The sequence below is a fragment of the Anopheles bellator genome, chromosome 1, assembly GCF_943735745.2.
Source record: "Anopheles bellator chromosome 1, idAnoBellAS_SP24_06.2, whole genome shotgun sequence".
NCBI classification, from domain to species: domain Eukaryota; kingdom Metazoa; phylum Arthropoda; class Insecta; order Diptera; family Culicidae; genus Anopheles; species Anopheles bellator.
The window spans coordinates 33,663,813-33,724,760 of NC_071285.1; the positions used below are offsets into that span (position 1 = coordinate 33,663,813).

At 47.7% G+C, this 60,948-nt stretch overlaps 8 protein-coding genes across 14 annotated transcripts; 6 read left to right on the plus strand and 2 right to left on the minus strand.

Annotated features, from left to right (window-relative positions):
- Window positions 1-16,277: 16,277 nt before the first annotated feature.
- On the plus strand, window positions 16,278-36,822 carry LOC131205286 (tyrosine 3-monooxygenase). Of its 7 annotated transcripts, none has more exons than XM_058197319.1 (9): window positions 16,278-16,599; window positions 29,480-29,591; window positions 29,837-29,887; window positions 30,333-30,404; window positions 30,500-30,565; window positions 31,001-31,487; window positions 31,559-31,891; window positions 33,390-33,516; window positions 34,177-36,822. In XM_058197319.1, exons 1-9 carry the CDS (start codon window positions 16,531-16,533, stop codon window positions 34,576-34,578), a joined length of 1,719 nt encoding a protein of 572 aa, XP_058053302.1. In that variant the 5' UTR covers window positions 16,278-16,530; the 3' UTR covers window positions 34,579-36,822. The 7 variants fall into 7 exon arrangements, with proteins under 7 accessions (XP_058053302.1, XP_058053303.1, XP_058053304.1 ...); XM_058197320.1 differs by lacking the exon at window positions 16,278-16,599 and adding an exon at window positions 26,240-26,531; XM_058197321.1 differs by lacking the exon at window positions 16,278-16,599 and adding an exon at window positions 26,240-26,531 and having other exon boundaries at window positions 30,336-30,404.
- Window positions 36,823-38,445: 1,623 nt separating this feature from the next.
- On the plus strand, window positions 38,446-39,668 carry LOC131216604 (uncharacterized). Its single transcript, XM_058211137.1, has 2 exons — window positions 38,446-38,779; window positions 38,846-39,668. The coding sequence occupies exon 2, from the start codon at window positions 39,109-39,111 to the stop codon at window positions 39,592-39,594; it is 486 nt and encodes a 161-aa protein (XP_058067120.1). The 5' UTR covers window positions 38,446-38,779; window positions 38,846-39,108; the 3' UTR covers window positions 39,595-39,668.
- Window positions 39,669-40,250: 582 nt separating this feature from the next.
- On the plus strand, window positions 40,251-40,964 carry LOC131216115 (DNA polymerase epsilon subunit 3). Its single transcript, XM_058210526.1, has 2 exons — window positions 40,251-40,613; window positions 40,691-40,964. The coding sequence occupies exons 1-2, from the start codon at window positions 40,343-40,345 to the stop codon at window positions 40,837-40,839; spliced, it is 420 nt and encodes a 139-aa protein (XP_058066509.1). The 5' UTR covers window positions 40,251-40,342; the 3' UTR covers window positions 40,840-40,964.
- Window positions 40,936-41,977, minus strand: LOC131216113 (RNA exonuclease 4-like). The gene is made up of 4 exons (XM_058210525.1): window positions 41,881-41,977; window positions 41,744-41,806; window positions 41,307-41,679; window positions 40,936-41,244 (listed from the first exon to the last, which is right to left on the minus strand). The coding sequence occupies exons 1-4, from the start codon at window positions 41,900-41,902 to the stop codon at window positions 41,031-41,033; spliced, it is 672 nt and encodes a 223-aa protein (XP_058066508.1). The 5' UTR covers window positions 41,903-41,977; the 3' UTR covers window positions 40,936-41,030.
- Window positions 41,978-42,408: 431 nt separating this feature from the next.
- On the plus strand, window positions 42,409-43,217 carry LOC131208196 (WASH complex subunit 3). Its single transcript, XM_058200851.1, has 2 exons — window positions 42,409-42,682; window positions 42,753-43,217. The coding sequence occupies exons 1-2, from the start codon at window positions 42,653-42,655 to the stop codon at window positions 43,170-43,172; spliced, it is 450 nt and encodes a 149-aa protein (XP_058056834.1). The 5' UTR covers window positions 42,409-42,652; the 3' UTR covers window positions 43,173-43,217.
- Window positions 43,143-45,751, minus strand: LOC131215458 (anaphase-promoting complex subunit 2). The gene is made up of 3 exons (XM_058209848.1): window positions 45,713-45,751; window positions 43,719-45,621; window positions 43,143-43,648 (listed from the first exon to the last, which is right to left on the minus strand). Exons 1-3 carry the CDS (start codon window positions 45,749-45,751, stop codon window positions 43,200-43,202), a joined length of 2,391 nt encoding a protein of 796 aa, XP_058065831.1. The 3' UTR covers window positions 43,143-43,199.
- Window positions 45,752-46,308: 557 nt separating this feature from the next.
- LOC131214899 (uncharacterized) lies at window positions 46,309-49,754 on the plus strand. The gene is made up of 4 exons (XM_058209238.1): window positions 46,309-46,420; window positions 46,497-47,743; window positions 48,431-48,609; window positions 48,689-49,754. The coding sequence occupies exons 1-4, from the start codon at window positions 46,416-46,418 to the stop codon at window positions 49,349-49,351; spliced, it is 2,094 nt and encodes a 697-aa protein (XP_058065221.1). The 5' UTR covers window positions 46,309-46,415; the 3' UTR covers window positions 49,352-49,754.
- Window positions 49,755-55,138: 5,384 nt separating this feature from the next.
- Window positions 55,139-56,437, plus strand: LOC131215459 (tubulin beta chain-like). The gene has a single exon (XM_058209849.1). It carries the CDS (start codon window positions 55,139-55,141, stop codon window positions 56,435-56,437), a length of 1,299 nt encoding a protein of 432 aa, XP_058065832.1.
- Window positions 56,438-60,948: the final 4,511 nt, after the last annotated feature.

Here is a 60,948-nt window from a genome sequence, read left to right on the forward strand (position 1 = left end):
AAAATCGAAGAGCATCGGACAAACCCCAAAAAACAGATTTTCCCCGAACGGAACCCAAAAGCGTGGCCTCCAGAAAAATCCACCACAAAGCCAAATCCATCTCGAAAAACCGCTCAACCGGTGGCGGAGTACCAGCGGTCCGCAAACGGCACAGACAGGTGGCCGATGGAAAAGGTATGGATGAAAAATGGGTTTTTCCTCTAAAAAATCGTTTCATTTTCGGGCTCCCCCCCTCGTCTCGGGTTGTCCCGCTAACCGCCGCCCAGGCACCACCAGGTTGTGTGGCACGCAGACGGAAAAACAATTAAGTTTGTCGGTTTATCCTCCGGGGCGAACGCAAAAACTTCCCCATTAACCGCAGAGCCCCGGAAAACTCGGTCGTCGCCCGGCTCCCGAAACGGCACTTTGTCAAACAAAGTCCAAGAAACGCTGAGTAATTATTTACACTTCGCGAAAAACTTCCCGCCCGACCCGCGGGGTAAGTGATCGGTTACCGGGACGAAAATCACGCCCGACTTTGATTTCGGGGCCGCTCGTTAGCGTCGGGGCACGGTTTTCCCAACGGCTGGCTGCAGGGAAAAAATTGATAAAAACATTTGCACTTCCATCGAATCGATTCAATTACTCACCGCCCGCTGCACGGTCGCGGTGCGTGACACGGTCCGTGTCAACAGCGAAAGTCTTCACGAGCGCCACGCACGTCACTCTCGGGCTCGGGCCACGGAGTGACTTCTGCTGTGGTTGTTGGCGCTGAAAATAAAATGAATTAAACCTTCGACGGCGATGCTGTGGAGCCCTAGCGCCACCAGCATCGATCGGGCCAATGAGGGTGTTCCACGTTGAGGCCAAAGCACCTTCGTCATCGTCGCCGGAAGATACCAAAGATAATCAAACTGCGTAAAGTCGGAGTCGCAAGGAGGCGGAAGCTGACGTTGCGGTTGCGGACGGACGCCCAGCCCTCGATGAAAGTGAAACAAAGCGACACAAAAACTTAAGCGATTGTTGAACCCGGGCAAACAGCGATTCACGATTTCCCTATCGCCAACACCCCGGGGCCAAGGCCCCCACAAGTGTTTGCTGTTTCCCGTTTTCCCGGCTTCAACGTGGTGGCTCCCTCGCTGGCTTACTACCGGATTACCACCGCCAAGGTTGCCAGCCGATGGCGATGACATTGCCGGCTGACTTGCTACATGTACGCGCCCACTGGTGTGACTTTCCATCCTTAATGCGCAACGCTTGAATCGGTAAAAGCGAATCCATCACCAGACCGAGACCGTGGCTGGGCACATTTGGAGACGTCCTTTTTTATATACTGCACGCGATACTCTATCCGCTGTTTGGTTCTGTCAGCTTGCAGCTCAAAACATCGTCGATAATCTGGAACCACACGACCCGACATCAACAGCGGCACGAGACTCCACCAGTCTGGAGACCAGTTGCTGCTGGGCACACATAATTAACGGTGCAGCTGTAACAATATTCTGCCCGGATGGCCCCGAGTTGTGTCGGATCCTGGAGTATGGTTTTCTCACCTCAAGCCGTGCGTGGTTGTGAACGACGCCGCGAACATGCGTGGGAAAACGAAAATAAAATCCCAACTCGGCGGCGGCGTCGAAGCGGACACGGAAAAACGCCGCCAACGGTTCGCGGAAAATGCAATGCAAACGGGTGGCCCTTACCATCACCACCCAAACGGTGTTTACGGACTGATTACCGAACTGGTCGTGGAGCGTTTTTTTCACCAACATTTCACATTCACGGCCACGATAAGGAGAATCCCCGCAACGTCCATGTAAATATGTTTTTGAGCCCTTCCAGCCACTTCACTGCCTCCACGTGTTGAGTGCCTCGAGTTAATTTCAATCACGCTTTGATACCCCGACTTGTACTCGATCCTCGGGAACGGACTGCGACGTACGCGTCAACAGTACCGGGAATTCGGGTAGGAACTCACACACTCCCTTTTTTTCGATTCGATTCGATTTCGTCACCTGCAAAGAACCGCCCGGAGCTTAATAATAATATCGGCAGAAGTGTGCGTGGTGGCCGCATCTGGCCAATGCGGACGAAATAATAACGAATTACCATCACGGCACGAAACAGCGCTGGAAGAAAAATATCCACAATTTGTACGTTGGCCACACTACCACCGACAGAAAGAAAGAAAATCTTCCGGTGGGTTTTGATCAAGGCCTTTATTTGTTTAATTATTACGAAAACGATCTCAACGGGCCCCTGTTGCCTGATTGACAACTTACCGGACTAACTTAGCATTAATCTCAACGGGTAAATCGGAAACACAAGCGGGTGTGTCAATTGTTCGTCAAATCGATAAGAGTGAGTACGGAATAATTATTCCATTTGCTTGATTTGTCTTAAAAAAGTATCTTTGTCAGTTTTTCTGCTTCTTGTTGTTCAATAAAATAATGACGACCGTGGGGCCAAAAACCCCACCCGTAGAATCACAGCGTTACAGTAAGCAACAAAGGTTAACATTGTCTCAGTTTGCAACTAAGTAAGCAAGCATCAAAGTAATGTTGCAAACGATCAAAGCAACCTAGTCACAAACCGTACAACGAATTGACACGTTCCAACGCCCGAAATTATGGAAGCTATTCCAGGATCAGAAAATTCCCAGTTATTTGTCCATCTCGCCCACAGCTACGGTGCCCTGCTTATTTCGCTTATCGAACGTGTGGGGCATGAGTGTCCGCTGCTGCAGGAGTCCTTCCGCCGTGCGCTGATGCCACTTCAACGAGCGTTAGGAAGCTATCTTGGTCAACCACCATTCGAAGACTATACGAACAGCCTGAGCCAGAGCTTTAACATTCGCGACGCACCGCATTCTTACCGTACCCTTCCATCGATACCCGTAAGTACCCCAGCGCCCAAGTTTAGAAACGATCTCTCAACTGGTTCGTTTATTTGCAGCACCATCGGGAGTTTCATCCGAACATTTCCGGCCATCCGATCGTCAACAGAGAAAGGGAAGAAGATACTGTGCACGTGCCTTCAATGTCACCGATCATTATGGAACCGATCGGATTTACTTCAACTCCTTTCCGGGCGCCCGTGACACGGTCTCGGCCCGAGCGGTTCGCGCTCATCATTCAGTGGCTGACCGCAATACTTACCACCGAGCACAGTGCCCTCGAAATCATCAACCAGTTTTCCGATGATCCTATTTTCCGTGAACGATTACTTGCCGAATTGAATGAGCTTAGAACGCTCGTTGAAGACAACACGGCAACAGAAGGAAGGCTGGAGAACTGAGAAGTAGGTGCAAACCGTCGCGGTTATCCTTGCTAAATTCCTGCTATGTATGTTTGAGCTACAGCGGAAAGCCTTCGGCCTATAACGTCTGTGTGACTGTGTCTGGTCCCTGAGGTCTTCATTACAGAGTCCTGGATGACCCGCTCAAGTGCGATATTGAAAAGGCAACTGACCTGTGGTACTCGCTACCGCTTTATAACATTATCTTGGGTTTCGTTCGCACTTCGTTTTCCTAGCAGTCTTTCAACTCACCAGAATGGTTTATTTTTCTTGTGAACTTTTTTCTTTGTTCATCATCTCTACGCGCAACATCGTCGAACCAGCGAGATTTGGTCGTTAAGCGACGCGCACCCAATACTTTCTGGCCTTCGTTTGTATTAAATGGTTTTGAGCAATCCATCCTTCGCCGGTAGTTATTTCTCCGTTTAATGGTTCCAGCGATTCCCTAATAGGTTACTTTGTATAGCTCTTGATTCCGTTCTTGTTTCAGGGAGTCCGCATTGAAACGAGTCTGTATGTTTTTCCCGTTGCCCGTTGTACTTGTGGGAGTTATTCCACATCGAATCACTGCGGTTGGCCGTCTGTAGGTTCCGGACACCATACTCTATAAGTTTGCGTGCAATACTTCCTAGACAACGTCTATCTTGTGTATATACGAATCTACGAGGTCAATTTGTAATATGGCAAAGGATTCACCGAGTTGTCTTAAGGCCATAGTCGTCACATCCGTGATCCTTGTCCGCGTTGCAGATCATTGATCGTTCATTTCTGGCTTCATTCCTTGTCATGCTAGAGGATCATCGTGACGGAGACATTTAAGGTCCCTGTACGCCTTAGGGCTCGGGGGGCACGTTGCCGAGGATCCTGAACTTCTCTACTTAGCCATAATAACCATCTGGCCAGGGCTTGGACACCCCAGAAGCAGTAAGTAAAGTAAAGTAAAGGAGTAAACTAACCTTGCCTTACTGATAATATTAAACATACAGACCGAAGAAAACCCAGCCTCACGGGCAGTTTCCGAAGGTTGTAGAACATTCTGAAAGAACCGGCAAAACTCTCTACCAATGAAAAGCGGAAACAAGCTAGTCCGTTATCTCGCAACACTTAATTAGTGTAGTTCGTCTCCGCGTTCGGTCCCTGGCGAAACAACGTAATCCGCTCCCTGTCACCCCGACAGGCACACCATCTACCGCAATCCCAAACAGCTATAAAAAAAACCTGGCGTAGTCAATAACTATGAATCAAATACGCGTTATGATTCATGAACACGTAACTAGTAATGGCACATGATCAAAAGCTTCCCAAGGGTTATACTCAAGCCAGGTTATTCGGAAAATATGTCATTGCCGGAGAGCTTATTACATCTTTCGATAAGCGTGTGTTCATTACCCAGTAATATATAGATATGCCCATATTTTAACATATTATTCAATTGACGAATCTAGTTTCGCTGTTTTGTGATTTTTCTAATTTGTGTTTATCTTGTGATTTTAAAGCTCCCATTTTAGTCACGTTATACCTTAATTATTCTTTAATGTTTTTGAAACGAAAAAAAAATTTCTATATTTTTTCTAAACTTTTGTTCACAGTGTACCACGAAGTTTCCCGGTTTAATTTACAGTGTACGATCATGTTTCCTCGCTACATTTTGGTTTTGAACCACTGCAGCACGCCTAACTGTGGCGCCATCTAGTGGCGAATGCTTTGGCCGTACGAAATATTTCGTACATTGCAACGGCTTTTTGAAATCTTTTCTTTTTTTCTGAAACTATTTTAATGCCGTTTTAAAAGGTTTAACTTAAAAAGACAATTGATTAGTCTGTTTCTGCTTATCACGCAACAATGAGAAATGAAAGGGAAAAAAAATTGAAATCATGAGAGGATGTTTTCTCGTCCGTAATCGAAGGCCGGCTCAATCGGAAACCTTTGCCGTTTTAGGAATAATGATGGTTTATTTTAATCAATAAACATAGTGTGAACCGTCTGCAGAAACTCACTATAAATATCAGTTAGTACTTTCTTGACACACTTCATGAGCTTCAATCATTCATCAGATTCACTCACTGGGTTTCAGTGCTAGCGTGTGTTCCGATTCCCGAAACCGTTTCACAGTTATACAAACTAGCATGGGTATGGTTTCCTCGATTCATGCATCGTTGGAACCAAATGCCAGCAAACTCCGATACTTAGGAGTGCAAGGTAAAATTTTGGGAATTTTCCATCGCCAGGCCATTGTGTCTTCGATGCTCTTGAGCTCGGACATGAAGCTAAGCAGATTCAAGCGTGGTGCAAAAACCGGTCTCGGTACGTAACCGTAACGTTTCAATTGGATTTGCGAGTTTAGGGTAATGCAGAATTTGGCCCCCGGGCGCTGGCATTATGCAGAGCAACATTACACATACGGTCATCGCCGGACGACACCCACTACGGCGCCGCAACAAATGAGATGAACAGTAGACAGGCTATTTATTTCAGTAATGTTGTGTGGCTATAATGATTACGTTTATGACCGGTTTTCCAAAACGGTCACTGCAGATCTTGGTGTCGCTAGACTTCTACAACAATTATTATAAGTGAAATAAATGTAGTGTTCAAAAATCTAATCGCACGGCAAGTTTCCTAAGCTCGCTCGGCACGAGAACAGTATCTGGTTGATCTTCTAATTTTCTGGGTAAACAGGCCAACCTTGCCCGGTGCAAATGGGATGTTATTGCGCTTACAAAAACAAATAATCGATCAACGACAGTACGTAGTCAGGACTTTGCAAGCCGTTAACGGCAACCGCACGTCAAATGAAGCCAAATGACATCGGCTTCAAGCTCTAGCCGGTGGTAACGATTAAATCCGTGCCACGGTGGCTTTGGTCGCCGCAACTTGACCGCAATTGATATGCAGTTATCCGATAATCACTAGTTATTACAAATTCAATTCCTTCCCGCCACCGCCGATCCTCGGCACTCTCGATTTCCTTAGACGCCTTGGCCGGTACCTGACGTAGTTTTCCTCACAGAAGCCCTCGGACGCCGCGGAGGGCAAGTGGCAGAGGAATGTACAGTCTCAATGATCGGTTAACTGCCTACCTGGCAAGAAAATCTCGAGAACATCCCGCTCTCCGGTCAAGAACGCTTGACACACCAAATTGGTCTCTCTTGGGGAAACCGTCGTTTTGGGCTGTCACTTCCTGGTGAATCAACCTGGCCATAAACTGCTTTCTCCGACGTTCCTTGAGAGTCAATCCGGAACGGAACTGTTTGTGCACAGCCCCGTTAATAGAACTTTGTGGGCTGCCGTTTGCTTCCTACTGGCCGTTAAGGTCCTGCTAATGTCGACTCACGATCGGCCCGCTCCGACCAAGAACAGGTCTGAGTTACTCATCAGAGCTACTCGGAGGTCTTTTTACGCGCACTTTTACAGGTGCGTAATTTATTTCACGCTGTCCTCCTCTACTACTCCACTTCGAGCGCCCGGTCTGGTCAGTGGGTAATTGAGAGCGCAAAAAATGGAGACAAAAAGTAAAACGATCAGCATGTAAAGGCTTATGCGCACCATTCGAAGGAACGGCCTAGCTTAGTCAAGGGCCGGAGCAACGGGACGGTAACTGGTGCAGCGCGTACAGTCCGCATCCGGGTTCGGGAGTTCCTGTTTACGAGTTCACAACCAGACCGGCCAGAGTGACGTCAGGCACGGTGGTCAACCTCGTCAGGAGGCGTGCTCAGGATGTGGTGTTCCACATACGAAACCCACCTGGCAACGTAGGAGAGGTTCGTAGGTCATTGGAACAGATAAAAGCGTTCTGCAGTTCATGTCCGTGGCGAAGGTTGTTTTTTCTCCTATCTCTATTTCCTTCACGCCCGATTTAGAATGGTGGTGGGCTGCGCTTAGAGTCACTGGTCACTGGAACCGTGTAACAAGGTTGGATCGGTTGCTCCCAACAAGTGGCACAGAATGGAAACAAGCGGTCCATTTGAAGGTGTTACACTTCAGGGACACCGACGCCAAAAGGATGTTCGCCGTTTGTAAAATTAATTATTAGAAAATTGGGCTCAAACGATCGCGTTCTTGCGTCTAGCCAATAGGTCCCAAGAATCTGCTACACGTGCGCCTATCTTAGCAAGGTTCGCTAGCCGGCACTCGGAAAGGTAGCTCTCGGATCGGGCAGCTCGGAAAGGGTAGCAATAAAATCAACATTTGAGCAAAAACCGGTAAAACAAAATGGCTGCCCGGTGTCCGGAGTCGAGACACGGGGCGAAGTGGATCGATTCACGAATGCGGCAGTGCAATTTTCAATAATTAATAATGTCGATAGCATCGATAAGTGCATCGAGTTATGGAATGCAGTTAGGACCGGGGCCGACCGAGGCTCGATTATCATGCGATCGATCGCGGCACGGCCAGCGCAAGCAGCTGGTGCGATGGCGTTAACTTCTCTCATTTGGAGCACTTAGAACTCCGTCGGTCGGACTCATAATTCACTCAACTTTGTGTTCCGAGCCCTCCAACCAACTGGCGGGAGGGCTCGAGAAAAGGTCTGCTGTAGGATCGTGAGATCGTGCCGTGTGATGAGCATTTGTGACTTATGTAACGGACAGTACCGACACACGCGGAACCTGGTTCCGGGAGGGTTCGGTTGGCGGAACGACACCGTAATCGTCACTGGTTCCGTTCTTCTCTAACGTCCAGCAACCCTGGAGGGCATGGGACGAACCGCAAACGGATAAGGATCTAATTAAGTCAATCACGGAGCCACGGGGTGTCAGGAAATGGACGTGCTTGATCATGGGCAGCAGGTCTCCCGGGGGGTACACCTGGCCGCTGATGGTCATCTTTGGCCTGTGTAGGTAGAAACGGTGGGGCAACGAGCCGCCGGACCAGACCAGAGGTGTTCGTTGGTTGGTGGGCGCGACGAAAAATAAATCGATTAACACTTGAACTGGCGGCCTTACTAAACGGTCATTAGTGTCGACCTATAAATTTCAATTTATGAACCGGACCAGCGAGTGACTAGGACAAGTGTGGCGCGGCACACTGGTCGATCGGTTACTGGCGTCAACTGTCAGCTACAGAATTGCCGCTTGTTCAAACAATCCATTTCTCAGCGCAACGCAGCAAACCGGAGAAACTAGGCCGTGTACGGTCTTCTTCTGATCTACGACTGATGTGTTTAATGGAACTTTTGGCCAAAAAAGTTACCATATTTCGCTTTCAATCGTTTCCGTTCGGAGCATCGGCAAACGTAATCCGATCCGATGCGAACTCTTTGAAACCCCCTGGCACCTGGTCATTGCATAATAGTTTTCGGTGCAAATACTTGTCGACACTGTTCTTGGCCTTGCTCCAAGCCCCGCTTGGCTGCCAGATCGGAAATGGCTGTCAGCTCTCCAAGGAAATGCATGCAATTGACACATTGCCGAGAAATGATTTCTATTCACCTGACAGCAGTCAAGGATCCGCTTAACGAGGATGGTGTGTCGTATGCGTCGCCCGGGGCCATTGGAAGTGGAAATGCACTCGACTAATCTCCGTACGTCGTAATGTTGCCCTGTGGCCAGCGAACTGTAACGCGGTGGAAAGGTATAACCACCGGCACCGGGGACGATCTTGAGCCTGAACTTGGAGCAACGACTCGTTCACCGGCCTCCGGTGTCATTATGAGACTTATGCTTTGCGGCCACACGCCACAGAAATGTGTTCCTCCGGGCAGGGTCGTTGCTGGAGCTAGGGCTATAGAGTCTCGATGGGTGGCCGATGGATGAGAGTGGGTGGCGTGAGCGACCTTCAATGGAACCCGGCAACTTGTTTCACGAATCGCCACACCGTGCAGAAGCCGGAGAGTGTGCGTTCATGACGTTTGATCTACCAACAAATGCGCTTGCTCAAATCTCCGACTTGGCCACATTCGCCACAATCTTTTCAGCTCCACGGGCGAGGAGGGTTGGCGCCAATTCGTGCTCAGTTCATTGCCATGAGGCGAATCACCTCCGTGAGAACACACAAAAATTGTGAATGAAGTTCGACTTCAATAATGCAGATGACGTACGGTTTTCTTAGTTGGCACCGATCGCTGCGCCTACTTCGTTCCAGCGGTGACAGGCAAATGTGCAAGAAATCCAATCAACCTCGCCGAAAAGTCGGATCAGTCTGTCCACCTTCGGTGGTGTCAGGTGAAACTGCACGACGCGAAGAACGCAAACGCAACTTGCGGCTGGGCATTGGGTCTCGATGTTCTTCGTCTTCTTAGCTGTCTTGGGTTACTTGCCGATGGGGACCTCCAAATGGTTTCCCCGTGCGGCTCTTGCCACGATCCCATCCAATTGTATCACGTTTTGCATCAAAGGTTGGACCGCCGTTTCGGAAACGGTTTCCGATCGGTCCGTGTGTTCGAATTAGAAATCTATCCCGCATCTGTTGCGGACGATTCCACTTTCCGCAACTGGAGCTTCCTGCTTGCCAGCGAACGCGACTCACACAACCCGCACGGTTGATAAGCCCCATGGATAAGAAAAGTTGCAGCCTTAGGCCTTGTACCGGCGGCACCTCGAGACACTAACCTCGGCTGCGGCCAGCTCGGCTCGCAGTTTCGTGCAAAACGGATCCTTGAACGTCTCGGCCGACAGCCGGCAAAAAAGAGCAGACAGATAAGTGAAACAAAACGTTTACTGTTCCGAGCTCTTTCCGTGCGTTACATGGGTCAGGTTGGAAGGTTTTCCGGTTTTCCCGTGCCGCGTCGAGCACAGAACGCTCGGCCACGACTGCTGTTCTTAGCCCCGCTGCCCCCAGGTGCTCTCTGGCAGCCTCTGCGAAACAAGCGTAAATCGTGGCTGCAGATCACTTCCCTGATGCTGAGAGTGTGTGGCTTTGTCCGAGCATCATGCTCGGAGAAGGAAACATAACAATGAACCACAGTAACCGTACGCCACCGGACACAATGGCACGTAGACAAAGTGATCGCAGAACAAAATGGAGGAGAAAAAAGCGTATTCAGGTTTCGATTGGCGGCACGCGAGGTGTTCACCGTGCTTCCGTTCACCGGAAGAGTGCAACCCTTCACCACACGCCAAGTACGGTTTGCGCAGGTGCAATAATTCTACTTGACGTCGATCGACGATCGACTCCGATCGCCGAACGCGTAACGGATGCTTAGAACCGTCGGATAAAAATGATTCTTTTCGGAGGTCCCTGGTGGTCTCCTTGTCGTAAAATCCTTGACAAGATCCGACCACTGGGATGTCGGCTAGAATGTTGGCCCTTCCTGTGAGAATAGGGAAGGATTAGAATCGCGCTAATCAGCCGACAAGAGGGACCTCCTTCATCGAGCATCGATGAGAACTGACAGACAGAGCAGCAGATAAAATTCTAAGCTGCTTGGCGCGTCGTGCCATAAATCCATTCACTCGACCGTATCCGCCGACCGAAGTAGAGGCTTTTGATAAATTAATTATTTATCGAAGGCTTTTACCGAGTGCTCACCGGAGCGAGGCAGCTCATCAAACCCATGGTTACATAATTCGGAACGTGCACGGGCGCGCGAAGCACAAACGAACCGGCGGACCAAGTTTATTACTAGAGCGAGCCTCCGAAGCCGAAATGCGACCCCTTCGAATTTGAGTCGCAGCTCTTGCTATATGACAGGTGCCGGAAGTACAATAAGGAGTAGCGACTGACAATCGTGTCACAGCAATCCATCACATGCTGGCCGATCAAATCTGGGCGTAGATTCGACCGGAGACACCGAGAAGCGCTCAGCAAACCCCCGGCAGTCAGCTGGAACAATTATCGAATGGGGCCCGAGATGATCGCCGATAGGGCCGCGACTAGAAGACCTCCACCGCGGTGGTCGCGTTCTCGATAGTGTAATTATCTGCCAAGCTCCGAGAGCCGAGAGCTGGCGGGCTTGATTGCTTGTTAATCGTTCACACGTTGTGCGGCGAACATTGCTTGCCCAGCAACGTAAGAGGTTTACGTAATCTTGAATCACTCCCAAAGCCAGTGAAAGCCGCAGGGTTCGCTTCCACGTCCGACACGGGACCCGGTGGCCAGAGACTTCCGCTGGCAAGAATGTATATCGCGCCAATGTTGCTTGCCATCTTTTGGTAGACGACAGTCACTGTCGAAGCCAACCGGTAGTGGAGTCCCGTACGCATTAATCATTTCCAGGATTTCGCCAAGAGTCGCCTTTGAGTAGCGTAGGCGAGCCACGTGCCCGCCTGTTGACCGGTCACGTAGGCCACTGGCGATCCCTTCACTCCACTGCTGCTGCAGGGAGAGATCAAAATAACCAAAAGTGACTCAACCAAAACCAAGCACCAGTAATGTAAAGTGGCGGATTTAATGGGCTCGAAGAAGGTGAGAACGACCACCGACAGTCGGAAGTGTTTGGTGCAGTACCGCGCCGATCGGATCTGGCGGCCGATTGATGTACGGCTGACTGCGCATGCTGTCCGGCATTGGTGCTTGTGACCGGCAGTTCTTGTCGGTGGCCACTTGTATCGCTCGGTTGATTTGCGCTACCGATTCGAATCGTAGCTGGCTGGCGTAGACTCGGCTGGGATGTCGGTGTTTCGGTGGACTTCCTCGTTGCTCACGTATGTGGGCAGGAAATTAGGACTGCCAGAGAGCGTCCACCACACTTCCTCCCTCCTAGCCGCAATCGGTCACGTTTATTTGCTTCGTTTGTTTCGATGGTACTAATTTTAGAACATCGCAATCGATCGCTGTCCAGCCCCGTTTCGGTACGATTCGCTACGTTATGCTGTCGAAAGGAAGCAGAACGATCGTGCGCAATGCGCGGAGGGCATTATTTAGCCGTCAGGTCGACCAGCTCCTGAGACGGGCCACTAGGAGATTGTCCTTTGTACAGGATTTGGACCCACCAGGAGCGATGACGCAAATGAAAGATCTTGTTCAGCGAAGGTTACAGCGTTGCCAAGAGCCAACGAAAACATGATGGCAGATCTACTGCCAGCCGGTACCGCCGATAATCGACGTAGCTTTCTGTCGGTGGCAACGACCCTTTGTTGTCGTTGAAAAACTATCAGTTCATTAAATTACATGATTATGATAAATTCTTTTGCTTTTCGAATAACACCCCCATTTCTGACACAGGAGCTGCCGGTATCTCGCTTAAACACGGAACAAGCATTAGTTTCGCACGACGACGTTAAGACTATTTGCGTACCAAGCTTCTTTTTGCGGCCGAACCCCAATCAAACCTAAAGGTGTGCGGAGATTAACGTTGGAACTTAAAACTCTGTCGGGATACTCGTGCCTTAAGGAACGACTATGTCAAAGATATACTTCGAGAAGCTTCTAAACGGTGGGATGAAAACAAGCGACAATCCAGCCGGGCGACAACACAACCCTTGGCCAAACTTGTTCGATGGTTTAGTTTGTTTCGTCGCTCCACACGCCTGGTGCCCCGAAGCGGCAACCTTCGCACGCGCTATTCCAAAAGCCATAGAAACAAGCGAGGTCCAACTCGGTTCCAGTTGTCATAGGCCAAGAATGACGCCGCGACGGTGGCAAAGGAAAAAGTTATCCTCCAACACAAAACCACTTGTCCCTCCCGAATATCTCCTGCACGTGGATCGTTTTTTCTGTCTTTGAGGCCGGTTTTTGCGTGCTTTTTTCATATTTACTGTCACGCAATCACGTCCAACCGAACTACAATAAAATGGCATGATCCTGAAGGTTGTCTCGGAGCAACAATTTTGATACAATCAGCGAGAAGATTTAAAATTTTTAGGACCCACAAAAAAAACCGGAACCAGCATCATGTGCGGGTAGCGTTGCTGGCACGATGGATCGGTTGATTGATTGTCGATCGTGTAAAGTTCACTTTGGAAGATTAGGATTATTTCAACAACCGGAATGCGGGTTTGAATGCGGGACCCCTTGTGGTGCCGAACCTTCGCGTTGTAGGATTTTAAAACGTAGATTTGCGGAATAACATAGAATATATTGAGCTGATCATGGATAAACGACAATTGTGTTACATCCTTACAGCGCGATTTATGGTTCGCTCGATTACTTCCGTTATTTGGTCGAGATTTTCATCTTTACAAGCTGATGGTTTTACTTCCCAGTTTGTTACAGGTCCTTCAGATCACCGCGAATTGAAGTGGAAGCGGAACCAATTTCAATTCATATTAGCTGCTAACGTATGAAGACATTAGAGAAATCGGTGTTAAACGCTCCAAATGTGGGTGCTGTGCGACGATGGTGTGTCGCAAAATTAACTACCAAAATATCGTCACGGTTCATTTCAGTTGTCGGTTCACGCAGTCGTTGAAAGTTTATGTTCTCTGTGGGTTCATTGAAGTTCATATTTGGAAGGCCCCAAACGGAGAGGACACGGAAGTCACAGTTTGAACGGTAAGGCCCCGTTGCAAAGTCAACAAAATTCAAGTGACCTCGTCCGAACACCACCTTTCGGCCTGAACTTTGTCGATTTCAAAGACATGCACGAAGTATCATCGTGCTGTACTGTTTTAGTTGATTTGCTGGTAAAGTGTTTTAAAAATTGGGCTCATTCTCCTTAAAAATGTAATTGACAAAATAACTCACTGACTGACTTACCTTACAAGCTGTTGTCCGGAAAGTTGACTGATTTTGGCACAGTCATTAGGGTTACTTGCGCTCGCCGTATCGGATGTCGCTGTCCTAACGACCTTCTTGACTCCGAGTTCAACCAGCTGATCCGAGCAGGCTATGTGATTAAGGATTTGTAAAACGTTTGCCAAAGTCAGACATGTCCGGGAATCCGCATTTGTTCCGCACTTACTTAGTCCGGTTGGAACCTCGTTCCGGTAACCGATGTCTCTTATAACCGAAGCCTACACGTGCCACCGTCTGCTCAGCAGAATTTCGTACACCGCACCTAATCAATTAAGGCATATCGCAAAACCCATTGCCTTTGGACGCATCGTCACAGCGCTTGCGACAAACCCTTGCCCACTAAATCCAGGCCTAGGGCAACCGTGCTCGTGTTGATGCGAACATAAATCAATTTAAGATTATATCTTACCCAAAAACCGGATCTTGCTCTTCTGGTTAAATCCTGTTTAATGATCGAGCTTACGGCTGGCGTTCGAGTACGAAGCAAGCCATGATTTGCATATCGTTCTGTTTTTGCTTATTGCTTTTCGAGGATTCTTGTCTTCTGACCATTTTCGGGATTACCGTGATTAGGTTGTATTTTTTAAGTTTCAAATTTGACCACAACTGCGAATCATTAATCTAATATAATCATTGGAACGAATTTGCAGCCGATTGAATGAAGCTCAAAGCATTTCGTGCTTAAGTTCCTTGACTAACTCATTTGGCACGATCGTATGTGAGAACAAACCGAGTTATTTCATTATGCCATGGATCACGGATGATCGATTCGATGCAATATTATATCGACGTTCGAGTGTTCGTTCCATCGAACTTGCAAAATAAAGAATAACGAAGGGCAAGAAACACACGATTATCCAAGATTAGATGCTACCTAATTTGATGATATATTCTTCATTAAGCCCTACGCATATCGCTATATTTTCCATTGTTCTATATGCTCCGCTTCATGTTCATGATATGTTCCACTTCACAACCAACCAATTGAAATAAAAGATTATTTTATCATCATCATGTACAATGTGACCCTTGGGTAAAATATGGTACTGTGCGTTGGCATCATCCACCATGAAATTAATATACAGTTCAAAATTTACGACCGGTCAAGGAAGCGCAATTACTAAATCCATTTGGGGTACCTCGAACAAAAAACCCTAACAGTATGATCCTGGTACGTTGATTTAATCACCCATATTCCTCTCACTCTCACTCTCTTTCCTTCTCTGTATCTATTTCTTTCTCGGTTACGTAGATGTGACCTGTGGTCTTTTGGGGAACCTACCGAAAAATTATTCACGTTATCGATCCCGCGATACTTAATGCTCAATAATCTGAAGCTAATGTCGTCGCAGAATCTCTATGTTGCTATCAAATTATTATAATCAGCACCCGAAGTAGATAGCTAAATTGACGATAAAACTGTTGACGTAAGTGTTAACGCGAAATACTAGTTTTACTAGTTTAACCATTTTGTGCTTGAATTTTGTACTTTTTGGTGTGAAAACCAACTTAATTGGCTTAATTCTAATTGCCAAATTTCAGATCTGGTAATGCGAAGAACGTCTACAATTGATCACATTGCAGCACTGTTTCTTGTGCACAATGCTAAAATTGTTAATACACCATTTATGAGTAGTCTTCAATAAGAAAGGTACAATTACGGCAATACAGTAATACTAAGCCATCATCATCGGTGCTTGGTGCTCTTTGGATGGCAATTCTATCGTTCGAAAGGGCAAAAGCCTGGAACCTTTGCGGTTTTGGTTTAAACCAACCAATAATCTGCAAGTAAAATCGTAAGCCAAATGTGAAATTGTGTAAAAAAAACAACAACACCGAGGGAGACAGCAAGGCTAGCTGATAGGAATACATATTAATACCGTTGTGTTAGTGTTATCCATCATCGACTGATAGCTTCTCACGAAGCGACAAACGATAAAACTCTGCATTCCGTTATATCGATCAGACTTCGATATTACTCTTAAAAAGCTAGGATTTGATTGCTTTTTTGGAAGGAAGGATGGATTTACGATTGCGATTGATCGAATTACTCAAATACGAAATTAATTCGCCATGGAATGATTCTAAATATTATCAATTTTCTGCTATTGACTCACACCGATTTTTTCTTTACTTCATTGGAAGGTCAGATAATCGAGTTAGGCATTCGATTACATCCGAAAGTAGATTCAACACCAGTGTGCATATGCGACAACACGAGGCTGTAAATCTCGCCTGATACTGATCTAGTTCTGGTTTCGCCCAATCTAGATCCCAACACATTTCCGGTACTGAGCGAATGCTTTCTGCAGAGGCAGCAGGTCAAAAAGTGATCGCATTTGCCGGTGTCATCCTCATTCGTTCTGCTATCGCCTGTGATAACACATCGTTTCGGTTCCGTTGATCGGATCGTCCAACCAGCGAGCCTGTGTGTGTGCGTGTGTGTCCCCATTCGTATAGTGAAAGTGTGCAAAACGAGCAATCGCCAGAGTAAAAATATTTCAAAGCCCCCAGCTAATTGCTAGCGTTAATTTTGCACACATTCTGCTGACGCATACATTCTCGAATCGAATCGAGAAGCGTTTTTAAATCACACTTTACTCCATTCAGTCGTGAGCAACTATTCGTAAAAAAACCATCACCATGCACACCTCGCCGTCCAAGGTTATGCCGTTCCAAGTGATCCAAATCTTTTTGGAGGAATGCGACGAGGTAAGTGACGAAGAAATCCGGCGCAATTTGCATCCCACTAAATGATGTTTAAAATAAGACACTTTTGCCAACACCAACCATAATGCGGAGGCATTTGATTTCGTTCCTAAAATGTGCACAAAACTGATTTATGACAGTGTCAAGTAGTAAATGTAGGTGAAAAACGCATCACCGCGGTACGCCGTTCGGTAGCGGCAATATATTTGCTCGTGGCACGTATCTTAATAAAGCGGCTTCGGCACTAGGTCCCTGCCTAACACAACGTAACGAAATGCATCGAGGCGTACGGACGTTTTCTCGACACGCTCGCACACTCCGAAACCCTGACCGTGGCGAATGGAAAAGATTCAAATCGCTTCGAAGCTCAGAAGCGGCCACGGTGACCATACGGTTCCGTGCCGCTCATTTTCCTCGGTCAAAGCCACCGTGTGGGCCACGCAAACCGCCGTGTGGTGGCCGCAACCGATTGTCGCGCCCTTCGGCAAGATCTTGATCTCGCCACTTCAATGGCGCGGGCTCAAAAGCGTTTATCATCTCACCGCAAGGCGGACGAAGCCGACACTCAGGGCTCAGCAGTGTAGAGCCGAAATCAGCGGCATTTGAAGAAGTGCACGCCATTATCTAGTTGCAAAACTTTACGTGCAAACGTTTCCACGCTTTTCTCTGGACGATTAGAAAATTCGCCAACGTTAGAAGAAAAAAATGGCGTGCAAAATGGAGAAGTTTCCATTACGTTTTCACGGTGGGCAGCCATCGCTGAAGTGGTTCGGACAAATTCAATCGCTCATCGAGTAACACTTTAATATTCGCTTAATTGGACTAGGATGTTTTACATACTGCCGACTTTGCCATTGGCAAATCCATTGCAACGCACCACTTTCCAGCAGCAATTTTCAGCACTCAGTTATTGGACGGAATAGCCCATTTAGACGGTGCTGTTAGTGCGTCTGCAGTCGTCGTCCCGGAAGCTGCACGTTTCCGGAAGGTGAACAGTGGCCCAGGCCGACCCAGCAGCCACTGGAAAACGTCACCAACAGATCGACGGCCAACAATGGCTGTAACCGACTCGGCTACGCGCCGCCATCATCGCCGTCTATCGCCGGACCGGAGTTTGCGGACCCCCCGCCCGTGGTTTGCCGAAAAGGATGAAAATCCATGAGGTGCTCGATGGGGGAGCTCTTGACCGATATCAGCACGTTCCGGCACGGATGGGACAATAATTTGACGCAACGTCGGACGGATCGCCGGCCCCATCTTATGAGACGCACTCGAGGTGTCCTCTCAATCCTTCGCAAAACGCCCCGGGTTCGAAACTTTCGACAAATTATCGGCGATCGATGGAACACGTCAATGAGATGCACGGAGCCTGCAGCGCATGCGGTCGTGTGTGTCAGGGAGTACTTTATGGTTATTTTCGGCCATTGGGCGATCCAAAACCGTTTGTCTGTCCCTCGTAACGACGCTACCGATCCGTTCAGCAACCAACGTACTTCACTCTTTTGATTCACTCTCTGTGTCCCGATGTTGCCTCGTCTTGTGTTTGTCATCTTAATTATCTCGCGTGTGACTTACGTAACTGGACTTCCCATTCGGAAGAGCATGTTTTCTCCTTCAGCACTGTCACCGGTAGGGGTCCTCTACTGGGAAGTTATGCTGTGCTAAACGGTAGCTAAACTTCATTTGCGCCACAGAATGTCTGGCAAGACATTGCGCTGCGCTGCGCTTTTACCAATGTTACCTGCTGCTAGTTGCTTGTACCGCGGCCCTAATTACAATAAGTTTATTACATTACAATTACAACGCGCGAGTTTCACTACCGAGCAACAAAGAGCGGCACATAGGCATCCAGGAAGTGTACTGACAAATGTCGGTCTGTCGATGTCGACGAGGAGTCGGAGTCGGAGGCCGGAGGACAAGTAATCTTGGCATATATTTTTCACAGAACTTGGCGCGAACTTCGAAGTGGGGCGCAATGTGCATGCCGCACATTGCCAGTCATTAAGGTTAAGTTCAATGATGAACTACGGATGACTCCGGTCGGTACCAGTTGTTGATTTAGACGTACCGGATGTGCCGGTTTGGGGAGGAATGATCCTTTGTTGCGATTATTATTTTGTACTCTGCGTGTCTGCCCGCCATTCGCGGTGCAACCTTGCCTGAACCCCGCAGAACGTTGAGTTTAATTCTAGCATTTTGTTTGCCGCCGCGCTACGTACGTAAAACGTGTTTTACGATGCTGATTACCGTCGCGCTGTACATTGGTTGTTACTTTACTCGTGCGAGCAAAAACAAGCGTCTTCTTTTGGAGTCGCACGATTTTAGTAAAAGATTCAACACAACTTGACGCTGGAAGGCAGACGATGCTTTGATCAACTTTTTGCCGCCGTTAAACGGAGTGCGGCTGATATGCAAGTGATCGATGCCAGTGCGCTGGGCACATTGAACCATTAACAAGCTGCACCACCGGCAATTAGGCACTCAGGATATCATTACACCTCGTAGCGACCGTGCATTACATAAAAGGGGGCCCCACCGAACACTGCACTATCAAATGATCTTATTTACACCTCGACGCGATCGAGGAACTTAACAGCACCTCGACCACACAATACCGGAGTAGATGCCGCAATTGGCTTCATTGTTTCAATTTTTTTGCCTTTTGCCAGTGCGTGTGTATGGGTGTACACAGTCTCTGCGCGGTAATAAGTACCGCCGTCGGTACGAAATCATTTCAATTTCGGATCCGATGACGTTCCGACTTCGGTTCGTAAGGATCTATTTCAGCGCGTCGGAGGAGGGAAGGCGCCGGAGCAATCCGGTCCAATTTGCGCGCGCTTTTGTCCGTTGCCTTTATTCGTCCCTTCTCTCTTCTTCGAACGCTTCTCGTACCCGCTTTCGGTTTCGTTTTCATGTTTATTACGGCGCGACCTTCAGCCGGATCACGGCGCGTGCTGGTGGTGAGTGAGTTTTTTCGGCCGTTGCCAGATCCATGCGCCGCTTCCTTACTAACCAAACGTTTCACCAGCGACCCGCGCACAGGTGCCTTGGATTTCCTTCGGTTTTAGTCCCAGTCACAGCGGCGTTTGCCAATGCGAACTAAAGCTCTTCACCATCGAGATCAGAGCAGGGAACAGTGGACTGGCAAGAACAGGGCATCAGACGGTGTCCAGAGCATCGGAAATCCGTTCTGTCTCTCCGTCGCTAGTATCCTCTGACGATCGGCGAAGCAATGCGGATCTAAAATGGAACTGCGCAGCCACCCTGCTTCAATGTACTGGTCCAACTTCGGAGGGCCAAGTGCACACGCGAGCGAAGTTCAATGTCAGTGCCGGACAGTGTCAGTCCATCACAGGTTGTGGCTCAGCCTCAGCCGTCGACGCGAATGGGCGAATGGGAAGTGTCTGCCTGATCCGATCGAGTGATCTCTAGTCACGTTTGCACGATCCGGCGCTGCGCCAGGCTTCGCCACCCTTCGCCACCCTTCGCCCACTCTGGCAGTGGCCTTACCACTGACCGTCAGCCGGCCCGTCAACAAACGCTGTCACTCGGGCGGCCGCGGGTTAACGTACCGGCACCAAACCGACCGCTGGAAACGAAACAAACATACGATAAAAAACATAAGAAAAATCCGTTGCCAAACACTGTGCGAAACTGTTTGGGAACAAGTTTTTGGGCCAATCCCCTCGTTTTGGACTGGATGCAGCAGTCTCGCTCTGGACCTTGGTCTGACGGGAAAGGGTTTTATCCACTCGCGCCAAACGACGGCACCATTATGGCATTCGAGGCCTCCCGGCTTCCGACGATCGCTGTTTTGCCCGAGTATTGCTATCGACGTGACAACGAATTACCGGGAATAAATGATCGCGGCATGGTTCTGGTGGCATCCCGTCTTAAGATTCCGCACCGTGCCCCGTCAGCGCCCGGTAGTCTAGTAGCTTCGGTTCATTCAGAAGGGAAAGGATATCCGGAATGAGATCCGGTTGACAATCCTTGGACACCGGTTCGGCCTTGAAAGCGAGAAGTTCTAGCTGCAACCACGAGGGCCGCCATTTATCTCTGGCCGTTCGCTCGGGAGGATGAACGAACGGACTGGTTCCGCACGACCAGCATCCTTCGGTCAGGAATGAACGGTCCCAGAAAGTGTCCACAGCCTCTTAGTGCGTTGTAGATAATCGCATCCCTGTCCCGTAGAGGTTTGGAAGGTGCATCCCTCCAAAAAACCCGGAACCTTGGAGGTTTGCGGCACGTTTGCGATCTAACCTTCGCAAATGAAACGTTCCAAAACGCGTTCCTACCGCGCCCCGGACGGTCTCGGATTGCGTTGACCTCCATTATGGGCCGGCGCGGCACGCACGATTAGCATGTTGCGAAACAGGCTCCAACCTCCAACGCTCCACTTGCTTCTTTCTTTCGATCGCACCTCATAAAAGTATAATTCTTGTTTCGCACTTTTGCGTACCATTAGCCGCCATTAGCATATTACTCCATCAGACAGCTTCCCTGCGCTCCGATTTTTCAGACACCTGTTGCCAAGAACGATTTGTGGCGTTTGTATCGCTACTCCCTCGAGAGTATCCACCCACAGCGTCGGAATTGGAACGTAGGAATTTCCGCGATCGCACTTGATCGGCCGGAACGCAGCTACGGTGGGTAATTGAAATCGAAATACCAACCACGTTGAGACGGTGAATCGATTTTGACATTCAGTCAAGCCTAGTAGCACTTATAGATCACGGAACGTCGCTCAGAATCGCCTTTACAGGATCATTTCCCACCCTAGCGCCTGGAAGCTTCCGACATCGGGCATCGTACAGTTGGGGTCGGACCAAGCATAACGTATAATAGATGCAACCGGGCAACGAGCCCGACAGATCGATGACGTCCTGGGAATATCGGTCGCAAACCGGTTCAGATTGCCACCCTGCTTGTCTTTCCAAACCCTTCACGGTCGGAGCGGAGTGTTCCGAATTCGGGGCAAATGCAGGGGCGGGTTCACTTGGACAGCCATCCCGGTAACCTGTTTAGCTGGGAGTTAGTGGTCATCTCCGACTAACCTAGGATTCACTAGGTGACTAACGCGGAAGACCTACCACCGCTACTTTCCATTTTTCTTCTACGGGGAAGACATGCCGGGTTGGGTTGCCTATCGGAAAAGGAATGGGAAAAATCCCCGAACTTGATGCCCGCTCCGGTTGTTGATCGCGCGGACCCCTGGACAGGCGGTTGATAGACGCGTACCGGGCGAGAGTCTCATGTGTCGCGAAGCGTTTGGAATTTCCCAGAACCGGTTCTTCACCCGGCCCGGGTGTCGCTCGATACGCTTATAGCGCAAGAATATCGGCCGCGCATCGGTCCGTGGTTCAAAAAGGGAAGATCACCGGCGGCGCCGGCGAGCGGCGGGGAGTGGTCCGAGTCGTGGAATCTCCGAAGACCAACCGACGGAGCGGTGCAATGTTTTGCAACTGTGCCGGGCCAATATAGTCACGCAGGGGATTCCTTCGCGTCAGCGTGCTTGCACCATTCACGCCGCGGTAGTTGTTGGTCATTGCTCTGCGGCGGTCTCCGATGCTCGGCGGTGTGTCAACACCGTGTCATTAGTTCTCTGGCCAACTGCCGCCACCGCCGCCACCGCCTGCCTGCTTGTTTATGTTCTACCGACGGCGTGCGAGTCTTCCGTTCAGTGAGCGAGTTCCAACGGAAAAATCGGTGTGCGATCAGTGGCGAAAGGCCGCGTCTGGCATTCGTCCAAAATCTCCCAAGAAGCGAAGGAAAAGAGCCCAAGGTCAGGCCGGTTATATGACGCTTTAATTGTGTGAGCGAACCCCGGCCTGAAGCCTTTGGCGTTAGCCGCGCCCGGTTGGGTCGGCATGCTTCCTGAACGCAGGATGATGCAAACTTTCGCTCCATGGCGTCAGGTTCGACCACTCGAACTGACATTTTTCCTTCAGCGGGCCGCGTGTCGCGCGTATACCGACATTCTTTGCCCCGCGTTAAACACTTATCCTGCAGCGCTGTTTGCGAGCCCGCGAGCGCCACTTACCAGGAGTCAAGCGCCTCCCGTGCCATGCCCGAAAGCGACATGATCATTATCACGCCTCGGGGGCTATCCTTTTTCTTCTTCCAACCGGGTTAAGATGCCCTCGTGTCGGGACGGTGCGCAAACGCACTCTTAAATCAATTAACTCCTGGCCGCGCCTCTTGACACATTAGCGTCGGCAAACCGCACAACATAACGGTGACTGGCTGTCCGGACCTGTCCGAGCAGTGACGATCGGCCACAGCTTCCTTCAGCGAACGGATCCCGCCGCCCTGCCTCGATCACGCTCGAGGAGCAGCCACAGGACTTTCGCTGGCACTAGGAGCCGGCAGCGGGTGTGTTGGCAACCGTTTTCGCTGCTCATGCGCTCGCCGTATTTCCACGCACGCAGTAATTATGCAGAAATCATATTCGGGTGGCTTCGAGAGCACCCGACCCGAGGTTAAGAGCCCCGGCGTCTCACCGATGGCCGGTGTCGGATTTACACAACTCTCCGCGCACTCCTCGCCGGCCTCGGGCTAGAAAAGTCGAAATTTGTGAGGCCCCACGCACTGCCGACCTGGTCGAAGAAAGGCATTACATGAACAACCGAACGGGTAGAAGAGAGCATAATTAAGCTCGTTGCATGTTCCGCGACATCGTGTCGACGCCGAGAGGGGCGGTGGTGTAATTGCGCGAGGAGCGCGAGCAATATGGAAGTCGACCGTGGGAGGATTTGGAGTGGAGAGAACCACAACAAACAAACAATCGGGCCGCAGGAGGAAAAGGGTAGTTAGAAGTGCGGGCTGCGTACGTGACTCTCGGTCGGCGAAGGTCACTACTAAGCGCGCGCGGCGACGGCAGCTTTCGGGAAGACCTGGGAAGAGCGGAAGCCGAGTGCGCTCGTAACACTTTTATGAATGAACCCCGATGGGATCGTGGGGCTGCGCGCCAGGAGCACAGCAGGAGTGAGTGAGGCCTACGGCCGCCGTTTTCTGAATGGAATGTTCCAGCAGGTGGCGCACATTTTCTCAGCCTGGGCTGATGGTGATAGTCATCGACAAATTTGCCAACGTACCGACCGGTGCCCACCGTTCACCTTCATTCAGCAACTTCATTCCTCATGCACCTCATTGTCTCGGTCCCGATGATTGAGGATCGCACCCTATTGCGTTGCACTTTCCAGTTGTTATTGTTTCCCCGTGTTCTCCCGACTCGCTCCGATCGATAATTGCCAACATTTATCATGCAATCTTTAAACTTCCCCACCCTGGCCGACTCCTGACCGATTCCGGCCCCCCCCAGCCGGTCGGCCGCTTTATAGATGGGCAATAGAAACAAATAAAATCACACGGAAAAGCACCATCTCGGCGCGCTCTCTGGCGCTCACTTCCGCGGAGTCCGAAGCGTCCGCTCACGTACGTGAATCATCAGCCGCTGAAGAGGGAGTGTGACGTAGCTAAACCCTCCCCCACCTCGTGTTGGGATATTCCCGGTACACTTTGGAAGGACTTCCCCGGTCGGAAGACCACGTGGGATTTCGGCGAACCGTGCGAACCTCTCCCCCCCGGGGTTGGGCAAACAAATTACGGTTACGTAAATAGCGTAACTGTCGCCAAAAAGGTACGACGGCGACGGTAGCGCTTAACGACTTCTTGCTGCCAAATCGGCTCAACGGTTCCTGTACCCGTGCGAGGCTTGATGAATGAAAGCCGGCGAAGCCCACCGGCACAACCGTCTGAATTCGTAGACGGGTTAATGTTCCGACCAGACTATCCCATCACAAATCACGTGATCACATTAAAATGCGGTAATTGGAACACACTGGTAGGTCGCCTCGGTGACGGTTTCTATCACAAGGGCTTGATTTTCAACACTCGACACTTTTCCGACGTTTTACGTCCAACGCAAGAATTCGTCCGCCGTTAGACATAGGCGATCGCGAGCATGATCGATCACGCATCCAACAGTTTGGAAAAGGTGTAGATTACGACAAGTAGGCAGGGCCTACTCCAACCGTAAAAACACACCGTTACAGAAAGCCACAGAGATTAGCATTGACACTGGCACAGGGCCAGACCGCCACGGTGGTTGTAGCCGGATAAGAAAGAAGGAGAAGAAGCAGTGATAGTTCACATAACGGTTGAAATCTAACGAAGAATAGATAAATGGGTCTGAATAGCTTCCCGAACACGCTGCTTCGCCTCGTCAACGGTGTTAATTGTTCGCCCTACTCCATGATTAATGCAAATGGTCAGCCAAACATTCACTATTTCCGCGAACGCCCCCCTAAATATGCGCCGCTTCCGCCATCGTCGTCCGGAGCCCAAAGAACGAAACGCGTCCTGCCCAGCTGAGTAGTTGGGAGCCGTTCGTTCCGGCCGTTAGATCTTAGTAAGCCTTTCAAGCAATTACCAAAACACGCTCCTGTCGCTGTCACACCTTCGCCTGGCCATAACCTGTTCCCCGGTGCTTACCTGGCCCGCCAAAACCGGGCCGGAACTATTTTTGAACTTTTGGGGACTCCGCGAGGTTCGGCAAATCCGGAGACCTGTTGCGCGCCGGCTTGCAACTTCCAGCGCTTTGTTGCGTGCCCCTCCACTCGGCAGCTTTCGGCTGATGATGGAGCCCGCGCACTATGGAGTATTTGTATTGGGCAGGCGGACATATTTTTTTTTGGAAAGACTCTACGGACATTTTTCGAAGTTTTCGTTTGCTTTGCATGCGTTTTGATTTGAATTCTACATTTGATGTGTCGTGTGTACCTATCGTATTATTATAATTGATCCTCGTATTAGGTGATGATGATTTATCGTTGATCGAAATCGTTATTTGAAATCACACAAAATTTTGCTACATCCTGATACTGATTTTTTAAATATAAAAAGTGCTTTCTACCGGCAAATAATGAAGTCATTTACCATAAATACATGACACGGCACTATGGGGAATTTTTTATGTACGATGATATCAAAGAGTAATTTTGTCACTCTTTCGACACTGACAGACGAGTGCTCGGAATCGACGCATCATGGAAGGTTAGACATCGTCGGATCGCCCGCAGCTCGAAAATATACTCAAGAAAAATATACTCAAAATCCCCACTGTCTTACTTCGGTTTATGACCACCTTTTCCCCATAGTGCCACGGTTGTTCGTGTCGTTCGTTGTCGTGTCGCGTGTCAGGTGGGGAGTGAGTTGCAGTACGAGCTTTATGTTGCGTCTCGCATGTTCCGTTTCACTCTTCCCAGCGGAGCGACGGAGACAGCGATGCTGAGTTTTGCCGTGCGACCTGGAGAGCTTTGCTGCAGGTGTCACGTGTCGCTCGGCGATGTTGCGCCGCGTGCGTTCGGGTGCAGGTATTTAAACTGATAGCGAGCCGAAGGTGGTACGCATTCACAGTTTGGTTTGCTTGCTTTTGTGCAAAGTGCCGACGTTTCGGAGACAGCGCAGAACTAGAAGAAGGTCCTTCGAGACGCCCCGTTTCGCCGTAGTAACTCAATTGCGTTCGCCTTCGGTTTTACTTTTTGTTCGCGGTACAACGAACAGTGCGGTTACAGTTTTCCCCCCTGGCACACAGTGTGTTCCCAGCACCACGACAAACACCAACGCGGTAACAGTCACAACGTCGAACCGTGTGGTCCTGAGCTGAGGAAAAGTCGGGAAAAAATCAACCCAACCCAGAGGCGTCCAGAGTTAGTTAGACGACGATCCGCAGTCCCGAAACGCGTTTGGAAGGCAGTTTTCAGCCGGAGTCTCTAGAATCGCGTGCTAAGTCCTTCGGCCATAAAGGCATCGAACGAGGTTGCACTTTGCCACAACTCCAACGTCCCCTTCGAACGTGAATCATGATGGCCGTCGCCGCTGCTCAGAAGAACCGCGAAATGTTCGCGATCAAGAAATCTTACAGCATCGAGGTAAGCAAACAAGCTCTGTGGTGGTTTTCTTTTAGCAGTCCACACCAAACATCCTGCCCATGAACGATGATGCGTGCGAGTGAACAAAGTGAGACCGACAACCATTAGCAGTGTTCTACTCCTAACGCCAGCCCCTACAATGTAGCGTTCTAATCGAGCCTCTATCGGGCAGTTCGATCGCTAGAACGGTGCTGGTGCTGGAGGTTATGTGAGCAATAATTTACCTAATGGTTTTGCACAGTAACAGGCCGGATCGAGACGATCGGTGTTGAATGGAAACGGAACTCGGTGCTCGGTGAAGTGTGCTCGGTGCCAGTACTTGACTCTAGAACTAGTGGATGTGGAAGGTGCCTGACAGAAGGGGCAGAATCGGGCCCTAATAGGTCTTCCAGACACATTGTGTTTCGCTCGATCACTCTGTCGCTGGACGGAAAATTTGAACCTCCTCTGTGAACCTTACGAGCAAGCTTAGCGATGGAGCAGCTATTGCCGCAAATAAAACGATGTCCCGAAAGGACCGAAAACAAAGGCTCGTGGACGCTTGTGCAACTAGCTTTTCTGGTACCAGTGCTTGTTCTGGGAGCCTTTTAGAAGTTACCATTTTATTGTCCTTATTTTGGACTGAGCTTTCCTTTCTAGCTCGCATCGCCAAGGCTTCGGGTCGGGTCCTGCCAGAAACGAGACCACAAAAAAGGGACGACAGAGTCCGTTCCATGCAAATGATCTACTTGCTGTGCGCCACGCCACGGAAGTAGTGACCGTGAAACGGCGTGCAAATCGCATGAAACTCGATCACACACATCAACGCACGCACCCATACACGAGCGAACGGAGCTACAAACGTAGCGTAGTTCCTTTCACGGCCCACAGGTGCCACTTGATTCGGCGCGGTTTCTAGTTCGGTTTCGCGCGCGGCAGCAAGAGGAAACGATCGCCACCCTCTTGGCCGGCACTCCTCTCTTGCCCCCGCCGACCGGGCTGCCGAATTGATTCGTCATCGATCGAAGCACTGTAATGGAACCGTGGAACCTAATTATGGCCAATTTCCTTCTCGCGGCCACCTCGCGCGAGCCTGAGGTTAAGGTTGCTGCTGGTTGCAGAGAGTGCGGAAGGAAATCGGCAACGCCACCGCTTGGCGGGCGGGGGCACGGGCGAATGCATCTGCCGAAGGACGACGCCTTTTGCCATTCGCTGGCTCACGGGGAAGGTCCTAGAAGCGGCGACGCTCACCGTGCGCGCCAAGTTCAACGGTCCTGTGTGCAACCAGCCCCAAGATCGCTAATCGATCGCGAGATCCGCGAGAACCGGACACCTTGGCTGCTTTGTTTTGCCACTCTTGGCTTCTGTTGGATCGCACCATTATCCGGGCCGCACACCGTTATGTCAACGCAAAGCCCCACCCCGTCACGGCAATCTGGTTTCCGTGCGGGTCTCTCCCGCTGAACAGGGCAGGAACTGAGCTCCAGGGTTCCCGGGATCCCCGAGCCGGTCTTGAGAGGGGGCCACTCCTTAGAACGTTCACCTAGGGGCGCGCAAGTGATTGCGGAAGTGATTGGTCGCGGCGGTAGGCAAAGTCGGCCGCACGTCAAACGCGCCCGGGGAGTCCGGCGTGCCTTTCACCGGCCACAAGCCGAAAATATGGCAAAACCGGCCGGCCGTAATGGCTGCAGCCGTAGCTGTTGCCGTGCGCCACCAGAGCCGTTCCGTTCTCAAGGTCGATGTCCGGTGCTAGGCACGGCGGTCCTTAGCGTGCCCGGAGCGAATGGAGTGGCTCGCGCCAGCAAAATAAGATCATGTTCAGCGCCGTCGGCGGAGTGGGCCCCCCCCAGCCTCTAGCATAATAATCTACTTATTGACATTGAATTTGGCAGAACGTGAGCAAACGAGAGCAGGCGACACTAACAGTGTCATTAAACCGGTCCTCATTACCGCGAAGCGGTTGAGGAGAGGCTCACCTTCCGCGCGCTCGCAGATCCTGGCGCAGATCGTGGCCTGTGGAAGTGTTTTTTGAGGGCAATGCATCTTTGCATTCGGCCGGTGTGCCGCCGGTGGGTTTCCCCCCGGTTTCCACGCACGCATGCACGCACACGCAACCTGACCGCCCCAATGTCAATGGCGCGAAGTGACGCGAAGGTCCGCCTGTCACTCCGACGTCCGCGACGTGTGTGTTTGTGAGCGACGGATGGTGGGGTTATTGCTTCGGAAGGGCGGCTTCACTCGGGAAAGGGCCCAGAACCCCAACAAACCCCAGCGACCGCGCTCCACGCCGGATGTCCGAGTGGCACACGGAAACGAGTCGAAAGGAACCGCGCTGGTCACTGTCGAGCGACGGAGAGGCCACTCAAGAAGCTACTCGAGCGGTGCGCCTTCGCCTACCAACGCTGCAGGTGGGGCCACGAGGCGAGGCGAGGCGAGGTGTTTGGCTAATCAGGTCAATCCGTTCGTTCGTTGCGCTCCGGTAGATCGCGATCATGTCAAGGTTGCAACCGCAGCGCACGGTGCCGCAGCGAGAGGACACTCTCGGGGGGTGGTGGTGGGGATTGGTGGGAGGTGGCAGGTGGCATGTGTTCCGGTAACGGTCCGCGCCGCCACACACACGCGGCGTACCCCTGGCCCAGTAGCGCCGGCGCATCAAAACCGTGCTGAACCGGTAGGGGCCATTGCGTCATCGCGTTGCATCAGCGTGCAGTGCGCCGATCATGAGGCACCTGACCGGCGGCCAGTGACGGTCGTTAGGCTCGTAAAGCATAAAGCCTCCTCCAGCAAGCAACGGCATCAAGCAACGAGCTCCCCGTCTTCGGTGGCTGTGACCATTTTTAGCAGCGGCCGCGCCGGGCTGCGAAACTCCACCTTTTGGGTCGATGATGATGATGCTGATGCTGACGATGATGATGTATTCTTTGGTGGCCCGTACTAACGCACGCTCTTGTCACGCCATTCCTTTCCAGAACGGATACCCGTCCCGGCGCCGCTCCCTGGTGGACGATGCTCGCTTCGAAACGATCGTGGTCAAGCAAACCAAACAAACTGTCCTGGACGAGGCCCGCGCTAAGGCCAACGGTAAGGCTGTCCCCCCCTGGCTTCCGGGCTTCCGGCATTAGCGCTCACTCACGGCACCGGCGCCGCGTTGAGTGTGCTTTGTCTGGGTCGCGATTCCTGGTATTGACTGATTATGTTTAATTATTCTTTTACCTCTCCGTGCCCGATGATGGCCTTTCCAATTGTGTGTGTGTTGCCGTTGCTTGATGTTGCATGATTCGGTGTTGCCCGCTTCCGTGTGCCACACAACGTTCCGTTCCGTGCAGACTCCACTCTGGAGTGTTCCGTGCTACAGGCTCAAGAACAGCATCAACAAGGTAAGCCGACGCGAGCGGGGCAAGATGGCTGCGGGACTGCGGGGACTACGGGGACTGCCGGTGTACGGGCTTAGAATCGGCGAGTCCTTCTTGACTCGATCGTCGATATCGAAATTGAGGATAACCTGAGCGGACCGCCGAAGGTCGTTAGTGTCCATTCACTTTTGTATGGTTTAAAATTCCGTTTTTCGTTTTTTTTTGTTGTTGCACGCAAGTGCTCCGTTCTGGTTCACAAGTTGTGGATCCATTTGCTTCGATTACGCCCCTTTGGTTTATTTGGTTTCTTGTTCGTACATCGGTTACCCGTTCATTTCCCGGCCATTTTTTTTTGTTCATTCTTTTACACACTTTTCTTATTTTCATTTCAACCCCTTTTTCTTTTACCTTTTTGCTTCGGTTATTGAAATTGTTACTTAAAATGGCCACCCTTTGTTGAACGGCTCAGAAGACAAACATCCGCAGGAGATTCAACAGACAGTCGAGGATCAAGACGCCGAGGAGATTCGGCTGGTTGCAGGTGAGTGTGTTTGGCTTTTGCTCAGCATGGCGGGGCCGTTGCTTATTTGGTTGCCTTTTTGATTTTCGGTTCGTGTTCGTGTCAATGTACTGCAGTTGAAACGCTTCCCACCAAGCCGGAGGAACACGTCCGTGGTGCCGACGACGAGGAGAAAGAACAAGGTACGTCCAGCGCTCACCGGTCCATTTGAGTGAGCTTTTCCGGGCCACATAACTCATACTTTCTGACAATGGCAGCGCTCGCAAGTGAAATAGAGCGTTAAGCGGCGCGAATGTCGTCACCGCGCCTTTCAGGGAAGAAAATGGCTCTCCATTAACGGCCACTTTCGCCACGAATGGCGACGGATTTCTCTGGCGCTTAGTTTTCACTTGCCCCTTTTGCTCCGGCATCGTAGGACGAACCAGTTCCCATAATGCATCCTTCCGTTAATCCTGCTCAAAACTGGCCAATAAATTACTGTAGAACGAATCCGTGGGGCGTGGGCTAAAAAGGATTTACTTGTTACACCCTCCACACGCTCGCTTGTTGACCGACGGCGAAACATTATTAATCGGATTGTGCACCGTTACGTCCCGCTCTCGTTCACTCCCCCGCAGACGCAGGGCTGACCGAAGAGGAGGTCGTGCTGCAGAACGCCGCCTCGGAGTCGCCCGAAGCCGAGAAGGAGGTGGTCCGTGCCGCCGTGGTCGTGCGCCTCCGCGACGGCATGGGCTCCCTGGGACGCATCCTCAAGGCGGTGGAAGCGTACCACGGCACGGTGGTCCACCTGGAGTCGCGCCAGTCGCGCAGCGATGGCGTCCAGTTTGACGTGCTGATCAAGATCGATATGGCCCGCGCCAATCTGCTGCAGCTGATCCGTTCGCTGCGCCAGACGCAGTCCTTCGGCAGCGTTAGCTTGCTGTCGGAGAACAACGTCAACGTGAAGGCCCCATGGTTCCCGAAGCACGCCTCCGAGCTGGACAACTGCAACCATCTGATGACCAAGTACGAGCCGGACCTGGACATGAACCATCCCGGCTTCGCCGACCAGGTGTACCGCGCCCGGCGCAAGGAGATTGCCGAGATCGCTTTCGCGTACCGATAGTGAGTAGCACACAGGATGGAGCGCTCCCCTCGGGACCGGCAAGATGCTAACGGGTCTTTCTCCCACACAGTGGTGACCCGATCCCGCACATCGATTACACGGAGACGGAGAACCAGACGTGGGCCGCCGTTTTCAACCGCGTCAAGGAGCTGATGGTGAAGCACGCCTGCTCCGAGTACATCGCCGTCTTCCAGAAGCTCGAGGACGAGAAGATCTTCGTCAAGGAGCGCCTGCCGCAGCTGCAGGAAATGAGCGATTTCCTGCGCCGGAACACCGGATTCACGCTCCGGCCGGCCGCCGGTCTGCTAACGGCTCGCGATTTTCTCGCCTCACTGGCGTTCCGCATCTTCCAGAGCACGCAGTACGTGCGTCACATCAACTCGCCCTACCACACGCCGGAACCGTAAGTTTCACGCTATCGTACGAGTCGCATTTTCTGTCGGAAGACGGACGAGAGTTTTACGTTCAAATCCGCAAGCATTCACTCAGCAAGCGGGTCATTATGGATCGCGACCCACCAGCTCCTTTTCGGGCGCATTGAGCTGGCTTTGCCATTGATGCAGGACGCTTAGTGCGAGGACGATTCCGGGCGAACGCCATGGCGCCCAGAACAATTTACGTCTCCATTGTGTTTGTGGTTTTGTTGGCACCACGTGAAGTGTGTAGAAAAATGAGGGCTTTATGGATTGCTCCACTGTCGGGGGACCATTGAGTGCTTTCTAAATCCTTCTCCAACGGCCCACGATTAACGGCCGTGGTGTGGGATTGACGCATTGGAAGCACTACACAACACTTAACGGTCCTGTTTCGCAGCTCATTTCGCATGACTTCTAAAAGTAATCAGCGAAACGTAAAAGAACGGGTGTTGTTCGCTGCCGTAGAACTAGCATTTTAAATAGCACAATAGCAATTCCAGTTCGGTTTCAATCGGTTTGGTTGTAGTTATTCTCCAACCAGAACCGTCACCAGGCTTAGCACTATACGAGGGCGCTTTTTCATCGTCCTGGCCATATTGAGCCCACTCGTTTATCGCCCTTTGACCCCACAATCAAAACGTAGCGCCACAAAGTGGCAGAAAGCACAAGGTGTCATAATAGAGTAAAATGGTTTTAACGGCAATTCCACCCAAAGCGCTTTCCGCGCCACTTTGTGCCCTTCACTCCTTGGCCCGTGGCGGGCTGGCATTGTTGTCAGGATCCCGTCCCGTCCACGGCAGACTTCCGTTTTTTTTGCTCCTTGGAGTCATTTCCTTCGGCAGAAGCAAAACCATTTGCCACGCGCGCACTCAGCATCGAGCGCGTTTGATGTTCTTGGGGCAATTTAGTTTCAGGCCTCAGGCCTCACTTTGCTCCCAGGTTTCCGTAACATTTTCCGAATTAGCCTTTTTGCGAGCCAAGTCGAGACGAGAGAGAAGAGCGAAACGTTTAGGTCCCAAGCGCCCGGACAGGATGGTGCTACACTTTCCCGAAGGAAACTCAATTAAAAGCATCACAACCGTGAATTATTCCCCCCGCAGGGGGCCAACAGGGGCTATGGCAACTGAGCCCTATTAGTGCTTCGTCTATCTAAATTATTGACTTCCACTTGGTCAAAGTATCGGAGATGACACTGATGATGATGATGGCGACGGGAACGACTCTCATGAACGTTGCGAAGCACATATTTAAAATGCTGCAACACGTTTCGCAGTAGGTTTTTGCATCCGTTGTCTTGGCGACCGGTCAAATCTTATGGTTTTCAAAGGATAAAATGTGCCTCCCGGGGGAAACACATCGAGGCAAAATTATATTATGTTTCCGCGTAGTAGCCGAACCTTTTTCCATTTTTACCGAATTGCATCGCTTTCGTTATCATTGTCCAATCCTGACATCGACTATTGCTTTCTCTCTTTCGCCCTCTAGTGATTGCATCCACGAGCTGCTCGGTCACATGCCGCTCCTGGCGGATCCCAGCTTCGCACAGTTCTCGCAGGAAATCGGATTAGCATCGCTCGGTGCCTCGGACGAGGAAATTGAAAAGCTCTCGACGGTAAGTGAAGCGTCAACGCGAAGGGAAAAGACTCGAACAAAGCGGATTTGCGCAGCACGCAAAACCTTCGACCTTCGAGCCTGTTCGAGCAGTTTCGAGCAATTCGGCGTCTCGATCGGGTGCCGACCAATGGCTTCAGCTTTTGAACCGCTTGATTGGTCCCAATCAAGCACCCAGCGTGTGTGATCATTCACTTCTGATGGCTATCTCGATGGTGCGCATTTTCACGCGCCTTGCTCTACGCCCGCCCAATGTGAACCTAGCGTTCCACGCTAACCGGAACTGGGGCACGTTTTCTTGTGCGCGTGTGTCTGTTGCTGTGTGTGGCTCTTTTGTGGGTCACCACCGCCACGAGGGGTTCTAATGAAGCGAAACTTGAACGAGCTGAATGTGTAGCTTTGAAAACACGACATAAAAAATTGTACTATACGTTTTGAGGTTATGCTCGTAGCCAACTCGATTGGTTGGTGTCCATTTTCGTAGAGTGATTTACATCTGTTGCGCTTGTGCTCGGACCACGCTGTTTGCTTGGGTCGGAGCACACACTTTGTGGTTAGGTTGTTGTTAGCTTGTTGCGATTAATTAAGTCGGCTTCAGTGAGACGAGCAAATACTCACAACGATTCTTCGTTACGTTTCTTCTTCAACTACAAATTCATAGGTCTACTGGTTCACGGTGGAGTTTGGCTTGTGCAAGGAAAAGAACGAAGTAAAGGCTTACGGTGCTGGTCTGCTCTCCGCTTACGGTGAGCTTTTGCACGCCATCAGCGACAAGCCCGAGCACCGCCCGTTCGACCCAGCCTCAACTGCCGTCCAGCCATACCAGGACCAGGAGTACCAGCCGATCTACTATGTCGCCGAGAGTTTCGAGGACGCGAAGGAGAAGTTCCGCCGCTGGGTGTCGACGATGTCGCGACCGTTCGAGGTGCGCTTCAACCCGCACACCGAGCGCGTAGAGGTGCTGGACTCTGTGGACAAGCTGGAAACGCTTGTCTCGCAGCTGAACACGGAGATGCTGCATCTGACGAATGCTATCGCCAAGCTGCGACAGCCCTTCTGCTAAGCCCTCCGTTTCGCGCTCGCGCTTCCCGTCTGCTCCGGCCTCTACCTTATCGGGAGCGGCGGCCAAAGCAGCGACAACAACAGAAGCCCACCGTTTGTGGGCTTCTGCAAAATGTGATCCGATGCGTGTGAGAGAGGGAGTGGGAGAAAAAAGATGGCGAACATAGGAGAGGAGGAAGAGAGCGAGAAAGAGAGAGAGAGAGAGAGAAAGGCAAGACACTACAGCAACGCCAAGAAAGGAAATATGTCCAAATCAAAGACAATAAGCTGCGTAGGCCATAGAGCACGAGGTCCGGTAGTCCCTGGCGGACAGAACATCCGGTCGCCAACGGACCCCACAAGCGGAACTCTACGCACTACTCGATGTATACTACCGCCACTACTTTGAACAGTATTCGCCAGCACAGTATGATCTAGGGAGGGATCCAAACCACCACGCGAAAGGACCTACTCCTTCCGATGTACCGCAAACACACTCTCTCTCTGCCAACGAGTATCGGGTGTGGGGATCCCGGTGTCCCCACGTCCGCGTCGGCCCCATCCGCGATTGTGACCCACGCCGCGACCGATCCCTTCCGGAGGGACGGTACGCCTGCATTGTCCGGAAGTGCAGACTGATCGTCTCGTCGGCGGTGTCTGTCACGTCGCGGGACCCGACGAATCAAAGCATCACAGCTGTACAGCTTCGAAGTCTCGAAGCTCGGAAGCCCTCGCGAAACGAAGGAAGGAGTCAACGGCCCACCAGCGACAATGAAGCGGACCGGGGGCATAGATCCCTGGGTTCGCGATGGGAAGGCTAGAAATGACGAACGGACACCTATTTTGCCAGTGTGCATCGCGGAAGCGATCCGACATCGAGGTGATCGATCCCTCAGGAAAACCTTCTTGCGAAAGGAGCTCGGCTCGAAGCTCCTCCAAGCTTCGTCGACCTAGTAGTACTCAGAGGTGGAAACAAGCGCAGTCCCGTCGCCACGCATCAGTTCCCGCTCTGGAGCGTCCAGAAGATGACGATCTTGGGTGACCGATCCTTTCAGCGATCATCGAGACGAGTACGATGGACGCCACAGGAGCGACATGCGCTGCGTATGTCGGCGTCCGGGAGTGCGTCTGTTCCTGCTTTCGAATCTCCACCGGGCGACACCTATTGGGGTGAACATCCTGCCAAGCAATCCGTTCTTCCTTTCCACCTTTCCCTGTCCACCCATCCCTTCCTCGAGCTTCCGTCCTCCTCAAACTGCCATCCGATGAGGAGCGATTCCCTTTCTCACCGCGAAACCGCATCCGCCCGCCCCCTCCAAAACCAAGAACCCTCCCACGGCCTCTTCCGCATCCCTACCTCTTTCCTACTAGTGTCACCCTTGTGTACGTCCTGTCATCGTAGCGTATGAGAGAGTATTGTTTTTTGGAGAATAACATATTTTTTATTTAAAGTATGCTAAGTATTATATACTATTTAAAGTTAGTGTTTAAAGTTAAATTATTCACTTGACTTAAAAGCAGATACTTTGTTTTTCGTTAAAACAAGAAAAAATGGCAACAACGCTTCAGGGCGGGAAGCAGGAGCCCGTGTGCTGGAAGTGATCGGCTGATCGCAAAGGCGCCTTGGAATGACTCGAGGAACTGGGTCCGATGCGGCCCAAGACGCCGACCTTAGAACGGCATCTGCAATCTTATTACAGATTGCACTAGACATCGCGGTTTGCACCATTCGGTTTCGTCGTAGAGGGAGTGACTGCTCGATACGATCTAACCTGCCGTTTGGTGAGAGCATCCCGATGCCACTTGGGCTGGGTCCTGAGTAACTGCTGAAAGTGGTGGTCCCCGCGTTGGCCTGAGACATTCCGCCGCCCTTCGATTACCCGGGGACAAACCTTTCTTTGCCCTCCGCTTCCCGTCCTTCTCGACAAACGTTCTCTGCGAGACGAATCCTTTATATCAAAAGCACAAAACCCAGCAAAAAAATTGAAACACACTGCAACGAAAATTCATCCTCGACTGTCTGTAATCTCATGTGTTTGTTTTTCTAGTTGTGTATTTTATTATTGTGTATAAAGCAAGAAACAAAAGTGGAAAACAAAGACACAAGCCCTATTTATATTCATAGGAAAACATTCTTAGCACGCGCACCTATCAGAAAGTGAGAAAATATATTTAGAAAACTGGTAAAAGTTTCCGTCTTACTGATCAAACGAATATGTAAAAGCTATCCAGCACCGAAAGTAGCGATGCAAATAAAAGAGACAAAAAACACACGCACAAATGTTATGGATGTTATTGGGTGTTGAATAATTAATTTCATTTCAGACCAAGGAACAAACATCTAATCATTGTATAATTGTACTAGCATAGACTCTACAAAATACGATATGGACAGCACGGCATTTGACTTTCATAGACTTTTCGCAGATGTTTTTAATTACCGTAGAAAAAGTCGAGCAACATTCGAGAACATGTTATTTTTGTTCGTTCACCGTATTTGCTGAATTTTTCACTATGTTGACCCGAACTATTTCCGCATTTGAAACGCACAGGAAAAGCTTGTTATTCAATCTGTGTCGTTTCTAACGCCTTGAAATAAACGAACCGATGAACAGTGCACAAAACACAGGGACACAGGGTTATACTTTCCGTAGTTTTAAAGACAAACTTAAAAAAAACATGACCATTTTTTTCATTTTTTTAATGATTTTTTTTATGCGTGAAACACAATATCCTGCAGATGACCGCCTCGGGATCTATGGCACCAGTCGATTCTAATCAGATTCAATGATTTTCTTGCTCATTTTTGCACAACAAAAGTCCAACGGTGTCAAATCACATGATCTTAGTGACCAATTGACATCGCGAAATACATCACCAAATTCTTATGTTTAAAAAACGTATGTACAATTGAGTTAGTAGCAAGTGTTCTTAAAAATGTGTCCAAATTATCAAACAACTAGCTGTTCCGGGTGCGCGTCACCGTGACTCATTTCATCCTTTTTTCTCGATTATCCAGCGTTTGAGAGGATCAGACTTCCTGGTGACGCATCCGATCGGCTTCCTTTCCCGCTTTCCGTTGGATACATGTCAAAACTTCCACCAGCCGAATTTGGCTTAAATTGCTTGAAAAATATCCGAATTATGCTGAAAGTAATCTAGATTTTGTATGGGAGTCCCCTTTGTGAAGAGGGGAGGGGTTTCAAACATTTTTCAGAACATGCAAAACTTTAGTTCGGTTTGGTTCGAAAACAACCCAAATTATACTGATAACTTCCCAAGGAGCCACGAGCTTTCGTATCGTCAGCGCGCTGACGACGCGGGACGCTAAAACGGATGATTGTCGTCAGCGGCGTGACGAGACCATCCGTTGGTGGACGGTCGGGCGGACGATTGTCATTCCTCAGCTGACGAAACGCCGTTCGTCAAACGCACACACTCGCACACACACACTCACCGTTCTGGGAAAGCTTATTTTATAGCAAATTTGCACCAACCGTACAGATGGAACATGAGATAGAAAGAAACGGGGAAACGATCGTACATGTTGGTTTTCGCGCTTGCGCACTACTGTCACACATTTTACGCAGTAGGCTGCGACGGGAGTCAGTGCATAGTTCATTTCGTGCAGTTTGTTGGTGGCGAAGATCCGTGGGGCCGTGGGCCGTGTAAAAAGTTTAAACAATTGTACTTTTGTGCACCCGATTGAAGTCTTGTTTTATTTCAGATTCGTACGTTTTCCATCAGCAATACGACAACCGGTAACAACGCCGTCAAGCGCCAGGATCAAACATCAAAACATGCATCACCGGCCACCAGTGACTGGACCCGATCTTTATGCATTTGGTGCGCAAATATTATCAAGGAAGTGAAGAAATGCATTTCGTACGCCAGGTTGTGTATTTTGTGAAATGAGCATCCGTTTCATTGCAGGTTAGACAAGTGCTGGATGACTTCGAATTCGCAACATTGGCTGGGCGCTGCGACTGTGCGAACGAGTGTGATCCCATGGGAGGGCGACCTGCTGTTGACCGATCCGGGGCCCCTCTACAAGGTGTTTAAACTGGTAGAGATCGTTCGTAATTATGAGGACAAAAGGTACCAGGATTTCTTAGCTCGCCCCATCGCATGAGCTGGTGCTGTGATCGGCCAACTCTTGGCAGCAAAACATCCAATGCTTCAACAAGGACAACAATCTGCTAAACACCATTTTCGTCAATCATGTGCGTGAGGAAAAGGCTTTAATATTTTTGTCCATTTCTAATTGTATGGCCTTTTGTCCATTGTAGAATTTACAAAAGCCCAAAGTATCCACGGCGGAAATGTTGTTCGGTATACCGTTGCGCGATACGGGTGTGAAGCACTATGCGATGCGTGTCCGGCCGATTCACGTATCCTGCGAGAGAACAATCCTTACTTCATCGAATCGTTGAGGCAGAAACTAATCTGCGCCTATCCACTGCACCAGACGGAAACCGAGGCAGCGACCGATCTTGAGAACGGTGAACGGGCAGAGAAAGTACCACCGTCACCAGCGTCACCGCAATCCATCATGTACCTGTTCTACCCAGGAGAGTTCAACTGGAAAGAGGTGTTGCATGGCGTTCTGTGTGTTCTTCAGCAGTGTCTTCTCAGTACGCAAAATCGAAGCCATCCGTTCCCTGCTCATGCTCGTTTCCTGTGCGATGCTGACCGTTCTCGGGAGCGTCATGGTGTCCCTCGGATTGTGTTTTTTCGGCCTTACCGTCAGCTTCCAGTCGAAGGGAGCCTATCCGTATCTGGTGATACTGGTCGGGCTGGAAATCGTACTCGTCATTACCAAGAGCGTCGACGTAAAGTTTCGGGTGGCGCAGGGCCTCAGCCGGGAGAGGTGGTCGATCACGAAGATGCTGACATGCTGACCAAGATTACCATCCTGACGGGCGGCCTGGCAACGTTTGTGCCGGTCATTCAGGAGTTCAGCATCTTCGCGATCGTGGGCCTCTTGTGGGACTTTGTGCTGCAGATGCGTACTAATAATGTAGTAAATGTAATGTAGCAATAATATTTTAACCCGGCGATTGTGCGTTCGTCGCCGGGTAACGAAATAATTATGTATTTTTAAAATAAATGAAAAAATATATAAATAAAATAATAATTTACTGGTCTCTTGCTTTAATAGATTTTAATATATGGAATGAGCTATAATTTATAGCAACGCGACGTTTTATAGCATTAAAAAATCAATGCTATAACCTGAGCTTTTTTGACAATTGTCCGAAACAGTGTCCGTTTCTGCTGTTTTAGGCCATCCGACGGACGGCAAAACGGACGTCCGTCGGACGTCCGTCGGATGGTAAAACGGACAGTAAAACGGACATAGTTGCTCCTTGGGTTGCTATTCAATTTCCTGTCACACAAAAATGCTGTGCGAAATATCACTCGGATGGTTCAGTAGTTTTGGAGAAAATGCGGTACAGACGGAAAAATTTTCATTTAGAATATAGATCTAATTTCATCTATAGATAGATAGAAATACGTAGATAAATTGATAAATACATAGAAAGATGGATAGAATAGATAGAAGATATATAAAAACTTGCACATAGGGTCTGTAGTGAACCCTGCACTGCTACTCTGTAGTAAGCCCTGCGGCGAAAACTGGCCGAAGCCGTGGAATGTCAAAAAAGAACGCGCGCGCGTTATTAAGAAATATAAACAGAGTTGTTGAATAGAGCAAGAACTGCTAATTGAAGGTAGAAAGCGGCAAGGTTTTAGCCGGAATCCGAAAATATTCAACCGTCGAAATGGTTGAACGAATTGAAGACCTAAATTTGCCGAATACGGCGGTGACAAGATTGATCAAAGAAGCTGTCCCGCCGGAGGTGAAAGTATCTGCAGAATGTCGTTTGGCGATCGCCCGTGCGACATCCGTTTTCATTCTGTACCTTACAGCAGCGGCCACCACAAGCGCGCAGCGGAAGAACCACAAATCTCTTACTGCCGATCATGTCTTCGGAGGACTGGAGGAAATAGAATTCGAAAGTTTCATACAGCCCTTGAAGACCGAGTTGGAAAGTATGTGACAAACAAGCGCAAAGGTTTGTTTTCGGAAAGTATTGTCTAACACGTTGTCGTTTTTCTCGTTTACGTAGCCTACAGAAAGATGATTAAATCCAAAAAAGAGAAAAAGATACCGAAGCCTGACCACGATACAACAGTTGAGGGGGCAGTAATTGATCTGGAAAATTTGGCAGAACAACCTTCTAATGATAAGACGGCGCAAGTTGAGGTGTTGGAATAAACACATCTTTTTCGAGTAACAATGTTGATTATTGCTTTAAAAGTGTTGACAAAAACGCCGGATTACATAGTTCAACAGTTGTACTTATTTGTCTCTTTAAATAAAACGGCACACAGCTAAATAAAAGTAAATATATTTTGCTTATTGACTATGTACCCATAATGCAATGCAATGATCCGCCATCACGACGTTCAATATTTTCTAGACTGCTGAACAGACTTTTCCCAGCTTTTTTCGAACAATAAGTAGATTTTCATTGCAGCACGGGCATCCTCAACGGAGTCATGAGTGCCTTCCTGTATATCTAGTTTGAGGAAATGCTTTGCCAAGGATTTCAAGCTCGGTGTACCATGGGCGTAAACTTTTTTCGTTATCGGCTTGTAGCGAGATGTGTCGCGAATATTGCTGTAAATAGAACATATACGTAGGTGGTACGAGCGTCGTATGATGTTGGTATTGTATCTTACTATTTGTGGTGTCCCAATTTGAGCACAGCCAGGTCGTTCTTCAGTGCGTGGCCTACCAGTACTCTACCGTAGATTAACTTTTTCACCAACGCTTGAACTGCAGCAAACTCAAAACCTGCTTCTATGAGTTCGGGGCTTACACCGCTTATCCTAGTGCGATAGTCTTTTACGATTTGCTGTGGTTTAACATAACAATCCACCAGGACGGCTCCATGTTCGTTCACCACAGAAACTCGGGCCAGCATATGTTCCTTGCCATCGATTCCTACTCCTACCATTTCGCAATCCAGGGCGACGCGATTGGTCAGTAGCAATGGAGGAACGCATGGTAGATCTAAAACCAGCTTAGCGGGGAACGGTTTATGTTTTGAATCTACGACATCAAATACAGATTGGGTTACTTTCTAAATAAAGCGTTGGGCAAAGAATAAAATTACCGTGGTTCCTTCTGGCGTTGATCGACAGATTACCAAATTTCAAGACAGTCTTCCCCAGACAAGCTGTAATAAGAATGGAAAGATAGTATGTTCACAAACAGAGCCCTTAAGCGTTACCAACAAAAACTAGAACATACGTATTTCCCTCTGCTCTGACATTGCTCTCGATTAACAGGAACAGTTTATGCTTATCGCTGTATGTATTTAAAACGGAATTACCTTAACAGCATTATGCTAAACACAATATATAAAAAAGCACAATTTCCGTCAGGAAATTGCCTAGAAACCGATTTTGCATATCTTTCATGTAGTTTTGCTGTCATAAACGGTAAACATAGGGATCCTGCATACGAGAAGCGTACTACTTTGACCAAAAAACAACGGGACCCAGTTGTCTTCAATTTTCGTTGTTTCGTGGTGCATTATTCGACCATTTCGAAAAATGGAATAAATGTAGACATAGATGTATTCCATAGAGTAGGTACTATTTTTATGGTAATTACACAGATTTGAAAGAATAAATAAAAAATAAGTTTTGAGTTATAAATAAATTCCCGATATTTGTTGGCCGTAGTAGTATAACATTCAGTTTTCGTCCTCGAAAAAATTCGAGCAGGATTCGTTCGCCAAACACGGTCTTATAAACAGCTGGTGACAGAGTGGCGAACGAGTTCTTTTTCGTTTAGGTGTATTGCTTTGTTTGGATTGTCGTACAGTAATGTTGAAAAATGCAACAGGGAAAGGGAATGAAATTGTTTAGATTGGTAGTTTAATTGTAAATTTAAATGGATTTGCTTTTCGGTTTTTAGCAGACCCTTGACGGTGTTAAACAACACTTTAGCCATATCCACACACGGAAAACTTGTTTTTCGTTTACTGTGCTGTGCTCGTCGTTGCACCGCCAATAACATGGATTCAATGGCGATACAGAAGCATGAGGTATGGCTATCTGTGGATTTTAGCTTTAATTAATTAGTCTTAACCAATTGTTAATCTTTTTCTGCTGCAGCTTCCTCCGACCAACCAGAAACGCATGGTGGCTTTCATAAACCATTTTGTTGTTAGTACTGCCACATTTCTCAATCAATTTGCTTCTGATTGTGAGAATCGTTTGATTCTCATTGACCACAAATTGCAAAACATGGAAGCTTCCTTAATGATCTTGGAGGCGAAATTGGCATCCATCGATGTTCTACAGAATGCTAGCAATAACGTTACCACAGCGCATTTAGAGCCCATTGCTTCCGATCCTTCATCCTCCGACACTGTCCTAGCCACAGAGGAAACAAAACCAGCGACCAATGCAAAGGCAGATCCACAATATGATCACTACTTTAAAATGCTTCACCTCGGCGTACCCTTGGGTGCAGTGAAGAACAAAATAACCGCGGAAGGTTTAAACCCAAATTATATTGACCAGTTTTTATAATAAACGTTTTTCTACCGGTTAATCTGTTTACGATTTCGGCAACTGATACACACCACCTGCGTACACCAATTTATGTTCCCGAACTTTACGTTGCAGGATGTTCTTCAGTTCGTCCTGAGTAAAATCGACCTGGGAAGCGAACATTTTCAGCATTTGGTGGATACGATCCAGTGGCAGCGAGTCTAGATTAGTTAACATTGCTTCGATGTACGACCAGAAAACTTGTAGTTCCTCTTCACGCTGGTCACTAGCGGATTCCATTGCACTTTCTGCCTCTTCCTCCTCGCACATATCGTTCGATTGGCCTTGCATCTGCTCCAAACTTTTCTCGGAATCATCATTTTTGTCGACCAACACAAAGACGTTTTCTTTTGTTTCGCGTATCAATCCGTTCGATTGCCAGAAGAGCAAGCGCTTCCGGAGAACGATCGGTGGCATGTTCAATACCTGACCCAAGGCATCCAATTCCCATTGCGCTGCAGAGATAGGAGGATAAAAGGGTTATGTTTGACCTGAAAATGTTGTTTGGAGTAAGCAGAAACTTACACTGTTCGCTGAAATGAATTATTATTGCTGCTTGAGCAGGAGTGACCAGCATCTCTTGTACCTTGCCGTTATGCTCCACCTCTATACATACTTTCCCATTGAGTGGCGTCCAGTGAAGCGTTCTGTTTACTTTGTACGCTTCGTATGCCTTCGTGTAGATATCAAATATTTCCTTTATCGCTGACGGCAGCTCCATTGTTTCCTTCTTAAACGTTGGCCAAAACTGCGATGAAACAATTAGAGCCGACAGTGGGAAAGGGATGTTTTTGTCTGATTCGGAATCTGGCAACATTATATGGTTGTTGATACGCTTCGAGTCCGTTATATCTTTCAGCATCACTTCACAGCTGTGTAGCATACTTTCGCCAAAGCGCAGCTTCAATAACTCGAGATTCTTAACCTCCCGCTCGGGATTGAAGTCCATCTGCGAAAGTAACCTTTCTGCAAGCAGGTTGCGATATTCATTAACGAATATTTCCTTGCTACCGTATATATCAACGACCATCGATATAATATCGGCAGCCTTGCTAGAACTGGCACTTTTCAGCATGGCCGGAGCGACATTGGCTGGATCAGGGTTCCAGTTTTTCCAGTCCGTTTCTTCTGGATTTTCGTTTGGAGCTTTCGTCTCATTTGGATCGCTCTTTGCCAACTCTTCTGCCAGATCTGATGTGCCTTCTCCGGTAAGACTCGTCACGACACACCGCACGGTTTCCGGCCGCCCGCGTAGGTATTCCTTAACGGGTTTTGTAATCGAACGTAGAAGTACTCCGCTCGTATCGAAGTGGGCAAGAGTTTTCAGCGCTGCCACGTAACCCGTCAGTATGTCCGGTGTGTCGACCCCCGGATGTAGCAGACAGTTCTGTAACATTTGACGAATCGTTTCAACGAAGCACCGTTTCAGTTTAATCTTTCCCAGGCACAGCTTTAGATCGTCCACCGCAGGTTGGGACATTGGGAAGTTAATAATGATCTGGAAGAACTGGTTGACGATCGTATTTGCGTAGTTTTCGTACATATAAAAGCTCAGCTTCAACTGAAAGTTATTGATAGCTTCCTGGACCGAATGATGCTCCGGTTTGACTTGCAATGACCCTTGGTTATAGATGCGCGTCAACCACTGCAACACCACTGTATTCAGCCACAATTCTAGCGATTCAACGTGCGAGGTGGCATAGTTTTCCTTCGTTTCTCGTACTTTCGCATCTATCCGCTCCTGGATCAACTGATTCAGCGTGTAACCTGCGATTTGATCCAAAAGACCCATCAAAGAGAGGTACTTATTCGTGATGTTGAACGCGCTGGCAATGGTTTGGCACTGGCACTCGTTGTTTTCTACACCACATGCCTCGCAATGATGCGATTCGGGAATCTCCATGTAATCTTCATTTTCCGCGTACGTGAATACGAACACGCGAAAGGCGATTGTATAGAAGTCATAAACGAGGTCATTGAAGTGCGACGGTAATTGGCTAAGCAGTTCGCAGTGGAACATATCGTGGAATTCCGTTACCTCGTTCGATTTTTTTCTCACATGATGCGGCACGATAGTGTCCGCACATACGACAGTGAGACGTTTGAGCTGGCGCCGGAAAAAAGCATACTGAAGGTATAATTCTTTCACCGCATTCTGAAACTCGAGCAATCGGCCGTTGATCTCCGTTGCGACAGCAACCCCTAAGTGTTTCTGCAGTCCTAATGAAGTTTGATCGCCAGCTTGCCGAATGCTGGGCGTAAAACGTGCCCAGAACTTCGGTACCGTTTCGTGGCTCAAGTTGCATTTGATTTGCAGCAACACCCGCTCATACAGTCGAGTCAGGAGGATGGTTCGTCCCCCAGCCTGTTTCAGCAATCCTTTCTGCAGTCGGTTCAGTTCATCGGTCGTTACGGGTTCGGCTATGGTCTGAATAGTAAAGAAGATATAAATCTGAAATACGCTTTCACTCAAATGAATTCGGAAGTATTGCAACCTTCTTTTGTAACACAGGAAACACCTTGTTTATTAACTGAGACAGCTCCAGGCAGTACGACATTGTTCTAACTATATAATATATAATGAAAATAATGCAAACCGTAACCTATGATCTGAAAGTTCTGTTCAAACTGTCAAACCTTTTTTTCTGTCTTTTCAACATTTGTCAAATCAAACTAGCGTAACGTATGGTTTTTGACATTACTGCTGGGCTACATGAGGCGTAAGCACTAGCGTAAAATTAATTAGTAATTTGCAATCGTTTACGCTTCGTGTGGCAGCTAAAATATAAAAACGAAATGTGAAACGTGTTTACATTCGTGTTTTTCGGTCCGAGAAAATAGAAATAAAAGAGAAATAAATTGATATCTGAATATTGATTTCTGTTTTTTCGATTTTGTTGCTATACCAGCAAATAAGAACTTAAATTATCCTCTGTTTGTAAGCAAAGCGTATGCAAAAAGTATTTACGCTCGGGTTTGCGCATCGGCGGACCCGCACACGTTTTGACAGTTTGGCATTAATCTGCAATGTCAAAACATTACGTTACGCCTCGTGTAGCCCCACAGTCAATCTAATGTCAAATCAAATGTGGGCAAAACAAAACTGTTCCGCCATCTTGGCTTGTTTCGCCATCTTGGAAAGTGTACAAACAGCCGAAAAATAGTTTGCGATTTCCGATATTCAGTGATTTGTGCATGCTTTGAGGCTCGACATAGTTCCTAATGATGTATGTGACGTATACAGCATAAGTTGAACGTGAATTTTCGTCGATTAGCTCTCTAACGTTTGCTTAAATCGCGCAGGAACCGCCGTGTTGGTCGCGACAGTCGTAGCGCTGAACGAAATAGCCGTGGTTTTGGTGCCGGAGGTATCTCCAGTCTGATGCGCCGTAACGAACGCAATGGTGGGCGCGTGGAGAAGCGTTTCGATCGAATGGAGCGAAATGGCGAAAACTTGCGCAGCATACACTGGGAACAGTTGAATCTGGAGGCGTTTCAGAAAAACTTCTTCCAACCAGCAAGTAGCGTGCTGAACCGTTCCAGGGCCGAAGTGAATCAGTATCTTGACAAAAATGAGATTACTGTCATTGGCAAAAATATTCCCTCGCCGATACTACACTTTCACGAGAGTGGCTTTCCGCAGTTTATGCTCGATGAAATTGCACGCCAAGGGTTTCTGGAGCCAACCTTCATCCAGGCCGTCGGATGGTCGATCGCAATGAGTGGTCGTGATATGGTCGGTATTGCGAAGACTGGCAGTGGAAAAACGTTGGCTTACATTTTGCCAGCTCTGGTGCACATTAGTAACCAGCCACGGCTCGCGCGTGGTGACGGACCCATTGCGTTGGTGCTGGCACCTACTCGAGAGTTGGCCCAGCAGATCAAGCAGGTTAGCGACGATTTTGGACGCCGCATGGGCGTTCACAACACTTGCGTTTTTGGCGGGGCCTCAAAGTATCCGCAAGAGAGTGATCTGCGTCGCGGTGTTGAAATCGTCATTGCCACACCCGGTCGGTTGATAGATTTTCTCGAGGGGGAAAAAACGAATCTTCGGCGCTGCACGTATCTTGTGCTGGATGAGGCGGACCGAATGCTGGACATGGGCTTCGAGCCGCAGATTCGCAAAATCATCTCCCAAATCCGTCCTGATCGGCAGGTATTGATGTGGTCTGCTACCTGGCCGAAAGAGATCCGCAAGTTGGCCGAGGAATTCCTTCGCGACTACATACAAATCAACATCGGATCTCTGAATCTGGCTGCAAACGAGAACATTCTGCAGGTGATCGAGTGCTGCGAGGAGTACGAAAAAGAGAGTCGGCTGTTCATGCTGCTGGAGAAGATGTCCACCCAGCACGACAACAAGGCGATCATTTTCGTGGAAACGAAACGCAAGGTGGACAAGATTGTAAACATTATTCGTCGCCAGGGATGGCGGGCGGACGGAATACACGGTGACAAGTCGCAGAAAGATCGCGATTACGTGCTGAATACTTTTCGTCGTTCGACCAATGGGCTGCTCGTGGCAACTGATGTCGCCTCACGTGGTCTAGGTGAGAATCTCTTAATTCTTTGGGTTGTGATTTTTCTTTGCTAAGTTTATTGTAGGTTTGGTACATATTTCACCATGAAAATTAAACCCCGTCCAAAAACCCTTCATTTTCTTCTATTGAATAAATCAAATGGCTGTTGACCATTTTGATGTTCCAAACAATATGTTTCGTGTTGGAACGCAACTGTTGACGAATCGTTATAATCAATATTTCGGAATTGTTACGATAGGCAGTCTTGGTATATTTTAGAATGTCGTGTAGTGTACCGATTAACGAAGAAGTGTACCGATTAGTGTATTACGAAGAAGATAAGGAGTTTCTGATTGCATAAATCCGCTGGCTAGTAAAGCCAGTACAATGGGGAAGGCCCCTTAAGAAGGCGCTCCGAATTGCAAGGAATGTACAGATGAGAGGCCATATTATACGAATAGAAATTATTAACAATATGCAAATGCCGTACGTCTTGTCCTTCAACTGTACATCATAATTACATAGAAAAGCCCAAACCAGGTCTACTGCATGCTAATTTTTTTTCTACCAGGTTTTGCTTCAAGCCTCATTCAAGATATTGAGAGATTATCATATTACTATTTATTTACGACTCTCTGTTGTGTCATAATCAAAACGCGTGTATTTGTCGTTATTTTAACAATTTGTGTCTCTTTAACGTTTCAATTTTCTTAAAAGATGTCGACGACGTGAAGTTCGTCATCAATTTCGACTTCCCCAATAACACCGAAGACTACGTGCATCGGATCGGCAGAACGGGTCGCTCGACGAACAAGGGCACATCGTACACATTTTTCACTCCAGCCAATGCCTCGAAGGCCAGCGACTTGATCAGCGTCCTGCAAGACGCAAATCAGGTACTTTCCACTAGTATGCTTGCTCTTTGCTTTCCAATATTGTCATTCATTTTTTTCTTCCCATGTCTTCCGATGGTAGTACATTAACCCGGAGTTACACGAGTACGCTCGCAGTGGCGGTCGGTACCGTGGTGGCGGTGGACGTATGCGTGGTGGCAGCGGAGGCGGTCGCGATCGTGGTGGACCACGTGGTGGGCGTATGGGAGGCAGCCGATTCAACGACCACAAATTGATGGGCGACGTCGGAGGTTTTCGCAATGGAAGCGATGACCGTGGACCGAAGTATCCCCGACGCGATGAGTTTGGGCGTTCAGATCACCGGGATAGCAACACGGCGCGTGCGACTGGCTACGGAATGGGCGTGTCGAGGGTTGCGAATGCCATGGGATACATTGTCAATAACGGTGCCGTACCTTACGCGACAGACGATCGTGGTTACGGTGGCAGCTATGTAGGCTCGAGTCAGGCTGGTTACACTAGCGGCGCATACGCCTCCAGTCCCAGCGTTGGTACGATGGTAGTTCGGCGCTCGGAAGCAGATCGTTCGCGAGCACCACCTACTGCGGGCCTCGGGTTGGCTGCGGCGCCCACGATGCCCGCGGCCGTAGCGTACAGCCATCCAGGCGTGCCATTGAATGGAGCATATATGGCTGCCTATCAATATGCGGCACCGGCTGTCAGTCGCACAGCAGGTTATCCTCCACGAGGGCCTATGCCATCAATGGCCAACGGTGGAATGTAGATAACGAACCCTTTCTTTAGTTTCAGAATACCACTAACCAGTGGAACTTTTCCCTTGGTGCACTCCTTTAGAGCAGGGGCATCCATTGCATAACTTATTATAAAACTAATAGCTGGAAACTCTGCATCAGTGGTGAAATCTCGTCGAATTTGGGCAGTTCCGTTTGTGCAGCATCATTCTTCCTCTCACTTAATTCATTCATTAGGCTCACGTATCACTTACTGCATGATCGTCTCTCCAAGACCCCCCGTGAGACATGAACAAAATCATAAGCACTGAGAATAAATGATAAGAGGGAAATATTAGTTTGTACATCGGTAGAATTAATGCATATTTTAAAGCCCTTAGAAATAACATTTTACAAACATTCGCAATGCTAATCAATAAACGATTATCTTTTAAATGTAAACACTAGTTGGTTGTTTGTTATCAACAAAGATAAGCGCATGAATGAGCCAGATGAAAGAATTTTCGAATTGGTTATTGCAGACTGTTCTGCCTCGAATTTCGTGACAGAAAACCAACAATGAACACATAGAGGAAGAACATCACTGATGTAGCAAATTAATACCACTAATCATAACGACGTAATTATGAAATAAAAGATACACGTTGTATGTAAAAAAGTCCTTACCATAGTTAAGCTACATTTCAGAAAGTCTGTATGGAACTCGTCAGAATATATGCTGCATGTGGTGCAAGATTAGGACCAGCGTAGTGCCAGTAATTGTTTGAAAATATGTAATGGTGCATCTTTTCCCCCCAGTCTCTGGACTGGAAATATCTAGAACCAGCCCAATCGTGTTAGTTGGGCTTTTGGAAAGTTATCTTGCGTATATTTTTGAGTGAACCTCCTGTTGGATTCCCCACTTGTAAGTCACATGTGTCCAAAACGTATCCACTTATCCGGCATTTATTTAAAGGAAGAAAATAAAAAGAAAATTGACACTATCGGAACGAACTAAAGTAGAGACAAAAACTGGAATAAAAGAGTGCTGTAAGTAAAAGGCCGAAGCTCTTGTTGATAAGAACCCCGCTGAACGATGCATATATAATGCAATAATCTAGTTTAGAAAAGTTTTCGCTTGGCTGTGCTCCAAGCTTAGGAGTTATCAAGTGGCGAGGTGAAAAGACCGGGTTTAGCCAGACCAAGAGAAAAACTCCAGCACAATGAAAACCCGGACCATGGCCCAGGTACCCAGAGCACCGCAGGTGTCAACTCAGCACGAGCCTCTGGTACGTTACTCCAAGTCCTGGGCCGATAGTGACCATGTGGACGCAGCCTCTACACTTACCGCTCCAGCAATGCCTAGCCGCGCCGCATTGAGTGATAAAAGTTTACTACTTGCATGATAAGATAGAGAACGACGCGAAGGCACTCCCATGGTTCTCGGCTGGTGGCACGGCGTGGTGCTCACTCTGTAGTTGGTTTTTGGCAACCGTGCCATGGCGCGATAACGGTGGGGATGCGCCCGGTCGCTGGCTTGCAGTAAGTCGCTGAGTTCGTTTGCCCATTTACCCCTCACCGAGGGAGTAAGGCCCCCATTTTGCAGCACGTTCCGCCCATCATCGCCCTCATGGTTCCCGACCCTGGCGGTATTGTTTTTTTCGGGCATTTTTCATATGCCTGTTTTAGTTGATTTTATCCTGCGGAAGCTGAAGTGCTTAGAATAGCGGTAAAGTGGCTCTTCGTTGATGCAGCGCGTCGAGTTTGCCAATGTGTGGCTAAAAATGGAAAGCTTCGAGCATTGCAACGGTCCGGGTGTAGAAAAAAGGTTGATGTTAATATTTTATTCAATAAAACAGACAATGTTAACGAAGCCACGAGTAGAGTGAAAAGTTGTTGACAGACAAAAAGTTAGCTCGTTTCGGTTCATCACTGTGGGTAAGAGCAGTACACAGAAAGGCTGCCAGTTTGTTCCTTGGAACTGGGATGAGTCTAACATTCAGATTTGGTTTAGTTCAGTTTCAGTTAGAAGAGAGTAAATAATTATAATTTATTTCAATTGATTAATTTGCAAATTCAGCCAAATGCTTACACTGTCCGACGGCAACAATCTGCATCATGTTTTATGAATAATTTGAAGGTTTGCGTTAAATTATACATTTTTGTATAAAAAATTTCCCCAAAACTAATAACTACATGTTGAAGCAATTGACCGTTTGTGAAAACTATCATACAGTTTTAGTTATAAGAACGAAGAATTAGGTTTGATTTAGGCTCAGCATTGGACGAATTCTTCGACGATTTTATCTAGAGCACGCCACATGAACGACCGCTGTGAATCTAAAGCAAATAATGCCAAGTACAATACAACACGAATTGAACTTTCCGCGCTTTCATCGATGCACTAAGCTACAGCCGCTGCAGTCCGGAAGGGCAATTTCGTTCGCATGACAGTTTTTCCGGTGTCCATCGATACCAACTGCTGCACGGGCCGGGGAATTTTCATCGTTTGCTGGCCATTTTGGTTCCGCACTCGATCGCACGTAGGCACGAACGCAACGAACAAATTGCCGGCATGTGAATGACGGTGAAATTAAATTCGTGAAAGCACCATTAAAATAAAATTAATTCCAAGTAGCTCAGAATGCGCACAACTTTCACGAGCAGAAACCGCGAGAGCGAACCTAGTGATGCAGTCTGCCCGGGTCCGGCTCAGCCCTTCCGGAGTCAGGCGAGTTGCTCTTAGGCCATTTCCGGTAGACGGAAGCACGGACCTGCACGCGCTTGGGGCTAAAGTTTTTCACCATTTCGATATTCAATAAGGCGGAAACGAGCGAGGACGGTAATTTTAATTCAAACGACACCTGAGGTTTTTTCCCGCCAATGGAGAACCCTTCGGTTTCCCGGAATCGACACACTATCCCACATTCCAACACACGATGGCACGGCCGACATCCTTTATGTGTGCACCAGTGCTTGACAGCCACGGGGCGCATAAAAGTGTTATGTTGGGGCTTTAAGGGATTATCGTGCGGGAATGGTTCGTATCGCGCGGCCGGTGTCCGCTTGGCTGAAAAGCCGGTAAGTTAGGGTGAAAGGCTCATTTATGCTCAGTTTTCGGGATCGGGATCGGAGAAATTGTATCGCTGCTCGTTTCGACCGAAAAAACGAAACATTAAACGCATGTGGAGATGTGGGCGAGGTTAACGATGCGATGGCAGGAAAAATCTCGTTAAGACTGAGCAGCAGTAGCGGCAGCACCGCGAAACGGTGTTGTGTCCGAAGGTCCCGGTAATGGTCGGGATTTAATGAATATTGAATTGATGTGGTAAATAATGGTGGAAATCGGCATTTCACCGGATAGAGATTTATCTCTTTGATGATGGGGTGGTGTTTCGCGATGATAATAGGATTATGCACAAGAATAATGTTCTTAATTAGCCAATCATATGCAACATTCATGGCGTGCATCGAGCACGACCACGGCTGAATGGCGCCGGGCCGATGTAGGCGTGATCCGTCGGTAAGAGTTTAATTATTGTTAATCTCGATTATGATTGAAATTCCAGCGTTTCTTATGCCGACGTTACTGCCACATGAGTGGTTATAAGCAATCGCTTTTAAAAAGAAAGCTCGTGCAGTAGCACGGTGAAATTAAACTGCTCAATGAGCGGGCATATTGGTAATTCATCATACGATATGCAAGAGATACTATGAAACTAATGGCAGTTGTGGCCTATTTTTTTTATTTTCGTGACCATCAGATAAGTAACAAATGCAAGATTAACCAATTTGAAATATGGACAATGTCTTGGATTCAAGGAAGTAATTAGTTCACGCTTAATGGTTTTTGAAAACATAAAAGTCTGTTATTTGAATATATGTTTTGTTTTTCCTTGATTTTGAGAAAGAAGTTTCTTTCATGTTTTTGAAGTTGTTAAATACCGTGCCTGCTAGCGAAGTGTCGTAACGCCGGCATTTGTTTTTCAGCTTGGGGAAAAGCGGCAACAATTAGAAGCTAACCGGCAAAGAAGAAGAAGCGGCAACCTAATGATGCCTCGATGACTAGTAAATAATTTAATTATAAAATAGAACTGTAGTAAAAACTGTAAGCTTCTGCTAGCGGTAAATTAAACGGTACTAATCATGCTTGAAAAAGCAACACTCCAATGAAAGCATTGCGCCTAAAAACAAAACACCGATAAGCTCGCTCAGTTTACTTATCCACTAGCGGGGAAGCTAATTGGTAAAAGTCGGTGAAAAATGGCTCTTCAGTGCCAGTGCGAAATGGTTCTTTACAGAAATAAATCGGTATTCGTCGAGTGTAATTAATAAGTTTGGTGCCTAGCGTCGCGTAACCTCATTCGGTATGCGCAAAAGTTCCGCTCAAGAAAACTATACATCACGCCAAACGGCAACCACAGGTCCTCACGGTCAACAAATCAAACCCACAAAGCCATGTCGCTTTTCCGGCGAAAGGTGGCCGGGAGCAACCTGATGAATAATTAACTTTCCAATTTACGGTATTCCCCCCAGTGGAATAGGACACCGGATCCCATTTGGCTAGTTGTGATGCTGTTGAATGTTTTATCCTTTTCATTTGTGGCCAACGGCAACGATACGGCCGATGCCCACAAGTAAACAGCATCAATCTTAATCACAGGTAATTAGGGTACATCAATTTTGCACTGAATTAATAGAGGTTTGTAGGGTGCGCTTCTTCACAACCGAACCACAAGTAGTGATAATGTGTCCGACTGTCTGTGGCCAATGTTTTTGTTTCGATACCTAGACAAATCTGAACTCTTGCGATGAGATGGACAATAATGACCAAACACCGGCAGCTCTGGGACATGTATAAGAAACTATGAATTTATTTTGTCGTATGTATTTGAGCATGGTACAATTTTGCTTAAATAAATGAAATGATAATAGTTATAAAAATTATAATGATTATATAATTATTACATGATTCAAATAAATCGATTTTTCACCAAGTGTCGCATTTTCAAAGGATTATCACAATCATATTAAGCCCGGTCCAGACGCTACGATAATCGCTGCTCAGACACATCGTAGCGATGCATCGTAGCGTCTGGACCGGGCTTTAGAACGGAAAAAAGATTAGTTTCGAGTTTTGAATCAGCAAATCTGTTTATTTCAAATGTCTATCTATAAATAAAAATATTACAGTTTTATTAAGCTTTGAAGTGCTTATTAATGCAACATCAATGGCCAACTAGAATACGAAGATATTGTGTCTTCAATGGCTTAATTCGTTTTCCTCTCTGGCATGTCTGCCATGATAAGTGATTCTTTTTCTTATCCGGTAAATACAATCAGCGACCTGTAACATTTCACGGGCGGGGTTGTTGGCCCCGCGCCAACTTCCCCGTCACCTGTCACGCTGGTCCTTCAGCTGTGTGACAACGACGGGCGTTACCGATTACTCTAGCAACGACCTAACGGACTACCTGTTAGTAAATTCTCCTACAAATAAATGAAAACATGTACTTGTGCTACTAAGTCATTGAACCATTCATAACAATTCACATTTTCGCTCTTTTTTATTATTTTTAGAACAATGTTTAAGTACGAATATTTCTTTTTGTTTTATGTGGTTATCGAATCCGATATTCACACAGAAAATATCGCCTGATCACAGGCATCGAACCAATAATTCACTTTACAATTAAATGACATGAATTATCCAGTTTCAACCAAATGAGTAGGCCACTGATGTTTGGAATAGTGTTTGAAATGTTATAAATTGTGAGTGCATAATAAGTGTTGTAAATTTATGTTGAAAAATCTTACGAAAAGCAAAATAACACCAAAAAATGCGTGAAATTGTAGTGTTTCATTTGGGTCAATGCGGCAACCGTGTTGCGGAAAGCTTCTGGGAAAACATCTGCGACGAGCACTGTTTGAACCAAGAAGGGCGATTTGTGGGCGATCATTACCTGCCGCTACAGCGAATCAATGTGTACTTTGACGAGTCCCCGTGTTGTAATTATGTGCCCCGGACAGTTTTCGCAGACCTCGACCAGGGTTCGCTAGATTACCTTCGCTGCTCCAGCTACGGACGGCTGTTCTCGCCGGACAGCTTCATTGGCGGGCAGACAAGTGCTGGAAACAACTGGGCCCGAGGTTACCACACCGAGGGAGCTGAGCTGCTGGATCTAATCGTGAACTCCGCTCGAAGAATGGTTGAAGGATGCGATTGCTTACAAGGGTTCCAGTTGGTACACTCAATTGGCGGTGGCACCGGATCCGGTCTGGGAACGCTTTTGCTCGAAAATCTTCACGATCTGTACCCGAGTAAGATCCGAAACACATTCAGTGTCATTCCTTCGCCGAAGGTATCGGAAGTGGTAGTGGAACCGTACAACTCGGTGTTGGCTCTTAGCTCGATGATCCAGTCGAGTGACGAAACGTTTTGTCTCGACAATGAAGCTCTTTACAACATCTGCACGAACACCCTCCGTATGACGCGTCCAGCTCTGGACGATCTAAACCATCTAGTGGCGTCCGCGATGGCCGGTATTACATGCAGCTTTCGCTATCCTGGTCAGCTTAACTCCGATCTGCGCAAGCTGCTCACCAACATGGTCCCGTACCGGAAGCTGCATTTTTTCGTTCCTGGCCTCGCTCCGCTTTGCTCGCGGGAAGCGGAATGTTACCGGCAAACGACTGTGCCGGAGCTGGTACACCAACTGTTCGACACCAATAACCTGATGGCAGCTTGTAACCCTGCGAGTGGAACTTATCTGACGGCGGCTGCCATATTCAGAGGAAGGCTGTCCACACGAACCATTGAGGAGCAGATGAGTGAAATGCGCTCCAAGAATCCGCGATCGTTTAGCTCGTTCATACCGAACAATATCAAGTGTGCTATTTGCGACATACCGCCAAGGGGCCAAAAGATGTCGGCCACGTTCGTCGCCAACACGACGGCTATCACGCAGCTGTTCCGGCGCCTTACTAAACAGTTTTCCACCATGTTCCGTCAGAAGGCGTTTCTTCACTGGTACATGAGCGAGGGCATGGAAGAGAGCGAATTTGTGGATATGGAACGGAAGTTGGCTAGCTTGGTAGAGGAATACGGTAGCTACGACCTGGCCAGTACACCCATCTAGAAAAGGACGATGGTTGATTTTCTTCGGTGCTCAACGAAGTTAAGGTACTAAGATGTATGTGGAATTAAATGATCATTTACTTTTAAATAATTTGATTGGGCAAAATTCTATTTCAAATGCTACGCTGAATAGGAAACGGTCTGTTCAGCATAATGAAGCATCGGTAAGTCGTTTTCGAATTAATAAATTCGAGTGGAAGGTATAATCTTCGACACGTCTTAGTGTTGAGCGGACTCGGATAGTGTCGACGCTATAAACAGCTCCCTCTGGGAACATTAATGTAGATTTGTGGATACGATTTCGTGCCAATCTGTTACCTCCAATCAGCAGATTTCTTGCAGATACAAGAAATGCCTTGGACCTTATCGGTGTGTGAGGGGAGAATTTAAAGGACGGTTCATCGGTGCTGACTCTCTACCAGCTCTAGATGTAATAACGTTGGTATTTTTGCACTTTATCTTGGAGTGATAGGTAAATAGTCTTTATAGGCAAAATCGTGCAAAATTTGAGGCTTTCGTTAATAGGCCCGGAGTCGATGATCGCCGGCTTTAGTCGCCAACCCACGATTAAGGCGGTTCCGAGCATGTGGTCTGGGTCGTGGCAGTTAGCCCAGGTTGTGGCTAAGGTTTCACCGAATTGCCTGCTTTTCTTATAGTGCGTAAGTTCCATGAGCTCAATTTTTCGACTTTTCAACACTTTGCAGATCCAGCAGCCGAAGATTAGTGCGATGAAAATGTTGCATATCTTGTTGAAGGTGAAAATAAATACGATAAATACGACAGCATTGATTTTATTTTTATTTCCGATTCTTATTTCACCAACAGTAAATAGCAGCCAAAAAATGCTCCAGCATGCTCCCAAGAATACTTAAAATATAACGCAACCAATATTACTCTACAATCTGCGATGGTCACTCTGCCAACGTGATGGTCGATATTATTTATAATATTAGTGTCAATAGCCCATTAGTGTTCCCCTAACCAAACAATTACAAACACTATATTTTTGCAGTTCTACTCTATGTTATGAACATAATTTACTGAAATTTAACATAACGTACGAAATACTAAAAGAGTAGTATCCTTCAGTTGGAGAAAAAATCTATCTGCATATTGGTGACATACATCTTAACAGGATGGCGTAAACCGGGCCGAAAGCCTGCAAGATCAAACGGTCGTGAATCTTTGTGTTTTCGTCCGGTGCCGCAAAAGACATTTCGACGGTTTCGATTGGTCAATTTATTATCATTTCGTGTCAGCATCTGGGGTTTTTCTTGCCGATCCGAACCGATGATGTCATTTATCTTTCGGGGTGTAGTTGGACGAAACAATAAAGGCGAACGGCAGCGTCGAGGTTTTCGGACCGGATGAAAAAATGGACACAATACCCAAACGACATAATAATTCCAGCGTGTTGGCCGATTTACTCGACATCATTTATAACAAGGCCCTTTGAGAATCAACGTCCACGCGTAGGTCACGGAAAGGCGAAGTATGACGAATAGCTTTTAATTACACATATTGACCGATCTACCCCGTAGAGTCGCCCCGAGTTCCGCAAAGACTAGAGCTTAGTGAAATTTACTGTTCCCCTTCTTTGGTTATGAAACATGGAAATGAAATATGAGGATGCATTTAGGAGAAATTAATCTTTTAGTGGCTAGTTGACTGTGGTGTAAAGGTCTACGTTGATGAATGCCTGTTGGCTGGTAATAATACTGTTGTTCAAACTGTTGACAACTGGTAATAATAAGTAATGAAAAATGTTACTATTGATGTAGTTCTTGGAAAACGATTAACATGAAATAAATTACTCACTTTTAGCGCAATTATCATGCAAAATTATCATTTAAAAATCCAACATCAGCAAATGCTCGAAATTTGTATACATAGTGTTTTGATTTCATAATGGTTTGATACATTGATAGAATGATAAAGTACTGAAAACATTGAAACACCTCCGAGGGAAACTATAAATTGTGGCACGCTAAAACTAAGCTTCAATTTCCCTGATATATAGCATTTTTTGATATTTTTAATTGGTCTCTATCAGCATGTGCGGTACTTGTTCCTTTTTTCTCATAATCTATGCAAAAGTGTACGAAACCTTTTAAAAATTCGTCACAGGTGAGAGTGCATACATTGAAAGCTTTTCTAATGGCTTAGAAACGCATAAAAACAGGCACGGAACATGCGGACCATTTTACAATAGCTTTAAGTGTTTGCGATAGCTTCCATTGTGAGGAATGCGATATTTTAAATAAACCGTTTGAAGTGACGCAACCGTTTTATTAAAGTTAGGTAATTTTTATAACTTGGAATAACCGAACCAAATGTAAGCCAACGCAAATAATTGTTTGGTTGGTTCGTTGGTTCATTTGCCGATAGCAAACAAGCACTGCGAGCGCCGGCATGGGAGAACGAAATTAAATCATAAATTCGGTTAATTTTTATTGGAAAACTTAAATATGATTACACAAGTTATAATTAAACCAAAACGCCAAACGAGCATGCAAATTGGCTTTACATTTTGTATAACCGATAAGATCTCTCATCGAGTGTTCCTTTTGGAGCGCCTGGAGGGAGAACACGGGACTCATTCTCTACACGATGGACATTGACCGAAGCCAAGCGCATAACGTACAGTGTGACTTTACGGGGCGACTTTTCGAAATTAACTGTTACCAGTTTTTATGGCAAATGAATATTCACTACAAAATACGTGCCGCTGGTTTTGGTTGCGACTCAATTTGGATGGAATGGACTTCATTTTTAATTGCATTGCACATTCGGTGTGCCCCAGCAGAAAAAGTTCGGCGAGCTTCCGAATAACAATTAGGGTCAATTGCATATAATACAATGAAACCATCACACACTTGTGTATAGCAGTAAGAACGATTATCACATTGTATAACAATACAATCTGTTTACCAATATTGATCCACATTGTATCACAATATTGACCGTTAGTTTTCCGAGGAACGTGGCTTAACTGTGCGAATAGCGAATTGCGAGAAACACTTAAAATGACAAACTTTCACTTCTTATGGTTAGTTCGATGTTTCTAAAGCTAGCCTTTCACAGTTGGTGACCGAAGGACAAAACTGAAATTATTGTTTGTTGTTTACATTGTTGAGCTTTGTTATTTGTTATTTTAGTAGATTTTAAGGATATCGGTTGTTCCGACTGACGACCAACAATTGAGTTCATTTTCCCATTACATATTTTTTATTAGCTTCTGCTTCTGGAAAAGTTTTCATTTGGCATTATCTCATTCTGGCATCTCATCTCATTATGGTGTTACTAGCACAGACAGAAAATTGACATAGTAAATTTTCTTTCAAAAATGTAAGTATTTCCACTGTTCTCTTTTTTTCTTTGTTCAGTTTTGTTTCTAAAGTTTTTGGTTTAAGGCATGTCATGGTCATGATTCATTCATGGAATCGTTTGTGGACGTGGAAGTTTGGACGTTTAAAAATACGGAACAAAGGAAGAACGTAGCGAATCAGCAACGGTTTATAAGAATAAAATTAATTGTAAAATTGTTATACTAAAACATGTTAAAAATATCTAATTTTCAAAAAATGGGCAATCTATACACATTTTATTCATGTTTGCAGCAGATCTCAAGCGATTCAAAAATAAATCAACGAAAACGTAAGCTAGATTTATCTTAGAAAAATCATTTCAAACATAATCGTTTGGATACCGGCAGCCATTGTGATTGAAAACCATGCCCAATGGCGATGGCCGCTTGCAGAAAGGAAAAAAATCGAAGTAAACAATGCGTTTGTACAAAATGACTGAAACAAAATATTTACCGTCAATCAGTAACCAAATCAAATCAAAATATTGCCCACCGTTCCACAAACATATGGCGTTTGTGCGGGATCCTATAAGAATCGTTCCTTTTCGTGACAGACTCAATTGTGAAAGTGAAGCTAGCTTTATTGCATCTTTGTTACAAGGGACATACTGTGCCGGGTCACACATTGGCATGATTAAAATAACGATTTATTTTGGAACTGTCTACCACGTAGAGCTGAACAATGGAGAGTTATAGAAACAGAAACCCACAAAAATTGAGAGTGCATTGTAGTGCCGTATACTTTCTCAAAACATGCAAACATTTGATTTTACTGCATAAAATTCATGCGACGGTTACCGATCTCCACTGACGCTTTCACTCTTCAAAATGCAATGGGTAACGTGAAAAGCATGGTTTAATAGTCAGTTGGTTTTTAATGTTTGCTTTTCACTCAAATTGGCAATCAAACCAACATTCGTTGGCTCGCCATTATGGTTTACGTGTAGGTAAGCATTGCGGCCGGGCATCAATTGGCTTGCAAATCATGGTTTTGTAGAGGTGGTACGTGCGATGTGTTAATAAGCGACTTTTGTAGAACCGGTACTCTTTGTTTCATGTTTGAGACAAAAGTAGTATTTTACGTTGTTTTTTTTTCAACCAGCGTTGAAATAAAAACTTCGTGTTGCTCACCCCTTTTTCTTTCC

Coding starts and splice junctions, on each gene's coding strand:
- LOC131205286 (XM_058197319.1), top strand. CDS start 16,531: ATGCACACCTCGCCGTCCAAGGTTATGCCGTTCCAAGTGATCCAAATC. Junction 16,600..29,479: donor TTTTGGAGGAATGCGACGAG/GTAAGTGACGAA, acceptor ATTCCTTTCCAG/AACGGATACCCGTCCCGGCG. Junction 30,566..31,000: donor CGACGAGGAGAAAGAACAAG/GTACGTCCAGCG, acceptor ACTCCCCCGCAG/ACGCAGGGCTGACCGAAGAG.
- LOC131216604 (XM_058211137.1), top strand. CDS start 39,109: ATGTACCTGTTCTACCCAGGAGAGTTCAACTGGAAAGAGGTGTTGCAT.
- LOC131216115 (XM_058210526.1), top strand. CDS start 40,343: ATGGTTGAACGAATTGAAGACCTAAATTTGCCGAATACGGCGGTGACA. Junction 40,614..40,690: donor CTTGAAGACCGAGTTGGAAA/GTATGTGACAAA, acceptor TCGTTTACGTAG/CCTACAGAAAGATGATTAAA.
- LOC131216113 (XM_058210525.1), bottom strand. CDS start 41,902: ATGTCAGAGCAGAGGGAAATAC. Junction 41,807..41,880: donor GTCAGAGCAGAGGGAAATAC/GTATGTTCTAGT, acceptor TTCTTATTACAG/CTTGTCTGGGGAAGACTGTC. Junction 41,245..41,306: donor AAATTGGGACACCACAAATA/GTAAGATACAAT, acceptor TTCTATTTACAG/CAATATTCGCGACACATCTC.
- LOC131208196 (XM_058200851.1), top strand. CDS start 42,653: ATGGATTCAATGGCGATACAGAAGCATGAG. Junction 42,683..42,752: donor TGGCGATACAGAAGCATGAG/GTATGGCTATCT, acceptor TTTCTGCTGCAG/CTTCCTCCGACCAACCAGAA.
- LOC131215458 (XM_058209848.1), bottom strand. CDS start 45,751: ATGTCGTACTGCCTGGAGCTGTCTCAGTTAATAAACAAG. Junction 45,622..45,712: donor TGTCTCAGTTAATAAACAAG/GTGTTTCCTGTG, acceptor TTTACTATTCAG/ACCATAGCCGAACCCGTAAC. Junction 43,649..43,718: donor AATTCATTTCAGCGAACAGT/GTAAGTTTCTGC, acceptor CTATCTCTGCAG/CGCAATGGGAATTGGATGCC.
- LOC131214899 (XM_058209238.1), top strand. Junction 47,744..48,430: donor TGTCGCCTCACGTGGTCTAG/GTGAGAATCTCT, acceptor TTTTCTTAAAAG/ATGTCGACGACGTGAAGTTC. Junction 48,610..48,688: donor TCCTGCAAGACGCAAATCAG/GTACTTTCCACT, acceptor TTCCGATGGTAG/TACATTAACCCGGAGTTACA.
- LOC131215459 (XM_058209849.1), top strand. CDS start 55,139: ATGCGTGAAATTGTAGTGTTTCATTTGGGTCAATGCGGCAACCGTGTT.